The following is a 72089-nucleotide window of genomic DNA, read 5'->3' as shown; positions in this document are numbered from 1 at the left end:
CCCCTACTTGAAAAATGGCCAAGGTGACACTACTGTATGAAGCTCTTGCGAAAGACGATGATTGATAGGGAAAAGGACTAGGACTTGTCGCATTTCTTAGCATATTCTTTGGCTTCGGTCATCATATAAGGCCAAAAATAACCCGCAGTTAATGTAACGCTCTACTACCTTAGAGCCGTTACTAAGTGAGTTTAAAAACGTGCAACCACTCGCTAATCAAGGCTTTTAAAGTAAAAGTGTATTTAAACCATAAACAGAGTAGAAACTTTAGAAATAACTCTATTTCATTGAAAATCATAAAAGTTTAACACTTGGGATCCCAAAATACTGTTTAGAAATATTTACAACATATAAATACAACCAAGTTGGCTAAACGACAAAATCTAGGTTTTAATACAATCATCTCCCAGGCAGGCCAAACATGTACACGCCGCTTCATACCTGCTATACTCATGGTTGGTTGGCTTTCTCCTTGCCCTTACCTGCACCACAGAGCACCCGTGAGCTGAAGCCCAGCAAGAAAACCCACAAACAGATAACATATGCAAAACCAACACATAGCATATAAACAGGCCATCAATAGGCTAAACACATAAGGCCAAGCCATCCCAGGCGCTTTACCAGGCCCTGGGTGTGTGGTCCACACCGTCAGGATATCCCAGGTATCCTTTAGGGTCTCGCCCTGGAAACTCTCACTCCACGTGCTCAACGCTGCTCCCAGCCCCTTGCCGAACTCAGCCTTGCCCTCAACGTGCCCAACGCCGTTCCCGACCCTTTGCCGTTCCCGGCCCCTGTTGACCTCGGTCTGCGCCGTTCCCGGCTCTTGCCAAACATTTACACAATAGCATTCATAGCATAATAAACAAATACTAAACACTAACAAATTCAACCAAAGGGCTACGCCCTGCAATTCAGACATATTGGGCTCAGCCCTGCATACAAGCTCTATGGGAACAAGGGTCTTCTTACCTGCATCCCGAGCTCTCCGAGCACCGATATCCCGAGCACAGTCCTCTAACTTGAGCCTCGCCGAAACCCTAGTCACAACGCATAACAATATTCATCCATCAAGTTCTAACCCATTAAATAACTTTGAACCATAATTATAATCTCCAGGACATTGAATTCCATCAATCCGGGTGCTAAAATCCATCCCGAGCCTTAACCTTTGAGTTCCCAAGCCTAAACACACTTAAAAACACAAATTGGCACTAAGAACCGCGGCCTTACCCATAAGCGTCGTGGCTAGCCTCGAAACAGAGGCTAGCACCTCCCTGAAGCACGCACGGGCCGCAGCGCACTTGGCCAAGCGCCGCGGCGCGTATCAAACACCATGGCCTCCCATGGCCGCATGCGCACACGGGCCGCAGCATGCCCCTCCTAGGGCAGCGACCCTCGCCTCCAAACCCAGAAATCTCCATCCTTTTCCTGCATTTTCTTTAAACCAATTCACCCAAAACTAAACTAGCAGTCCCAGATTATCACCACAATAGTTCTAACACAGTATTAGCTTCAAAACCCAACAGAGTCTAGCACCAAATTCAGCCAAACCATTAAGAAAAACTTTCAAACTTAGCTAACATGCAAACTCAGATATTCAACCTTAAAACCAGCTGATAAATTGATACAATTCATCATATTAGGAACTTACCTTTGCTAGATTATACTTCTGAGCCAATCTTCTAGATTCCAAGCTACAATTCTCCAAATCCCTAGCTTGAAACTCTGAATTCCCTAGCTCTCTTCCTCAAGATTTCCCCCCTTAGTGCAGCTTTGAGAGTAAAGAGAGAGTATGGTAGAGTCTAAGGTCGGTTTCTCCAAGTTTCCCAACAGTTCCCTTATTTTGTTTTATTTAACTTAATCTTTAAGGTTACCTCAAGGCTCGGGGTACCAAAATGTCCCTGAGGGCAAAATGGTAAATTTTCCTCAATATTCCCTCCTAGACATTCTTTCTTCAAATATATCTCCAAATATTTATTTCCATAACCCGATAACCCCATAATACATCTAATACCCAAAGTACCCCTCGACTCGCTCTGAGTCGGATTCTCAACCCCGTTGTGATTTTCTGGCTAACCGTTCCCCAGGACTGTCTCAGATCGTGCTACACAGAAATATATCACATGCATATCATATTTATCACATTTACACCCTCAACGGGCTAAAATCACAAACATACTCCTACTATCCAAACGGGGCTCACATGCACATTTAACTCAACTGAACATGCATCTCTATCACATACTCACATAAATTCACATGTTAACATATTAAATCATTTATTGCCCTCCAGGCATGCTAATCAAGGCCCTAAGCCCTATTAGCAAATTTGGGTTGTTACAGTTAAGGCTTTGTACGCCAAACTGCGTTCGCCTACGTGATTTCCACATACTCCTTCGTGGATTTCCTTTAGCAGTTTTTGGGCTTTGGGTGGTCGCAGGCACTGTACGTATGGGCCATTAAAATATTTTCTATAGAGAACTCCATCTATGATAGAGTATTGGGGAACCTTTAGTCATAGAAGGTGAGCTTCTCTTTTATCTTCGAGTTTTGCTCCTTCATTGAGTAAGCAAACAATCAGATCCATCCAGCAAGGCTGGTTGGGCTCTATGTTGCATATTTGCGAATTATTGTGGGTCGTCGTCATTGTAACTTCAAAATGTCGGGTGTATTGGCCAGAAGAGGTTCGTTTGGCTAAGAGATCTGCTCTTTGTTTGAGCTCTGTGGGAATCTGCATTACTTCAAATGAAGAGAAGTAATTGCGCAGATTGTAAGTCTTTTTTAGAAATTACAATAATTTTTTAGCCTTAGCCTCGTAATTTCCTTGGACATGCTATGTCATTAGCATCAAATTTCAGCGGACCCGAATATGGTTTACACCCAGAATCTTAGCTATCTCCAATCCATATAGGGAATCCTTGTACTTTGCCTCATTGTTGGTGGCCTGATAGTTCCATTTTAAAGCTTCTTCTAGTTTAAAGCCATAAGGTGAATCTAGAACTATCCCTATGCTTGAGCCCTACGCATTAGAAGGTTCATCCATGCTAAAATCCCAGACCCATTCTGATTCTTCAGATCCGAATTCGTAAATGGTCTCTGGCTCAAATGATTGAATTTTAACCAAGAAATCGGCTAAAACATGGAATTTCTTTGCCCTCTTTGGTTGGAACTTGATATCGTAAGCCCTTAACTCGATAGCCCACTTAAACAATCGTCTAGATAAATTAGGTTTACCCAGTACCTATTTCAACAGATAGTCAGTGAAGACTACGATGGGATGCGCTTCAAAGTATTGTTTGAGCTTCTTCTTGGAGGACACCAAGGCTATGACTAGTTTCTCCATCATGTTGTAGACTTTCTTCTGCTTCCCTTCATCTTTTCGGAATAACACAGAGCTTATGACTACAGGAGACACTACTAAGTATAAGAAGAGTTCTTTATTAGGGATAATTGAACTCAGGATTGGAGGATTGCTTAGATACATCTTCAGATGATGTAACACGCGCTTCTATTCATTACCCCAGAGGACATTGAATGATTTTTTGATGGTCTGAAAGATTGGCTAGCATCTGTTAGAAATTTTAGAGATAAAGCGGCTTAACACGCTCTGCTCGTGGTTCTTGTACTTTCGCAAATGAGGCAATTTGAGTAGGCTAGCCTCAATTTTGTTGAGAATTGTGTCCTTAAAGCAATTGGAGTAGACAATGGTTTTAACGAAATAAATAAATGAATTGAAATATTGTATTTATGTAGCTTATGTACTATATTGTTGATAATAATATTAAGTAAATATCAGAAAATTCTCAAGTTCGTCTATGTGGTCTCAATCTCATATTGGTATGAGAGGATCGAGATTGAGATAATGAACTTAAATAGTTCGCAGTAAAAAAAGTTACAAAATCTTTAGATAAATTACTGCTAGTATGATCCACTAGTATTATGAATAAATGTGACCTAGATTTGGGTTATTAGTGTAGTAGAACACTTTAGTGGAGGTATTTGCATGCTGAGAGTATGTAGAACCGAACCAGATGTGATTTATTCTAGAACCGGGTTACTAGTGTAGTAGAACACTTCTCATTTGCTTATCAAAATTGACGTCAAATTCATAATCAAATTATGAATTAACCTTCACTAGTAAAGTAATTAATACATTTGGAATCAAGATACAATTAAAAGGGTAAAATGGTAATTTTATTCCCACTTAATTATGAATCATCAATAGAGGATTATTTTGTATGTAATGATTATATCAATAGACACTTTATGGTTACAATAAAGTACTCAGTAAATATATGTCTTTAATTCTCAAGAGTTCAGTCTCATATTTATAGTGGAATAATCACGAGATTAATAAATATGATTATTAGAGTTTTGGTTAATAATCTTCTATTTATTGGAGCTTGGAATTATTGGTCTGTAGGTCCCCGGGGCAGCTCTATCAACATTAATCAAGGTAAGAGTTGAAAAAAGGTTAAACTGTTAATGGGCTATTTGAGAGAATATTTGTTCTTTGGGATAAATGTGTAATTATGTGATAATTGAAGTTGCACAATTTATTAGTGCATTTGTGCAATTTTCGAAATTGTGTGGAAATAGAATAAATTGATTTTAATAATTTATTTTATTTAAGTGTGAATAAATAAATATGGATAGTCAAAAATTAGTTTTGATTATTATATTTATTTAATTAATAATAAGAGGATAATGGAAATTCAAATTTTTAATTTTGAAATTGAAGTTGTTATCTTTTCCTTAAAAAGATGATACATTATTTGGATATCTAATTATTAATTAATTAAAATAAAAACACATGAAAAAGTCAAAATCCCATTTATCAGGGATAGGCCACACGCATAGGGCTTGGACTGCTCTATGCATGTGGCACTTCTAATGTTATCAGAAGTTGATTTTTTATTTTTATTTTTAATTAATTAACAAAACATTTTAAAAGGGGTTTTAAAATGGAATGTTAGACTTTGTCTTTTATCATTATTATTATTATTAAAGAATAATTGATTTTTTTTTATTATTATTTTATGATAATAATGTCTATATTTTCTATATGATAGAAAATAGAAACAACAACTCATAACAAGTTTTTACATAGAAGAAAAAAAAACTATCATATTTTTTCACAAAGTAAACACATTTTCTCTCTAGTTTATAATCAAAGTCTCTTGAGTTGAGAATACTTTTGATTCACAAAATTGATCCTTGTTCTCTATGTGCCCACTCTCATCTTGAGGTCTAGAGAACGTCTTGGAAGATCTAGGAGTGATTACTCTAGCAAGGATAGGAAGATCGAAACATATACGAAAAGATTCAAGGATTCTTGATAGGCTACAAGAGGTAAATCGTTTCATATTATTCTTCATATACATATTATATATATATTGATTAACATATTGTATATTGAAAGATCATCATATAAAGTTGTTTATATGAAAAATTTTGTTGTATATCAATATCGCATTTTTTGTTGCGCAATAGGAACTGTTCATAGCACTATTCCCGACATATATTTTGGTGACTAAGCGAAAGTGTTATGTGTTGTTTTAGAAAGTTCGTAAGTTGTAATTTCTCTTCAACGGGCAGATGGGCACTTACCATCAATGTTTTATTCTCATCTTTGTCACGAGGTGTATTTATTCAAGTTCATTTACGGCAGTGCAGTTGCGTTTTGATGAGTCTTCAACTTCGACAGTTTGGAGGAATGTTGATAATTTTCCCATTAATTGCTATTGCTCACATTAATTTGCGGTACTAGTTGAGGGCATGTCAACGGTTTGGTTCATGGTGATAAAGCACTTTCTTGCCTGTTTCTGAGAACCTCTAATGTCTATGGTGTAGGTCCCATCAAGGGATTGTCAACACATAACTTGATGGAGGGTAGACATGACACCTTGCATCTGATGAATCTAGCTCTTGCCCATTAAGACCTTGTAAGTGGTTTGCAAATCTATGAATACGAAATGTACTTCCACATGACGTTCCGCAACATGTACCTGGAGTTTTATCGCTCCTTTGGGGTACACTTTGAAACTCTTGAATCCAAGAACTGGAAAAATATTAAGTCAGATCTTGGATTCATCAATTCCCTTCTTCAGAAAGGCTTCCCAGAACAGAATGTCCACGCCGCTTCCACCATCTACCAAAACCAGTCCTAATATGCCTTGATCCACTTGGAGTTTTATTAGGAGTGGATCATCATGCGGAAGGTGTAAACCACCCAAATCAGCCCCTGTTAAGGTGATTGGTGCTATAGGGTAAAAGTGTTATTTTGCAGTGATGAAGTTCACAGTATGCCCCAACGAACTATAGCGTTTAACACGCTCTTCCATACGCGTCTGGCTTTGGACCTTGTGTTCATCGTCGGGAGTTGCCTAAATTATTTCATGTACCATTGGAACTTGTTTGAGCAGCTATTGAGCAGTAGTTGGTGTAGCTTCTACATACGGTGCTACCATGATAGTCGATGCAACTGTCGATGCGGCGGGCAGAAGGGGACTATTAGCAGACCATTTTTTGATATACTCGGTGAGTCGTCCATTGTGCATGAGGGACTGAATTTTTCTGTAAAGACTCTTGCATTCAACGATTGTGTGGCCATGACCTTTATGGAACGTGCAGTATCCACTTTTGCCCCATCGGTCGGCGGGGACTGCATCTTAAATGGGGTATGCCAGATCTGGCGGTCTTTGTTATCTTCATAATTTTTTTCATGTGGGGTATTGAGTTCAAAAGACGAATAACGAGGAGACTCATCATTGGTTTTGGATCTCTTGGGATTCTAGTCAGTTGTTGAGTTGGTTGGCTTTTACTTGTCGGTTCTGATAGGCGGAGGCGGGTTATTGGCTGCTAGAACGAAAATCAAAGCAAGTTTCTTTTCTGCCCATTCTTGTGCTTCCAGAATGCGGAAGACCCCTATTGCTCTGACTTGTATGTCATTGAGGTCAAATGGTGGGGTCATGGTGAGATTCTCATACAAGAGGGTGTCTACTTGTAGCCCTTTTACAAAAAGATTCCCAACAATGACTCTATCAACGTTATGGATTTGGTTAACTAAATCAACGAAACGTTTAAGGTACTCTTTTGGATGTTCGTTCTCACCTTAATCTCTTTGATAGAGGTCTCCCATGGTTTTAGTGTTGGGAATAATGCCCTTAAAGTAATTTTAGTTGACAAATGTTTTAAATGAAATAAATAAATGAATTGATTTATTATATACATATAGATTATGTCTGATATTATGTTGATAATATTAAGTAAATATGAGAAAAGTCCAAAGTTTATCTATGTGGTCTTAATCTCATATTGGTATGAGAGGATCAAGATTAACATAATAAACTTAAAATTGTTCGCTGTAAAATAAAGTTATGGAATCTTTAGATTAATTACTGCTACTACGGTTCGCTAGTATTATGAAGACAAGTGACCTAGATTCGAGTCACTAGTGTAGTAGGACACTTTAGTGAAGGTACTTTATATATAGTGATATATCGGACTGGACCAAATGTGATTTGTTAATACTTGTTTAAACTACGTTTCATAGTATTAATCACACACATCAAACGATGATCATATGCACGATGATCTTAATCTTGAGGTTGCTATGAACTCCTATATATGTCACTAATCCTTTGATTCACGCGTTAAGAGTTATCAGAATGATCAAGCTAAGAACAATTATTTTGGGGACTCAATGATATATATGGTCGGGGACATAGTTTAACAGATATGACATCTATACCTTCTTATAGATTGAATAATGGTTCCCTACTGAGTTGACCTTGGGAACTGAAAAGGTTACGAGCGCTCAAGTCGCATGAAATGATACTCTAGGAACAAGATATAGCTAAAAGGGTAAAACAGTAACTTTATTCCCTTTTAATTATGAACAATTAAGAGAGGATTAACGTTGTATGAAATGATTATATCAATTGATACTTTATTTTTTAATAAAGTACTTAGTAAATATATGTCTATAATTATCAAAAGTTCAATCTCATATTTATAGTGGAGTAATCATGAGATTAATAAATATGATTATTTAATCAAAGAGTTTTGATTAATAATCTAATATTTATTGGAGCTTGATATTATAGGTCCATAGGTCCCCAGGGTGGCTCTATCAACACCATATCAAGGTAAGAGTTGATACAAGGGTAAAATTGTAATTTGGAATTTTGAGAAGAATTTTATTCTTCGGGTGAAGTATACAATTATATGATAATTGAGGTTAAATAATTAATTTAGAATTAATTATTAAATTTTTGAAAAATATTTTTATTAATTTTAATGTATAATTTTTTAAATTCATATATATAAATAAATTAATTAGTTTTTGAAATTAATTATTTTATTTGAATGGGAGAGAATCAAATTGGTAAGCTAAAAATAGTTTTTGATTTATTGAATTTTAAAAGATGATGATAATGATGATCATCAATTTGAATTTTGAATTTTGAATTTAAAATTTAAATTTTGAAATATGGTTGTCATATTTTCCTTAGAAGATAAATACCTTATTTTGTGGAAGATTGATTTTAGTTAATATATAAATAAAAGAAAAGTGCAATATCCCAGAATAGGGAATTAGTAGTTCACGCATGACAAAGTCCATGGGCTGTGCCATGCGTGTGTCAGTGTTGTTTTTATTTTATTTATTTAATTAATTAATAATTTGAAAATAGTTTTCGAATTTGGTAAGTAAGATTTTACCTAAATCAATTCTTATCATCATTGTGAAATTATTATTATATTACTATTATTATTAGAAATAATAAGGTGATAGAATAATCTCAATATATATGATATAAAATAATAAGAAGAAAAAAAAATCAGAGATATACAATAGAATAGTTTTCAGAATTTTTGTTAGACAAAAAGATTATCTTCTTCTTCTTTATTCTAACCATTCTTAGACCATAATCCAAGTTCTCATGTGTTGACAAATACTTGTGATTTCTGAATTACAAACCCATGTTCTCTATGTGCCCATACACATCTTGAGGTGTAGAGAACACTCTGGAAGATCATGGCTTGAGTACTCAAAGCGTTGGTTAAGAAGATCGATATATATACGAAAAGACTGAAGGACATTTGATAGGCATCGAGAGGTAAATAATTATGTTCTTGAATATTTATGTATATGTTTATATGATATATATAGATAATGTCACATGATCAATAATATTGTATGTTAATGTTTCTGTCTGGATGTTTTCTTGATCGTATAAATTGTTTATATGAAGGATGAAAATTTTAATTGTTGTACACAATGGCCCACCATACCTATTCTCTTGCGTACTCTGATTGTTTTTCCAACATTTATGAGCTTCCCTTTTTGCACTTTAGTGCTGCAAGAATTGCTTTTGAAAATCGTTGAAATTGTTGATGGAATAGGGTGATAATTGCCGAAACCATAAAAGTGTTGGCCTAGTGAAAGTAGTAGAGAACACTGTACAATGTATAGCCTTGTTGTCTACTTGAAAGGACATTTTTTGTTGAAGCTAAAAGATGTGATCAAGTAGATCACCTCTGTCATTGAAGGCAGGCAATGTTCGAAGCACAAAGTCCTTCGGCTTGGGTTCATGTGTTATCCATTTGGTGAATGGGGTTTTGTAAGCTCTTCTTATGGTGAGATCCCCAACATCAAGTTGGAAAGTGGACCGCCCCACAGATAATTTCATCAAGAATTCTTTCTTCATCTCTTCTTTCCAGCCCTCCACGAGAGGATTAGTTTGTTGCGCTGGATCCTTCCTTTGATCATGATTCTTGAAACCCTATATGGTCTCATTCCCCTGATGATCGGTTTGCCTGTCTTGATGGTGCACATCATCACGTTCTTGGAGTTGAAATTGAGGAGCTGGTGGGCGAGGAACTTGATCAGCTACAGCATAAACTTCATTCTGGCGAATGGGTGGTGCCCCTGGGTAACCACGTTCTTCGATGGCGGGGCTGTTGGGCAAAGTATTAAGATCAAGATTGTCATCTTCATTCACGATAATCTGGATTGGCGGCGACTTGATTGCTAGCGGGGGAATCTCGCTCTTTAACTCAACATTTTCTTTGCGTAGGTCCACCACTTCTACTTCCAACTTCTCTTGGACTTCCTTCAAATCGTTAATTGCATCTTCAGAGTGTTGTTGTGATGCTTCCATAAGTTTACACATGCAGTCTAATTGTTCGTTGACGTCTAACATATTTTTCAATGCCGTGAAGATGATTTTTGGTGCCATAGTTTTTGATCCCTTTCAAGTTACGCGGTCAGATTGTGTTTCTTAAAATCATCGATGACAGCCTTCCCACAGATAGCGCGAATTGTTGAGGTTGAAACGTGATCTCCTTTCTCCATAACCTCTACTCCCTTCTCTGATTGGAATATTGAATCTACGAAGAAAATAAAGCATTGGGGATTACCTGGAAGAAAAGTCTCCGATGCTTAAGCCAGATAAGTGTTTTCTCCGATGCTTAAGCCAGATAAGTGTTTTCTTCAAGCAGAGTAATGATAGAAAATCATAACCTCTCCCTTGTTATGTCCAGCGTTGGTTTATTTATAGTAATAGAGAGGAGGACTATAAGTAGTAAGGAGGAATTGGATTGGTTGTTGGGTAACCAATTTTCCCACCTTTTGTCCTCTGCTCCCCTTAAGTGATTAAAACGTTAAAGTTTTTAAGTTTTATCCTGCTTCGGCCAAAAGATCTCACCTCTTTTTTTTGCAGAAGCTGCATTACTTTATACTTTCAATTTGCTACATACATTAAACGCACCATATTGGACTATATCTTCAAGGAAATAGTTAATCGGATCGTGCAATGGCTTCAGGCCTGATCTTATATGGTATAATCAGTCTAAAGCCGAATGCACCATTTTTTGAGTTCCAACATATATATATATATATATATATATATATTAATACAGGAATGTATGTCTTAGTGTTTCTGGCCTTTGAAGCTGCTGATCGATTAAGATCAAATAAGTTTATCTTCTTAGTTCTAACGAGTTTTGACATTAGAGTTGGCATTTATTAGAGAAGCTATGGTCAAGATGGTACACTGCTTTATTATAAAACTAGGAAAGCTCTTCGAGCGGCTTAGATTATATTTCTTTTCTAAAAAAGAAAATATATATTTAATATAATATAAAAAAGGAGAAATTTATCAATACAACAAATGTAATGACGATAATTTCAATACACTAAAACATTTAAACAGCCTTACATGATTGCCATTATATTATTAATTAATTTAATCCAAATTATTATTATTTTTATTATATACCTAGTAATTTGTTATTTACATATAATTTGTCTTCTCGTTGTAGAGGATTAAAAGAACGAGCGCTGTTGGAGAATAAAATCATTGCCTAATAATGAAGAGAAACGTAAAAGTGTTTGACACTTTAACTAAAAAAATTATTTTTTGTTTTTAAAAGCTAAAAATTGTTTTTTGAAAACAAATTGAGTTGTTTGACGTTATTTTCATAAAATAATTTTTAAAAATAAAGTTACAAAAAAATAAAAATTTTGAGAACAACAAAAAGTTGTTTTTTGTTGTTCTCAAAATTTTTGTCTATTTTTTTTTCTCATATAATTTATTTATTTATTATTATTTAACATCTTTTATTGTCATATAATTTTATCTGTCATTAGTTTTTCTCTCTTCAGTTTCTCTCACATCACTTTCTCTCTAATCACTTAATATATCTTCATTTTCTCTCTCATCATTTTTTTCTCTCTTGTCATTTCCTCTCTCATTATTTTCTCTCTACTCACTTATTTCTCTTCACTTTCTTTCTCATTTTTTCTTGGATCAATTTCTCTCTTCTCAATTTCTATTTATTCAAATTTTCTCTCATTACTTTCTCACTTCTTATTTTTCATCATTTTTTTTCAAATTATTTTATCTCATTATTTATTACAAACTTTTAAAATATTTTTCTCTTTGTAAATATATTTATTAATATTTTATTTAAGATTTAAAAAAAAATAAAACTAAAAAATCATTTTTAGAAAATATTAACCAAACACCTCTTGTTTTTTGAAAACTACAAAAACAGTTTTCAGTTATCATTTCTAAGAACACAACTTTGAAAACAAAAAACAAAAAATAATACGAAACAGACTGGAAATTCAAGAAATTTTCGTGATTAGCTAAGGTATAAAATTTGTAAAAATCAATGAATTAATCGTTATATAAATTATAAAATGGCTCCCAATTATAAACACATTATAGATCTCTATTAATTATAAACCATTTTAGAATTTTGCTCCAAATTATTATTATCATTAAAAAATCATATTAGATCTCCATTAATAAAAAAGAAAGTAACGTACGTACATTGGAAGAAATAATAATTCTACAAGTAATTGTTTTTTTTTTCTTCATTTTTCCTTAAATGCTAAACATTTTAGATGGAATTTTGTTTTGTATTCTTCTCCTCTTTATAAAATCAAGACATGGTGGAAAAGGTTGACAATTACTCTGGAATAAAAATCAAAAGCATTTGATCTCATGGCACCAATGCTATGATTGCAAGTAGACAATTTCATGGTAATGTTTCACAAAACTCATGTTGCCAAATCTATGATCAATACTAAAGAATTATAAATCAATATCACATATCACAAGACTTCCTATAACATGTGACCCTCTTATATAGTGAAAAGAACCGAGAGTTGAAAAAATAAAAAAAAATAAACCCACAAATAACTACTAAATATATGGAAATGGATGACAAATCTAATAATAAAAAAGTATATAGTTCAACATTATATGGCATTCTCATTGATATCCCTTTCATGCTATTATTATCATTGCATTACTAAAGTTACATACTACTATTTAGAATCAATGTATTTATATATACTAGATACAAGAAAAAAAAATTATTAATTATATTTAATAAATTTATATCATTGTCATGTAAATTTTAAATAAATAAATAGTATTATATATATAAGAATGGCATAAACATATTAAATAAAAAATTAAACCAAAATATTGTTTATGATTTTTTTAAATATATATAATGGGAAATTCTCCTATAAGGCTAATATGATAACTTTTTCATACATAAATGATAATTTTTTTAATAAAAGTTAAGATTATATATTATTTATTATTATAATAATATTTAAATTTATATTAATATAAGTATTAAATATCTATTCTTGTATTGAATATTATTATAATAATAATATTTTAGAATATTTAAATTCATATAAATATAATTAATAAAAAATTAGGATTATATATTATTATCATAATAATATTTTATAACATTTAAATATATATTAATATTAATTTTAAATATCTAGTCTTGTATTATATATTATTATAATAATGGTATTTTATAACATTTGAATTTGAATTTATATTAATATAATTATTATTTACAATATTTGAATTTATATTAATATAATTGATAAATAACTATATTTAAGTTAGTTTTAAAGATATATTTTGTTAAATAATTAGAGTATTCCGTTAAAGTTAATAAAACAAACCGTTAAAATCAAGAATTTTTGTTATCTACACAAGCAACGTGCAATGCACGTTTGTTTAGTTTTATTTATAGAATTTATTAAATTTGAATCATTGTCATATAAATTCTAAATAAATAAATAATATTATATATAAAATAATTACATAAACATATTAAATGAAAAATTAAAACAAAACATTATTTATGATTTTTTTAAATATATATAATATGATCATCTTTTTAATCATAAATGATAATTTTTTTAATAAAAATTAAGATTATGTAATATATATTATTATTATAATGATATTTTTTTTTTGATCAAGAAGAATGAGAACTTCATTAATCAACTGAACAGATACACCCTCCAACTCACCAAAAGCTCCTAAAAAGGGAGCTCCACCAAACAGTACAAACTAATTACATAAGTAATCTCATCAAGTAATTTCTCTCAAGCCTATTCAAGTTTCTATTTTTTACAAAAAGTAATTTGTACTTCACTATATTTTTAACGTCATTCACAATATGAGAGACCGAATTGGAATAGCCTTCAAAAATACACCTATTCCTATTAATCCAGAGATAATAGATGATTGCTGCAAGAATAGCAACATTGATACAGTGCACCATTCCAGCCATTTTCAGGTTCAGCCAACTAGTCCAACTATTGTAATCCTTAGGCCAAGCATTCAAGCCTAACCAATTAAAGATCTGATCAACTACTCTACAAGACAAACTACATCTGAAGAACAGGTGCTCATGAGATTCGTAACTGTCACCACACACAGGGCAGTCCAAGGAGTCCAAGTCAAGATGAAACTTGACCATATTATCTCTGGTTAGGAGCTGGGTATTCACTACTTTCCACAACATAAAACGGTGCTTAGGCAAATTCAAATAATTCCAGACAGCTTTATAATAGTAGCAGATCTGAGTTTGAGTTAACGAACTGTTATAAAGGGCTGAAGACTTGAACTTACCCGAACAACCAGCAGCTTCAATATCTGAACTTGTAAATCGGATTCTCAAATGACAGAGCTTACGCCAGTACTAGCTCATGTTTGTTTTAAGCTCATAAGACCAGAAAGGGGCACCTTTAAGATAAATGGAATTGATCCATTTGACCCAAAGCATGTCACTCTTTCCTGTGATGGCCCAGACAAATTTAGCTAGGATAGCATGGTTCCATTTAATCCCATTCTTGAACCCAAGACCCCCATAAGACTTCGGGAGACACACCTTGTCCCAAGAGGCAACATGAATTTTACTCCTGTTACCATTAACACCCCATAAAAATCCTCTACGTCACTACAACAATATTTAGTATATATTACATTAAAAAATAGCATATATTTAGAAGTGCTATTATTGGTGTGGGATTAAAAACACACGGAAGACATATTTTGGTGCCATATGAATAAAACTCAGGCGCCAAAATGAAATTTTTTTTTAGTCTCATCTGCCAAATTCCCTAAATCTAAGTTACCCGAAAGATTTCTCTCAGCCTCCATCTCTCACTCTTGTCTCGTCTCTCCGCCCTCTCCGCCTCACGAAGTCTCACTCTCGTCTCGTCTCTCCGCCCTCTCCACCTCACGAAGTCTCTCTCTTGTCTCGTCTCTCTGCCTCACAAAGTCTTCTCAACTTATCTCTACCTCACGAAGTCAACTTTACGGCCAGCCATCTGCCTTGGTGGTGCCGAGCGATTCTGACTCTAACGATTCACAGAAAAAGTTGAAAATTGGTGTCGTTTTGTCCGGAGGCCAGGCACCTGGAGGGCACAATGTCATTTATGGAATTTTTGGTGAGAATTTTTTGTTATCATAATTCGTTTTCTTGCAGTTAATAGTGTCCAGTATGGTTGAGTTCATTCATTCTGTGCTTCCTGGTAGATTACTTGCTGGAGCGTGCTAAAGGCAGCGTATTGTACGGTTTCAAGGGAGGTCCAGCTGGAATCATGAGGGGCAAGTATGTGGAACTTACACCAGAATATATTTACCCGTACAGAAACCAGGTGAGAGTTTGGACTATGGTTTGGTTTTGTCATTTATGCGTGGAGGTCCATGATCATGTGTAAAGATAGCTGCTTCTGAGTGTTCTAATTTGCTCAGAAGATATAGCGCATCCATTCTATTCTAGTGATTTATACAAAATTCATACATGCGGTTGCTGGCATTTTAACCAAGATATTGTATTTGATTGGAGAAAATTTTCTTTTATCAGGGTGGTTTTGATATGATATGTAGTGGAAGAGATAAAATTGAAACTCCAGAGCAGGTGACTTTTTTTTTTCTTTCTTCACAGTTTCATGTTAAGTTTTATTGACACATTAAGTTCATAATAAATTGTTTAAATGCATTTTCCTTTTAGTTTCAACAAGCTGCAGATACTGCCGCGAAGCTTGATTTGGATGGACTTCTTGTTATTGGTGGGGATGACTCGAACACAAATGTCTGCCTCCTTGCTGAGAATTTCAGGTATATAACTAATTTTTTTCTTTCTAGAAAAATCTTGCTTGGCAGATGGAACTATTGCCTGTATTTGTCTTCATATGTCATTCATGTAATCCATGGATCCATCTATTTTTTAGGTGCTTGTATCAGTGTATGGGACCCATCCAAATAGAATTTAGGGATTCTTTATCTAACAGTTCGACAGGGTTACAGGAGTCTTGCCTTTAACACTGTTTCGTTGGTTTGTTTAACACAGTTTGGTTTTTTTTCTTTTGTTCAACCAGGGGAAAGAATTTGAAAACTCAGGTGATTGGGTGTCCAAAAACCATTGATGGTGACTTGAAATGCAAAGAAGTCCCAATAAGCTTTGGGTTTGATACTGCTTGCAAGGTGACTGCAACTAAAAGAAATTTTTTATTACTTGAACCCTTAAATTTCTTTGTGGTCCTTTCCATATATCGTGTAGGAAATTTTGGAGCAGCAATCTTTATTTTTTAGCAGATACGAACTTCAACCCCACTAGATTGAAAATTTTATCCATGTACCTGATGATAATTTTATTTGTTGAAGCATTTTTTTTTCACTGCCACTAGGTTATATTTATATTCCGAGAATCATCTTATTTACTTGCTAATTCATTATGGTCATGAACTTATGAATTTACTTTAAGCATCAACCTTTACATGTTAAGAGAAGGAACTTCTCATAGAAAATTGTTTGCAGATCAGTTGGTTAATTGTTGTGTGGGCCATCAACTATAACTAGCAAGAAAGTTTGGTGATGCTGTGTTTGATGAAATAAAGTATATTATTCAATGTACCTTGTCCTGCTTAAGAAACTAATTAGGTGTTAAAGTTATTATTCTAACAGGTTTATTTCCTAAGAAATTAAAAAAAAATACTTCATTGGATCATGTATATAATACTGACTTGATTAGCCTAAGTCTTGTTCTGCCTGATTTTCCTTGGCATGAATAGTGTGACACTTTCTATGATATGCAAGTAACAGATACACTGAAGGAAACTAATAATAATGTGATGCACTTCATTTTATTCAGATATATGCAGAAATGATTGGAAATGTCATGATAGATGCCAGATCAACTGGAAAATATTATCACTGTAAGTATGTTGGTTGAAAGTCATGGAACATGTAGTGATTTAGCTTTTAGATTACATTTTAACCCATATTATCTTTTGATTTGCACTCTACCGTGCTTAATGAAATTTAATTGTCAACTACAGTTGTGCGGCTTATGGGGCGTGCAGCTTCACACATAACACTTGAATGTGCTTTGCAAACTCATCCAAACATTACAATTATTGGAGAAGAGGTACCTTTGAATGACTTGTCTTGCCTTGTATAGCTGCTCGATTAAAATTTATACAAATGCAGTTGCACATAGATGTTCTGGTATGTAGACAAGGTACAGTGTTGTTGCTTATTTTTTAATACACGCAAGTGCACGTATCATACAAGTAGTACTCACACAGGTGAGGTCGAACCCAAGGGAATTGTAGCTAAGTACTAACAAAATTGGATCTATATTTCTATTTGGCAACAATAAAATTTGGTGTTTAAATAAAAATGCAGAAAACTAAACAAGCAAAATCAACAAATAAGAAATTAAGGGTTTAACAATGGATGTGAAGATAGGGATATGATTTCAATTGCTTCGATTACCCAATTGTTAACGCTAGTTGACTATTCTTCTTCTTTCAATGAAATGACAGATTATAAAATTACCTAAACTCTTTTCAGATCATTTAGGTTCTAAATTGCATTGTCAACTATTGCATTTCTGAGATAGCACAACAATCAATTTGCTTTAAGTAATAATTTATAAGTCGCATAAGCTATGCGAATACTTTCGTTTCGCATCAAAACCTATGTTCATTCATTTAGAACATTCCTAATATTCACTTTTCAGATTTCACATTAGGATCATGAATCATGCTCAAGATGATCAATCTCAAACATACATTAAGCACAAAGATGAACAACTTTCATAAACAAGCAATAAGAAATAATCAAATAGCATTAACCATGGGATGATTTCAGTCAATATCCATCAAATCCCTAATAAGAGTTTAGTTCATCATCTCAAAATTCAAATCCATAATCAAACTAAACAATAACATAGGAAAAATCAAAGAAAAAGAGGATGAAACTAGATGGGGAGTTGTCGGAGGTCGCCCACGCTTGTCCCAAAATCCGTCTTCTCTTGTCTTTTCTCCCTTTTTTTGGCTGTTTTCCTGTCAAAAATCGCGATCCCCTTTTCAGAATGAAGACCTCATTCTATATTCTCTCCATAATGACGAAATTCCCCTTAAAAATTCTGAAGTGTACGGACGCCAGCGCCGCGGCGCCAATACCTGCGCCGCGGCCCTACTCGAAAAATGCAAGATCTCGAGTTTCTGGAAAGGGGCTCGCCGCGGCTCTAATATGCAAGAGCGCCGCGGCCCTAATTAACATTTCAGCACAATACACTCCAAATGCTTGATTTCTACACAATTCACTCCAAAAGCCCAAAACATAAGCTGAACCTGAAATCAAGCAAAAACAAGCATAATTCCGCTCCAAAAACACAAGAACCATTAAAAAGACACTGATAAAGACACTTAAAAAGATAGGCTAAAATTAGCCTAACAAGTGTCTTGATATGGAACACAATTTGAAAAGTTAATTTTGTTTAGTCGGTTCTATTTTTAGAATCAGTATCGTTATGTTAAAGGTGTGTCCACATTGGGTTCAAACTATTAGGATTGACAGTATGCATTACTAAGCTACTGTGACCTTAAAATCTATTTTTGCTGATTGGTCAATCTTGTAAAATGTCTCCATTTACTGTGACATGGTGCAAACCTGCTTTGCAGCTACCCGCCATTTGAAAGAAAAATTATGAGACCTTGGTATTTCCTATTCATGGAGATATTTAAGATTTCTGTACCGCATTGAAACTTTTTTTTGTTAAGCAAAAGTCGTTGTTTGTAGATGAACCTGAAGTACTGTAATAGAGCTCTTTAAAAATATAATCTCATCAGGTATTTATCCTGTGCAGGTTGCTGAAAAGAAGTTGACACTGAAAAATGTTACAAATTACATTGTTGATATAATCTCCAAACGTGCCGAACTTAGTTATAACTATGGTGTCATACTTATTCCTGAAGGTCTAATTGATTTCATTCCAGAGGTAAAATTATTGATCATATTGCTTTGTAAATTTATTCTTCATTTTTTGTTTGTATATATTTTGACCCACATTACAGTCAATTGATATGCACTTTTTTTGTAACTTTTTCAATTTGCAGGTGCAACAACTTATCGCCGAACTGAATGAAATTCTGGCCCATGAGGCTGTCGATGAAGATGGGCAATGGAAAAAGAAACTTGATGATCAATCATTACAGCTTTTTGAATTTTTACCTTCAGCAATCCAAGAGCAGTTGATGCTTGAAAGAGATCCTCATGGAAATGTTCAGGTATGTGCTATACATTACATTCAACTATTTCATTTGTACTGTTCTGGATATATTATGCAGTATTGTTCATTTACAGTTATTTTCATTAGGTTGCCAAAATACAGATAGAGAAGATGCTTATTCAAATGGTTGAAACTGAATTGGAGAAAAGGAATCAAGCAGGTGCATACAAAGGTGGATTCCAAGGACAGTCTCACTTTTTCGGGTATTTAATGTCTTTAGCCTAAATTAATTGAGAATGTATATTAGATGTTCTTTTTATAGACTTCAATTTAATGCATGTCCTTTTTTTAAGCTAAAGGGCTTCTGTATATATTAAATATATCCATAAAGATAATTCTATTAGTTATGGATAGATATACTAAGTACTAACTTCAGTTACATACTAAATATATTACTTTTTATAGTGGGTCTGTCTAAATTTACATATTGCTATAAAATTTGAAATTGGGACATGACTTATATGAAACTTAAAATCTGGCCATTTTTCTGAAAGCCCCAAATAGCTATCATTAATTTGAGTCGCAAATTCCAGTTATCAATGTCGCATGGCATTTTAATTTAGCTGATTGAGTTTGAGGATTTGCTTGCGAGATCTTGTTGACAACCTTGACTCATACCAATGGGCACAATTGTCTCGTAGCTTTACCACACATTATTAGAAATATAAATTTGTTAGAAAAGTAATGAAACTTTAAAATTGCTGGAATGTGGACGTTAAAATCACCCTTGCTATCTTTCAATGTGGAGGTATGAAGGAAGATGTGGTCTGCCAACTAATTTTGATTCTACCTATTGTTATGCATTGGGTTATGGTGCAGGAGCTCTCCTTCACAGTGGGAAAACTGGATTGATATCATTGGTTTGTGTCTTATTTTCCCCTATCCCCTTCATTTTTACCCTTTTTCTAATAGTTTCTTTCTAGTATGTTCTTGTTTCCAGTTATTTTATATTTTGTTATCCTGAGAATAAGTTTCTTGTAATTCAATAACTGGACTGTTTTCTCTTTATTGTTTCCTGCCTCATTATACAGGTGGGGAATTCGGCTGCTCCAGTTGAAGAATGGATCGTTAGTGGGACAGCTTTAACTGCACTAATGGACGTGGAGAGAAGACATGGTACTACTGTAACCTTTATTTATGCATTCAGACAGTAATTATCATCCATCAAAGTTCTCTGCCATCTGTAAATAAAAGTTTGCAAGGATAATTTTGGACAAATATTTGAAAATTTCTGCTCACTGCCCTTCTTGATGTTTTGTTTCTTATTTGAAATTTATGGAAATCTCATGTCTTTCAGGAAAGTTTAAGCTTGTGATCAAGAAGGCCATGGTGGAGCTTCAAGGTAATATCTTAGAAGCAGACTATTTACTTTGGTATATGGATTAGGTCATTTGCACAAGTTATGTCAATTACTGCTTCCTTAGTTGCGGTGCGAATGATAGGTCTGTCTATTAGGTTTGCTTAGCTCCTCAAATTTCTCAATAAAAATATTATAATTATACAATATGTATATACCACCATTTATAAACTTAGAAAAACAATATCTAGACTCTACTAGTAAATATTATATCTAGACTTTATCAATATAGCTAATTAACGAGAATAATATTCTAAATACAGTCTCTATCCTAACTCAGTAAAAAGCATGAAATAAGGAGTTCATATAAGTATAACACCAAAGACACCACCTTAAGTGAGTATAAGTATTGAAAACTTTTTTTTGAAATCTAGACACAACTGTTATTAACAGTTGAGAACCATAAGAAACACAATCCCCACAGCAAGGTGTATACATTTGTCTAATGTTGATGTGTTGTCCTCTTGTATTTGTCGGAGTTGATTTTGGCTTAAAGCCATCAATAAAATAGTGTAATATTTATAGTGACTTATTAAGTGAGATTAATTTTAATGAAATTTTGCTAGGAGATAGTTGTATATTTTCCATTTTCACTTTTCTCCTACTCTCTAATTCAACTATCTAATCTTACATTCTATAATGTATTCTAACCTCTCTCACACACTCACACATATATATATATATAATACTTATAAGAGCTTTGCATGCTTGGATATTTATGACATTGCTTAACCTCCAAATGGTATCTGTTAGTACTGATAATCTATAAAATTGTTTACACCACCTATATGTATGTATTCATTGTATATATATATATATTACATATGGGATTCCTGAACCGTGTTGCACCCCCTTCATACGTAATATATGTAAGAAAAACAGTCATCTAGATTGTGAGTACTGCATTTTTAAACCCATTAATTATTGTGAGCAGAACTCCAGAAAATTTTAAAAAAGTACGTCTACTGTAGTGATGATCAGAAGTTTCAGACCACATTGTGAGTACTGCATTTTGTAATTAAAAACCCAAATTTTAGTAAAAATAATTTGATATTGCTGACGACTACATGAAAAAATATTCATATGTATATAATATATATATACATGTAATTGGTCATGGTGACCTCTAACTCAAAAAGTTTCTATCAATATTTAAATAAATGCAACTAACTAGCCAACTAAAAATATAACTACCTGGTTTAGCAGCCTCTGTTTACCTGGTTTGGTGGAACAGAAACCAGTGCTTGTTTAATTTCTTTTCTATTTCTGTTAACAAGGCTGTATCTCAGGTGCAAGAGTGTTTAAAGGCTAGAGTTTCTATTGTGTCTCAAGCTAAGCTGAAGAGTAAAGACTTAGTCTTTCTTAAAAACCTGAATCTCTTGTAATTTTCGGATTGCTGGGCTCTCTTTGAGCTGGTTTTGTAATTGATTTTGTGTGTTAATAATATTCTTTGTTCATAAAAAAAAAAGTTCATTTGTGCTCTCATTCACTGGGGGAAGTTCCCCAAAATGAAAGTACTATAACTCGTTGTTGTGATCAAAATATTATCCATTGGTACTATATTATAGAATATACACACACATATATATATATATGCCTCTCTGTGTATGTATATTCTACTTATCTGCATTGTTTCATAAGGCCATGGCGAAATTAAATTCTCTCTCTTACTGGATCTCTCCCATTCCCAATTCAGAATTCTAGCAGTGACACTAAAACAGAGAATCTAGGGATTGAGAGGATGAAATGAGAGAGAAACAGTCTCGCTCTCACAGTAGCAGCTTTTCGAGTATATTTGTTTGTATAAGTATTGAAAACTTAACCATTAATAAAGAAACTTAAAGCCCAATCGATAGAGAGGACTCCTCAAAATTTATCAAATATTTCATATCTCAACTTAAAAGTCACATGTCTAAGGAAAAGAACTAAGTAAAACAAAGAAAATTGGGTTTCCTGCTTGGGCCACTAAGTTCTCAGATTGGACAGTTAGACTTAGTGCTGGGAAAAATGACAGCTTTAGTTTAACTCTGAATATGATTCATGCTGCAGTGGTTTATAATATTTGGAGGAATAGGAATAGATGCATTTTTGATGGGTTTTCACTGTCAGCTTATTGTATGGCCAAAGAGATTATTACTTTAGTTAAATATAGATTGTATATGGTTCATAGCAGGAAAGATGTCCCTCATCTCAAGCTTTTCTTAAGAAAGCTTCAAATGTATGTAATGTGAGGGTGGGTTCTTGATTGGATTGTATTGGTTCTGTTTGGGCAGTTTGCCTTTGTGTATATGCTTGTTTGTTCAATGAAGTATTATTTCTTCTTGATACAAAATAAAATAAAATAAAAGACTTTGTGGATTCCCTTTGATGACAAAATGCTTGGATGAAGTGGGAATTGAAACTTTGTTGCCTAATACAGTGAAAGACCATAAGAGCATTGATTGGAATCTATTGAGTGTTGAACTTGGATAGAACAGTAATAACTATCAAGAAACTGTATCAACTGTCAAGAAAATATATTAACAACTAAACAGTCTTGTCTTAACTGCTAAAACAGAATAAGAGCTGAACTTTGAGGAAGATAACTGTTGTGAAAGAACTTTCTAAGAGGCTGCAATCAAAGAGACCGAGAATGAAACTTGTCTTGTCACAGCTATTTTCCCAGAACACCACAAATCTTGAAAATATGGCTTTTAAGAAGGCTTTTGTAGAATCTGGTGACCAATCTCATGTTAAGGAACAAATTGGTACCATGACTGAGAAAATTGGCAATTCTGACAAGGTTACATCAAAGGTTTCTGAAGCTTGTAGCAGTAGTAGTACAAAGTCAAAGGTTTCTGAAGCTAGTAATAGTAGTACAAAGTCAAAGGTTTCTATAACCAGTGGTATTAGTACAGAGACAGTGGTTTCTGAGCCCAGCAGAGAGTCAAAGGTTCTAGTACAGGAAATAAAGAAAAAAGATGCTTGTTGCATTCAGTGATAGGTGTTGAGTATATGTGAAATCTGTAACTCTATTGTGTTTACAAATTTCATCTACAGAAACCAAAATATACAAAATAATTATAACATTGAAATCTATAAGATGGTTCAGTTTTAATCAATGATCATTTGAGTATGTAAATAATATCTATGTCTTCGTTCATGTAATTTTTATTTTGATCTTATAAGCATGTTGTTCCTTTAATATGAGATAATTGTGACATGACTTTTTGATTTATTGGGTTCTCTACAACAGTTTCTAAATTTCTTTAACTCTTTCAGAAATTCAGAAAAGAAGACAACCAACTTTAGGGAACTGAGGCATTTATAAAGGGATCTCATATTTTCATCTCAGTTAGGTTTGGTTCATTTGGCTATTTTTTCACTTTCAAGGTATTCATTATGTAATTTTTTTTAATGATGAATCCTAATTAAAGGTCGAATGATGTTGATAGTTTATTAATTGGTATGTAATTTTGCTTTCATTTTAGTGGCTTCAGTGGATTTCAAATTGGAGGGAACTTTATTTGCAGTAGTTTGTAAGAGGTATGTTTTCTTTTATTTTTGTTAAAATACTTTGCAAATGTTAGAGGAGTTTGAATATCTTAGATATTCATCCATAGTGAAGTAGGTTCTGAGATTATTATTATTGTGTGCTGCGGTGATAAGGGAAGGTTGAGAACTTGTGTGTATTAGTGAAGTAGGTTCTGAGAAATTTGTGTGCTGCGGCGAGATAAGGAAGAAAACTTGTGTGTTGATTGAATATTTTGAATTGATAATGATTGATGGTTGGTTAATAAATATGGCTGGAATGTTTTCTGATTTTCTGTTAGTCATTTTATGTATATCTAATAAACTTCAAAAACCATAGAAATTTGAAAGTAGAATCGAAACCCATGTGGGGAAATAAATTAGAATAATTATAGAAATAACTTCTTGCAATTCAAAAACTTGGGTAATAAAATGTAAAACATTTTTTAGTGCAAGGCCAGTACATAAAATTTTTTAGTTTGAATATATACATCAAAAACCAAATACAAAAGAAAGAGTAACATCGCATTAACAAAAGTACTATTTATAAGAAAATTCTCTGGATATTTTCCTGTTTAAAATGTATATATTAAGTGCAAGTCTTGTAGAATACCAAAAAAATTAGTTCTAGCATATGAAAAACAAATGCATACATTGAAAATAAAGAAAATAACTAAAGAAGTTAACATGTTCCTTTTTATTTTTTTTATGGAAAGTAAAGAAAAGAACTAAAGAAATTAACATGTTCCTTTTACTTAATTATTTTAAGTCATAACGGTACTTAATAACGCTATGGTAACTATATATAGTTTTAAAAAACCAATGTAGTCTAGTACAGATAGATTGATAATTCCATAAGAGTGGACCCTATTTGTTTGATAATATGTTTTCAAGTGGTCCAGAAGAACATAAGATAACAGTCTAGCTTCAATCATTTTGGTTGGATCATTTTCCATTTTTGACCCTTTGATTCTTCTTTCTCAATGATTGATGCTATTCATACGTACCTACAAATTATGATTACTACAAAATAAAAAATAAATAAATATACAGCATTTGAACCTTAAAATTTGATTCAAAATATCTAGTGGATCCATCCAAAACAAATGTATATTCACAGTTCATGTCAACACTAACTATATATCTATAACTAACCATCACACAGTTTCAATTTATTGCAATTGTTATGGTTTAATTTTAGTTTTTTTTTTATTTTAAATAATTTAAATTTACTTTTAATTAATTATATTAAGACACATGTATATAATTAGTTAGAGCACAAGTGAGAGAAAGAGACAAGTTAGAGAGAGAATCCGAATAAGTCTGATTATTCTTGAAACAAGTCTTACAATGTTATTGTTAGGTCTTTACACAATCTTAACTCTGAAACTATCCTAATAATACAAAGATAAAACTCTTAATCCTAAAAACATGAAAGATTTAATGTAATATGCTTCATAAGATGTAATGTAATAACCAATATTCACGAGTTCATGAGTAGGTGACAAGCCAAAAACATCAAACAGTGCAAATAAATCTTCTAAATTATGAGGATTTGAAGCTTTATTATCCATAAAACAGTAACTACTAGGTCCAATAGTGTTATGAAATTAAATTTTCTTATTCGTGAGATTCTCTTGGCCCTTGAAATATTTTGGCCCATGTAGAAATTACAAATTAGCTCCCATCAGTCACTCTCGAACAGACAAAGAATTAATCAAATTTCATGTTATTTTATTGCTGAAACTCCTTTCCCACGCAACAATTGACTTTTTTATAAATTTTAAATTGAAAAAGGAAAATGCTACCCAAAAAGAAAACTAAAAAAAAATAAGGAAAGAAAATGGAATAATCAGCTTATTCTTGTGACCTTAAAACTCTTATAATTCTTTTAAAAAAAAATATCATACCTCAAATCTATGATATTGATCAACAGCTGTGTTTGCATTACAAAAGTCTAAAATTCTCCCTGTAATACCATACAAGTAACAAACATCAACCACTATATCTTCATCTAATGCTTAGAAAAGAAATTATGCATTACTTAAAAGTTATCGAACAATTTTTTTGAAGTTCTCACCTGGTTGTTTTGTAAATGTATCCCATATATTAACTCCTTTATTTCCCTCATTAGAAGCTCCCTCAAACTACCATATTGAAATAGATATCAAATTCTTGAACTGACAATACTCTTTATATATATACATATATATATGTATATCTCATACTCCAATTGCAATATGTTTCCTAAATGAAAATACAGAGAAAAAATAACAGAAGTGTACCTGGTAAGCTGAAGAAGCAGTTCCAAAAATGAACCCATCTGGGAAATTAGCTATGCTGAGAGATTTTATACTTCCAAATATAAATATATATTTATATCAAATATATATATAAATATAAATATATATAATATTTCTTTGAGATGAGGATTGGAAATGCCAGAATTATCTCAAGTTTAGCAATAAGACTAAATAAACAGCTTAAATTCATTTCTGAACTCAAAATCAAGTAATTTTAAAAATCAAATCATATAGTATATTTTGGTTGATACAATTTTGTATTTACCATTACATAGACTTATCAAAATTTTTCTTTTTGTTGGTTAGAACAGGACAACTAAGTTGGTGATCATGTTGGATAAAAATTGGCTGCGCTTCAATAGGTAATAAGAATTAGGGATTTAATTAGTGCTAGCTTAGTAAAATTAGTAACTTAATGTATTTGTTACTAATATATTATAAATATGAACTTGTCTTTGAATTGTAGAGCCTCGGATGAGTATGGAGAAATTATTACAGAAGGTTATTTGATCTCAAGTGACCCAAAGGATGAGGTTCACCATGTTCCTCTTGGGCCTAGTGCTATGAAAGTGGGGATAGATCTTGTGAGAAAGAATGATGCATTTCTGTGGAGGCCTTCAACAATTATGTCTACTATAGAAGATGCTGTAGGTAGTATAATTGCATGGCCAGTTGATAAAGTTATAATTAGGTAATTAACTTTTTTTATGTACTCTTTTAGTTTACTATAACTTTAAGTTGAAGCATTACTTATTTAAATTTTGTTGTAGCTAAACAAATGGACTCACAACAAAGACAAGTGCACAAAGGATGATGAATTGAAGGATGGAGCAAGTTTCACGCATGGTTTACTTTTGTGTATCTTGTAATGTTTCTATTTTTCATTTTTGAAGTCAAAATTGTTCAAGATTATAAAATTTTATTATGTTATGCTTTCAAACTTAAGTTAGAACTAAGATCTCATGAAGTAGACACATTCATGGTTTGAATTAGTTATTGTTTAATGTAATACTTATGGTTTATCAATCTATTGAGAATTACATTTTATGATTAATTTTGATTTTTTTTTATCAAAATACAATAATGAAAATCTTTTAATTAAAAAAAAAACCATATAAGTATACTTATCAAAATAAAATTTAAAATTTTATTACTATATGTTATGATTCAAAAACATATTATAAGCGTAAAAAATCGTTATGGTTTATATAATATAACAAACTAAAAATGTTATAAAAATAATCAAATGTAACAGTTGAAAAGTGTTATGAAAAAAGTACAAGATTAAACTTCAAATTTATAACCAAAAACTCTATCTAAATGTTATTATTTGAATATTATAGCACCTAAAAATGTGTTATTGAATAGTTTAAGATAACACCGAACATAACATTCAAAAACTGTTATAGAAAAGACTGGACTTTTAATAACAGGGGCTATGTTAGCATTTTCAGAAGTGCTATCAATAGTCCCGGTTAGCGGTTTTTAAGTGTTATGAATACTGTTTTTTCTTGTAGTGATACAAATTTTCTCAACCTCCTTAGTCACACTGTGAGGCAGCACAAAGATGCTCATCCAGTAGTTGCGAAGACCAAACAACACAGAGTGAATCAACTTGATTCTTCCAGCAAATGATAAATGCCTACTCGCCCAAGAATGCAGCCTCTGATTTATTTTCTTGATAATAATGCCACAGTCTTCAGCTTTCCATTTGGTAGGCCTAAGTGGCACCCCCAAATACTTGAAGGGGAACACTCCTTCTGTGAGATGAAGATCATTGAGGATAGCACTCTTCTCATTAGACTTAACACCACCAAAAAAGACTTGCGATTTGTCCTCACTGATATGTAACCCTGTCATTTTACTGAACTCAGTCAGAACCTCTTTAATTACTAACACTGACTGCCTTGAACCTTTGCTGAACTGGATTAAATCATCTGCAAAGCAGAGGTTAATGAGATTTAAACCCTTACACAAAGGATGATACCTGAATAAGGAGTGGGAAGCAGCTAGCTGAAGCCTTCTAGTTAGATATTCCATGATTAGGATAAAGAGCAAAGGTGATAACGGGTCACCTTGTCTCAACCCTTTCTCACCTTTGAAGCTGCCTTGCACCCTCCCATTCATAGTAATAGAATAGGTTGTTGACCAAAGACATATCATCACCCTTTGAACAAATTTTTCAGGCAAGTTGAAGGCATTGAGCAAAGCCTAAAGAAAGTCCCAGTTAACAGTATCATAGGCCTTGCTTATATCTATTTTGATGGTGCATCTAGGAGAAACTGTCTTTCTCTTATAATTCTTCAAAAGATCTTGCAATATCATCACATTGTGAGCTATGAATCTGCCCTTAATGAAAGCTCCTTGGTTTTGGTTGACCAAGGAAGGAAGCACTCCCGCAAGCCTCAAACACATCAATTTAGAAATGCATTTGTAAATTGTAGAACAGCACGCAATAGGACGGTAATCAACATCTCTCGAGGGGTTATCCTTCTTAGGAATTAAAGATATCATTGTAGCATGAAACTCAGAAGGCATACTCCCTGTATTGAAGAAATCCATAATTGCTTTGCAAAATTCAGCTCCTAAAACAGGCCACATTGTTTTGAAAAAACCCGAACCATACCCATCAGGCCCTGGAGATTTCTCATCTGGAATACTGATTAGAACTTTCTTTATTTCCTTATTCGAGAAAGGTTTGAGTAAAGCAAGCTGCTGCTCCAGGCTAAGCCTAGCACCCTTTTCCAAACACTCAACATTCAGCCTCATAGTGGTTGTGTTTTTGCTCCCCATATAACCATGAAAGTGGTTTAAGAAATGATCAACAACTTCAGAAAAATTATCATTAACAGCACCTTGGTCAGTAACAAAAGATGCTATCCTGTTCTCCACCTTCCTTTTCTTCAAAAAAGAGTGAAAATAAGAAGTATTCTCATCCCCTTGTTGGAGCCACTTAACCTTACTTCGTTGTCTCAGAAAACTGAAGTACATCTTCTCTTTACTGCTTAAAGTCTCAGCAGCAGTCTTTTCCATTTCCTGGTAAACTATATCTCCCGGGTGAGCTTGAGCTTGCTGTCTAGCATCAATAAAATTGGCTTTAGCTTCAAAGTAGGCTATCCCCACATCTCCAATAGTAGCCTTATTAAACTTCTTAAGGCTATGTTTTAACCTCATGAGTTTATAGTAGATACCTTTCAAACCCCTAACAGCCAAAGGCTTCTCCCAACTAGCAGTAACTAACTCCTTGAACTTTGGGTGTTCAGCCCAAAAATTATAATAGCGAAAAGGCTTAAGCCCAATCTTCTCTGAGACAGTAGCAGCAACCACACAGGAGAAATGGTCAGAAATAGATTCCCAAGCAAAATGGGCTGTAGTGTTAGGAAAAATATCATGCCATTCCTCATTGGCAAACGCATGATCTATTATAGAATAGATTCTACTAGTGCCATCTTGGTTGTTAGACCAAGTAAAATTCGAGCCTGATCTTTTAAGTGCTTCCACATGAACTTGAGCTTGCCATAAAGTAGCATCAGTCAAGTCATTTATAGATATAGGATTCCCACCAGATCTGTCTTCACAATTGAACATTGCATTGAAATCTCCAAGCAACAGCCAAGGCTTCACAGGAAACCTAAGACTCAATAGATCAACCCATAAACTTTTCCTCTCATCATTGGTGTTTAAACCTTGAACAAACGTAATACAAAAAGCTTCTTCCTCACCAGACATTTTCACATAGCAATGAACAAACTGAGAAGATTCAGCAATGACTATCACTCCAACAAAGCTTTTCCTCCAAATAATAAGCAAACGACCTTCAATGGTTGGGCTATTATAGTAATCCCAACTACTGAATTTATTCATCATCATCTCTTTAATCTTGTTATCCTTCAACTTGGTTTCAAGCAAGGCTCCAACTCCAATTTTATTCAGACTACAAAACTCTAAAGCAGAATTTTGTTTATTCTTGTTATTTACACCCCGAACATTCCAACTAGCAACATTGCAATTATCCATCATCAAGTGATAGCAATACCTGATCCCTTTGCCTCAATTGGCACTAGCACCTTCTCCAAACTAGTCCATGACTCCTGCAAAACACTGAAAGCATTCCCAGTTGGCCTCCCTGCCTTTCGACTGTATTGTTCTTTTCGAAATAAGCCATTCTTTATCTTGAGTCGGATGATCATTATCTTTGTTATTCGGAGTCAAATCTTGACTAACCTTTTCCACTTCAACCAATGGCTTTGGCTCCTGTTCTTTAGGAACTACAACAGGCTTTACATTATTAATCTTCTTCCCTTTTTTCTCAGTTTCCCACTTACGACAATCAGCCATAATGTGCCCATACCCTAAGCAGTTCTTACACTTCACAAGAAGCCATTCGTAATCTATACCCTGCTCCACAAGTTGCCCATGTTCATTTAGAAATTGAATAATGTGAGGAGGTGAGTCCGTAATGTCCATCTCAACCAAGACTCTAGCGAATTGGACTCTAGTGCAATCTCTAGTATGTTGATCCACCATGATTGGTTTCCCAACAGTACTAACTAAGGCACTTAAGCTCTTGCTCCCCCAGTATTGAAGACCAAGGTCATGTAAATGGATCCATAATGGCACAGATTGAACAAGTTTAAGCGTGTTCAGATCTGTAGACCAAGGCCTAATGATAACTGGCTTTCGATCAAATTGAAGCACCCCTGACTCCAGGACCTGATCTCTAGTAGCATCATCATTAAATTTTACCATAATCAAACCCATAGTAATTCTAACCACTTGAGCAATCCCTAGGTGTCCCCAAATCCGCTTGATGAAACCCTCAAATACAACCATAGGAGGATTCGCTCCCAGAACCATGCATATAACAGCCGAACTCCAGTTAGCAGCTTGCATCACAACCTCCTCTGGATCCACTTGAGCTATCTTCATCCCATCCTTTATCAGAGGTTTAGAATATGATAGCATTGAATCACGCGCAAACATATTCTCCTTAGAAAAGGATTTTCAGTGAGTCTTTGCTGATTCTTGGTAATGACCCTGGCCTATCTCAGATTCAAGCTTCGACTCCACCTCCTTAGCCCAGCTCGAGCTGTGCTGAAGATTCGTATCCAACTTCAAACCAGATAGAAGCTCACGACTGCTATTAATCTGATTGACTTCCCCTGAATTCACCACTTCTGCAATTAGATCCAATCTAGCTGAAGAACCAGCATCATCTGCTACATCTTTTCCTTCATGAAAATCAACAGTCGAACCTCGATCGGACATTTGAAAAACTGGCTTTCGAACCACTCTCTTCTTCTTCGCCATGGAAGAGAGAAAACAGGGAAACGCGCACCTTTTCAAATATGTAAATATCTAGTCTTGTATTAAATATTATTATAGTAATAATATTTTATAATATTTGAATAGTAAAAAATTAGGATTATATATTATTATCATAATAATATTTTATAACATTTAAATTTATATTAATATAATTATGAAATATGTAGTCTTGTATTTGTTGACCTATGAAATTGGCTAACGGTCGTATGTACAATATACGACACATTTTGAATTGAATCACTCGATAGATAATTACACAGATGAAAAGAAGTATTCACTCGTTACTAATTTGCCCAGAGTTTCTCCTTAAAATATTCATCACATCCCCTACAATGAAGCCCTGGATCCTTTATTTATAATACCCAGGGGCTGTTACATGATCAGTATTACTGGGATCGTGGTTCGGTACACGATTATTGGGTAGTGGAGATACATGTTCACCTCCCCGTGATTATGAGATCATGGGCCTCCTCGTTGTTTTTGTAGATCGTGGTAGACGATGCACAATTGAAACCTCTTGGAAAAGGCTAAGTCTAGGTTGGTCTATGAGACTTAGGTGCTAGGTCTAACCACCCTTTAGAGCTTGGGTGCTAGGCCTAATGACCCTCTTGGTGCTAAGCCTGCTAATCTTCTAGGTGCTAGTCCTGATGACCTTCTTGGTGCTAGGCTTGATGACCTTCTGGGTGCTAGGCTTGATGAGTTTAGCTTGAACGAGCGTGAATTTCATTGAGCAAAGTGTAGTTGGGAGTTTAGGCCGACCATCCTATGAAGAATAGGGTGGGCAGACTACCCCTAGGGGTTGGGGTCAGGCCGACCACCCCATGGGGGTTTAGGCCTGGTCGACTTCCCTATAGGTCCTAGACCTATCTTTTTTGCTCAACAGTCTTTTTTCAATACTTTGTTGCTTTTCCCTGACTTGTGATGCCGCGTGTTGCTTTCTCATTCGCCACGTCATCTCTTGATTTTTGAGGGATAACATTTGCCCCCCCAAGTTTATCGAAATGTGTTCAACATTACAGTAAACTGGATCTGGCCCGAGAAACATATCCTAGCAGTACTCTAAAAGAAAAGTCCCTCGGGACATTACGTAGTACTTTTATCAACTATCGATAATTTGCTCGGCACATATTTTTAAAGGATAATTGTAATTCCTAAAAGTAATTATATTTTTTAAGGAAAATTAATTTCTTAAGAATCTAGTATATTTTTCAAGGAATTTTGAAGTCCTAAAAAGATAATATATTTTTCATGGAGTTTTGAAGTCCTAAAAATATAATATATTTTTCAAGGATATTAATTCCTAAAAATACAAAATATTTTTCAAGGAATTTGATTTCCTAAAAATATAAGATATTTTTCAAGGAATTTGAATTTTTAAATACCAGATATTTTTCAAGGATTTTGAATTCCTAAAAATATGGTTAGCCTGAGAGGCTATAAGTAGAGACTCACTCATCACATTCTCAGATCCATGTGCCTATACTATATGGTATTTTGAGCGTGATTATCCAATTCTTCATCAACTCTGTATATCTTCACTTGGGTAAGTATTTTTTCCTCATCTCCACATCATTTAATTTAAATGCGCTTAGATTTGGTAGAAATACTTTGAATCTTTTATAATTTTGTCTGAATCTCTTGCTTTTCTCTGCTTTGATCACAACAACTTACTTGTCTAAACCAAAACCTTGTTTTTATCAAAAAATTTCTTGATCCTTGTCTCTTTCTGCATGAAGCTTTAAGGTTTATATGTCAGTAGGCCGACCACCTTCAGATTCATTAGCCTGGCCAATTTTTTTCAGGTTTGTCAAACCCTAACCTAGGCCGACAACTCTTGAGATTCACTAGCTTGGGCGATTTTTCAAGTTTATAAAACCCTAGGTCGACCACCCTTAAGTTTCCTTAGACTAGGCAATTTCCAGGCTTATAAAAATTAGGGTTGGGTGATTTTCAGGGCTTCACTTTTAGGCATAGGAGACTTCCAGGGTTTCAGATCCAAGCATAGGCGATATCCAAGTTTGTAAATTCCATCATGGGCTGACCACCCCTAGGGTTTCCCTTGACTTGTGCGATTTCCAGGTCAACATATCCCAGCATGGGCTGACCACCCCTAGGGTTTCCCTTGCCTTGTGTGATTTCCAAGCCTACATATCCCATCATGGGCCGAGCAGCCCTAGGGCTCCCTTAGCCTAGGAAATTTCCAGGCTTGTGAAGTTCATCATGGGCCGACCACCCCTAGGGCTTCCTTAGCTTGGGCGATTTCCAGGGTTACAAAATCCAACTCTAGACTGCATTCCCCATGTCCTGGGTGATTTCCAGGGTTCCTAGACCTAGGTGGTTGGCTCAAACCATAGCATAGGCCAACCACCATATTCCCTAGGCAATTTCCAGGGATCCAATATCTAGGGTGGTCGGCCCAACCATAGGCCGACCACCTGGGACCCTAAATTTTTCTTTTCTTTGGTTTCTTCAGTTTTGCTCCTTCGTAATGGATACGCCCCCCCAGCTATTGGCTTCATTTATGTTGATGTACTAACTTTTCATTTTTCCTTTGTTGTAGATGTCCAATTCCTCTTCGTCAAATAAGTCTGTAAGTGAGCGTACTCCACAAGAGTTATTGGATATGGTGAAAAGGATTCTTCCTCGCTCCACTTTATATGTATTCAGTGAGGAAGATTTCTTGAAAAGGTATAGCCCAATGGCGAGAGTAAAATAGACAACTCGGCAACCCTTTGAAGATAATCCTCATATTGTCAGGCACATCACTCAAGGCTCTTCGTCTAGCTCTTCTCAGATCTCTTCTCAGCATAGTACTCCTCGTGGATATCAAGGCACATCTCAGGAAAGTCATTCTTCTCAGCGGAGTTTTTCTGCTCAACGAGACTCCTTGCAACGCCCTTTGCATCGGGATACCTGTTGGGTTCCCCACCACTCTTCTTCTAAGCCAGAACATACCGAGGACTCTCATTTCCAGGCTACTCATCCTCAGGAGCGTTCTATTCACAGGTTCTGGCCTAAGGTGGTTCGCCCTTCTCCCAAGTGGAAGATAGTCTCGCTAGCTGCGAAGCAGAAGAAGAGACGACAAAAAGAATTCAACTCATCAGATTCCAGGACCACCTTTGCCAGTGAGATTATATGGAAATCTGTTGGGAAGCCTCGCCCTAATGATTACAAGGTGGTTTGGTTCAAAGGGGTTTCCTCTGACATGAATGAAGAGAAGGTAAAGAACTTAAGGAAGACCTTTGACCTCTCTGGCGTTTCTATTACTATCCCTGGTCCAGATGACAGAGCTGAGGACTCCCTATTGGGTGTGTGCGCTTGGACACGTTCTGCCATCAAGTCTGGCGCCCTATTTCCTCTTCATCCATATTTCTAGAGCATGGCAGATTATTTTGGTATTAGTCCCTCTCAGCTGGCTTCGAACGCGATCTTGGTTTTATCTGTGTTGTACATTATCTATCATCGTAGAAAATGGGCTGCTCCAGTACCTCATGAGATCCATTGCTTATTTGATTTGAAGACAAACCCTTCTAAGTGCAACTTAGAGTACTTCCACTTCCACCATTATACGAGCAAGGGTACCGACACTTTCTTGGAAGAGACCTCTGGAAATAGCAAGGCATTTAGATATGCCGAAAACTATTTCTTCACTAAAGATGCAGAGGCCAATTACTCCAAGTTTAAACACGTCGGGCCTTTTTATAGACCGCTCCCAACCTAAGCTATGACTGTTAGGGCTAAGGCGTTGATTTCCCTGACCCCTAAGGAGAAGAATGTCAAGACCCTCATTACTTCAGAGAAACTTAGGAAGGTTGGGTTGTTTCCTTCTACTATCGCCGATGTTTAGGATGAAGATGTTCCTAATCTCGTGAACGCCATAGACTCCTCGGGATCTATTCATATCGAGGAGGTACCCTCTTCACCCGTGCTAGCTAGACAGGAGGGTGATGAGGTGGGTGCATTCGTGCACTCACTGCTCGCTTCAGATGATTTTGTTGGGGACACATTTGAACTCAAATCTCATTAAGAAGGTTTGACACTTTTATCATCTTTACTTTATGTTTCGTCTGTATTTGATATCCCACTTATATTTGATCTTCTTTTGCAGGTCAGATATGTTCGACTTTGTTCACACCCAACAAAGGTCATCTCCAACCGAGACTAGCCCTTCCGTCCTAGCGGCCAAGAGGGCCAGGGTTGAGGCTGAGTCGATAATAGAGGCTCCTTTCGAGGTGCTTTCTCCAACTCCTTTGGCGTCTAGTCTTGTCGCAGAGGTAGAGCCATCCTTGCCTACGCCGGTTCCTCCCAGTATTATTGATGCAGGTGCCTACTCTTCTGCGCCTGCTCCCTTATTTGAGCAACACTAGTCTGCCATACTGAATTTAGGTGCCACCATGGACCAAGCATCCCATTTGGAGCAGATGACAATGACTTTTAATGCAATTAAGAATGAGGACTTGAGCACCATCCTCACGAAATCACTCCATGACATTTAGAGTGTAAGTCCTCTACAATTTTCTTTTTGTCCAGTTAGTTTGTGTGCCGGCGTTATCTAACACTTGTATGATTTTTTCAAGCGCTGATGTTGGTCTCCTATGTCCATGATAGGTCTATTGAGTATACCTCAATGCTTTCCGACCTTCATTATGAGCTTGAAGCTTTCCACCATGAGGTGCTAGACCTTAGGTGCGTTCTTGGCTCTAGGGATGCGAACATTACTTTGAAAGATGAAAAGATCAGCACTCTTCGTAGTACCGTGGAGCTTAAACAGTAGGAAGTGACTGAGCTGACTCTCAGGGTAACCCAGATGGAGGGGAAACTTGTCGATCAGCTGAAACAGTCTGAAGCTAAGAAGGAGAAGCTAATTCTCGACATGGATCAATTGCAGAAGGTTGCTCTTATCGAGAAGGAGCAAGAAGTCAAGGCTGCCAAGGACAAGGCTCCAGAGGAGTATTTAGAGACAGCTTTCTCTGGCTTCTACTTGACCTGGAAGTCCAACAAAGATCTGAACTTGGATTTCCTTCCCGAGAAGATACGAGCGAAAGAGCTTAGGAAGTTCCTGGCTCGTGAGATTGCCGAGGCTCGAGGTTGTTTTTCAGATGATACTCCTCACCCTAGTTAGTCTTCTTTTGGTCTCTTACTCTGTGTAACGTCCTGGGTAACCAAGACACTTACACTAAGTATTTTAAAATAGTGCAAGACTCGTTAATCGAGTCATTTGAACAATAATGTGTTTCTAAAGTCAACTATGAGGTTGGGCTTAAAAGATTTGATCATAAATAGTTAATTTCCATTAAAATAGATGTTTGGTACATGGGATCCCAAAAGCCACTCTAATGGAAAAATACAAATTTTAAGGCTCTGTCCCTGCGCTTTCTCTCAATTGAGGCGGATGAGCCGCTGACAATGTACACCTTGCCCCCAGAGCTCTCCAACTCATGGTTGGTCAAGCTTTTCTTTACCTTTACCTAAACCATGTAGCACCTGTGATCCAAGGCCCAGCATGAAAACCAAAGAAGACAGCAGATACATGTAGCAATAATGGTATTCGATCAAGCATAACTCATTCAATTTAATCATAAAATAGAGTACAAATATTGAACTAATCAATGATAAACACATAATCTCAAGTTCACAACTATTCAGGGTTAGCACACTTAAGCTGAGCCCCTTGTTGATTTTGTTGACACCGGTTTGCTTAAGGCAAGTTGCGTTCAGTAAGCTGACTCAAGCTCCCAGGTCACTTCCTCGACCTTGCTATTCCTCCATAATACTTTGACTAGAGGAATCATCTTGTTCCGTAGAACCTTGTCTTTCCGAACTAGGACCTGAACCGGTCGCTCCTCACATGACAAATTTGTCTGTAACTCCAAATCCTCATATCTCAACACATGAGTCGTATTCGAGACGTAATTCTGAAGCATAGAAATGTGGAATACATCGTGAAACCCTAATAATGGTGGTGGTAGTGCCAACCTGTAGGCCACTAGCCCGATCCTCTTCAGGATCTCTAAAGGTCCTATGAATCTAGGGATCAGCTCGCCCTTTTTCCCAAACCTCTTCACCCCTCGAAGTGGTGACACTCACAGAAACACGTGGTCCCCTACCTTGAACTCCATGTCCCTACGCTTAGGATCAACATAGCTTTTATGTCTGTTCTGTGAAGCGAGCATTCGAGCTCGGATCTTCTCATTAGCTTCATTAGTCTTCTGAACCAACTCTGGTCCCAAATACTTCCTCTCACCCATCTCATCCCAATGAATGGGTGATCTACACCTTCTTCCATATAGCATCTCATATGGAGCCACACCAAACGTTGATTGATAACTAATAGTAAATGAAAACTCAATCAACGAGAGATACTTACTCCAAGACCCCTCAAAGTCAAACACACATGCCCTAAGCATGTCTTCCAATACCTGAATGGTTCTCTTAGACTGTCCATCTGTCTGAGGATGAAAGGTTGTACTGAACTTCAACTGAGTCACCATAGACTTCTGCAAACCACCCCGAAACTTGGAGGTAAATATGGGATCCTGATTTGATACAATAAACTTGGGATCCCCATGGAGACGTACAATCTCTCTCATGTACAGGTCCATATACTGATCCACAGTATAGGTCATCTTCACTGGTAGAAAGTGAGCTGACTTAGTGTATCTGTCTACTATCACCCACACTGAGTCATGTAACCCCACTGTCTTGGGTAAACCTCCTACAAAATCCATAGTAATGTCCTCCCACTTCCACTCGAGAATACCCAAAGGCTGTAGCAACCCCGCTGGTCGGTGATGCTCAACCTTAACCAGCTAACAGGTCAAACACTTGGCCACGTACTCCACTACATCATTCTTCATCACAGGCCACCAATATAACGTCCATAGATCCTGATACATCTTTGTGGTGCCTGGCTAGAGTGAGTACGGTGTAGTATGGGATACATCAAGTATCTCTCGCCTAATAACCATATTCATCAGAACACAGATCCAATTCTTATATCATAGTAACCCAGTCTCTGAAATGACATAGTCTTTAGCTACTCTGGCTAGGACATTCTCTATAACCTCCTGCCACTGTGTATCATCCATCTGACCCTCTCTTATCCTCTCTAGGTGGGTTGAATGTAAGGTGATGTTGGCCAATCGACCCACAACCAACTCTATCCTTGCTTTAGTCATCTCCTCTGCTAACTCCTTTGGTATCTTTGTAGAACTAAATAACTATCTCGAGCCCCTCCGGCTCAATGCATCTGCCACCACATTGGCTTTCCCTGGGTGGCACAGGATATCACAATCATAGTCCTTCACCAACTCTAGCCAATGCCTTAGCCTCATATTCAAGTCTTTATGGGTGAAGAAATACTTCAAGCTCTTATGATTGGTGTATACTTCACACGTTTCTCCTTACAAATAATGTCACCGAATTTTCAATGCGAACTCCGCTACTGCAAACTCCAGATCATGGGTAGGGTACCGCTGCTGTAACACCGTGGATAACCAAGAACGTTACATTGTGTGTTTTAAAATAGTACAAGACTTGCTAATCAAGTTGTTTAAACAGTATTGTGATCCTAAGTTCAATTACCAGGTTAGGTTTAAAAGATTTTGGACATAAACAGTTAATTTTCATTAAAATAGACGTTTGGTACATGGGATCCAAAAAGCAGAGTTTAAGAGACAAATTTACAATTCTCAAAAGTTATATACAACTAGTAGCCACTTTGATGGGAAAATACAAATTTTAGGCTCCGTCCCTGTACTTTCCTTCATCCGTGGCAGACGAGCAGCTGACGATATACACCTCGCCCTAGAGCTCTCCAACTCATGGTTGGTCCAGCTTTCCCTTGCCTTTACCTACACCATGTAGCACCTGTGACCCAAGGCCCAGCAAGAAAACCATAAGAGCAAATACATAATCAGTAATAGCATCCAATCAATCGTAAGACAATCATTCGAAAGCTCAACAAATCATAAGCATCAAACTGACAATAGTAAACATGTACATTCATAAATATATCTCAATCGATATAAAAGTGCTTAGGGTCGGCGCCCTTAGGCCGAGCCCTCTATTTACTCAACTGACTCCAGCTTGCTTAGGCCAAGTCCCTTGTTTATCTAGCTGACCCCGGCTCACAATGGTCGAGTCGCGTCCTGTGCGCAAACCATCAGCCTCGACTCTCTTAGGCCGTTCATTTCATGTTTCGCATAACAGTATCACAATTACACAACACATATACTTAGACAAAGGGAATCTCAGTCCCAACACAGCCACTTAAGGGTGCGGTTTTCTTTCCTTGAATTCCTAAGCAGTGGATTAAGAATGGCCCTAAGCACAATCCTTAGTCCTGAGGCTTAGCAATAAACCTAGTCACAAAATCAATGGGTGATCATCAATTTCTAATAAAAAAAAATACTTAGTTAAGATTAGCTAGCCTCTGGGACCTCAATTTCTACTAAACTGGATAGTAGAAATAGACCCGAACACTTAGGTTCGAACCCTCAAGACTTACCAATCCTAGAAACCCATCAAAGGAAAAAATCTCCTAGGCGGGCCGTGACCTGGTCCTAATGGTCGCGACACGCCCCTAAGTTAAAGACTAAATCCCCAAGCCTCAGGGGAGGCGGCCCACGACGTGCCTTCAAGACAGAGAGCCACCCAGGGCCATTTGGGCATACAAGCTGTGGTGCCCCTGAGCTGGGTTGCAGTGCGCCCCCACATACCCAGAATTTCTAGGTTTCTTCGACACTCTTCCCAGCCAAAATCGTCAAAATTTCAATCAAAATTTCAGCCAAACTTAGAACCATACCCAGAACTCTTATTCCCAAAACTTAATCAACATACCTGATCCTATAAGAAATTCACACTCTTATAAAACACTCAAATTCAATCCAAATCCAGCTAACAAAACCAGACCTCATGCAAACTTAATCCTTAACATGATTTCAGCATAATTTACCTCAAGTGGCAAACCAAATTCAATCTAAATCCAGCTAACCCCGTCAAGTCCAATTAATTACCAAATACTTATTAAATATCTAATAAATCCCAAAATATTCTCCAAATTTCCCAAAAATACCCCTAGGCTCCCTCGAGTCGGGTATTAAACCTCACTGTGACTATTTTGCTAATACCCTCACTAGGACTGTCTCGAGCCATATACTGCAAATATATCCACATAATAATGTGGTTTCAATCATTTATCACATTTAATCACATTTAGGCCGTCAACGGGCCAAAATTACAAATATGCCCTTATAAGCTATCAAGGGCCAGCATGCATATACAATACTCGTAAACATGCATATCACATATTCATGTAATCATACCAATCAAGCATGCCATGTAATCATGCATTTAACTAATTAAACATACATATACCAATTATGCCCTCCTGGCACGCTAATCAAGGCCCTAAGCACTATTAGAAATTTTGGGTCATTACAACTGCTCAAACTCCTTCAGTTGTCGTGACGCATAAGCAATAACCTTCTCATTCTGCATCAACACGCATCCTGATCCCAATCTCGATCCGTCACAATATACCACAAACTTCCCTCCCTCCGAACGAAGACTCAACACAGGAGCAGTAATCAGCCATTGCTTCAGTTCCTGGAAGCTATTCTCACACTTGTCGGACCAAGTAAATTTTAGATTCTTTCGTGTCAATTCTATCATTGGTGTAGCAATCTTCGAGAACCCTTCCATGAACCATCTGTAATATCCCGCTAATCGAAGGAAGCTCCTAACCTCTGAGGAGCTCCTTGGCCTCGACCAATCTCTCACTACCTTTACCTTAGCTGGATCCACCTTAATCCCATCTTCACCAACAATGTGTCCACGGAATGTCAGTTCTGGTAACCAGAACTCTCACTTCTTAAACTTAGCATACAACCGGTGCTCTCTCAATCTCTACAATACCTATCAAAGATGCTGCTCATGTTCCACCTCTGAACTGGAGCAAATCAAGATATCATCGATGAAGACAATCACAAATTGATCCAAGAAATCCTTGAACACCCTGTTCATCAGGTCCATGAATGCTGTTAGGGCATTGGTCAGACCAAAAGACATGACCAGAAACTCATAATGCCCATACCTCGTTCGAAAGGCCATCTTCAGAATATCGTCATCCTTGATCCTCAGCTGGTGATAACCAAAATGAAGATCAATCTTCAAGAATACCATCTTTCCCTGCAATTGATCGAACAGGTCATCGATCCTTGGTAAGGGGTACTTATTCTTGATGGTCAACTTGTTCAACTCCCGGTAGTATATACACATTCTCAGAGTCCCATCCTTCTTCTTCACAAAAAAAAAATGGAGCACCCCATGGCACGAAGCTACATCTGATAAACCCCAAATCAAGAAGTTCTTGCAACTGTATCTTCAATTCTTTTAGTTCCGCTAGAGCCATCCTATAAGGTGCCCTCGACACTAGCTCTGTAGTCGGTGCTACCTCGATGACAAACTGAATCTCTCTATGCGATAGAAATCCTGGTAAATCTTCAGGGAACACATCCAAGAACTCCCGTACCAATCTGGTCTCTCCCGTCCCTATTGGCATAACTCTGGTGGTATACACCACCCTAGCTAGAAAACCTATACAACCTTCCTATAATAGGTCTCTAGCTCTCAATGCTGATATCATGGGTATGCAGGGTCCACGCATAGCGCCCACGAAAACAAAAGGATCCTCACCTTTAGGCTCAAAGGCATCCTCTCTAAGAATATAGGTGGCACATGCCACCCTATCATTACCTTCCACCCTCATGAAATCTAGGATGGAAGTGATCATACTCATCCAGTGTTCAACCTTCAGTGGATCTGGTCCCCCCTCAAGCTTAGAGAATGTTGTCTCCTGAACCGCTTATCAAGTGTCTCCCACCTATTCCCAACTCAGGAGGTTGTACAACTAGTGCCACAATAGATGGCATAATAAGGGTAGCACTCCCTGAAGGAGCCTGCTGTCTCAGAAGGCAAATATGCTCTTCTTGACTCTGTAATCATGCTTGCATATCAAGAAGTATCTGTTGCCAATTCTCAGGGACTGGCGGAGGGTTTTTGCTCTTATCATCATCTCTAGCCTCAGACCCTATGTCGGCTAGTCGTATTGATCTCCTTGGATGCATAGCTACCCATGTTTATCTACAACCAACAACTCGGCGGTTAGGCAATGCTGACAGGTTAACGGTCTTTCCATATTCCACCATTGAAACTCAACCACCCATATGCAATTAGGATGTAATCAAGCATTTAAACATTCATTCACATTCAGCAACAATGATAATAAGCATGCCTCATTATGATCACACAGCAGTCAAGGGCCATGCCTTATCAGTATCTCATGCTCCCTATTAATTATACAATAAAGCATTTATATCTCACTTAAACATTTAAGCATGTAATCACATTTATACAGTTACCCAACCCTGAGTCAAGCTTGTCTTTAGCGGCAAGTGTACATGCCCAACCAGTCTTCAAGAACCCTTAAACCTAGACGGCTCTAATACCAAGTTGTAACGCTCTGGGTAACCAAGACCGTTACACTGTGTAATTTAAAATAGTGCAAGACTCGCTAATCGATTTTTTTGAACAATAATGTATTTCTAAAGTCAACTATGAGGTTAGGTTAAAAGATTTTGATCATAAACGGTTAATTTCCATTAAAATAGATGTTTGGTACATGGGATCCAAAAAATAGGGTTTAAGAGACAATTTACAACTCTCAAAAGTTTTATACTACCAAGAGCCACTCTAATGGAAAAATATAAATTTTAAGGCTCTATCCTTGCACTTTCTCTCGACCATGGTGGACGAGCAACTGACAATGTACACCTTGCCCCTAGAGCTCTCAAACTCATGGTTGGTCTAGCTTTCCTTTACCTTTACCTGCACCATGTAGCACCCGCGAGCCAAGGTCCATTAAGAAAACCAAAGAAAACAGCAGATACATGTAGCAATAATGGTATTCGATCAAGCTTAACTCATTCAATGACGTGGCATCAGAAGTGACAGGTGGCAGTGCATAATCGTCAAAATTTCAGCTCGATGACATGGCAATCAGAAGTGACAGGTGGTAGTGCATGATTGTCAAGCAGATCATCAAGCGACACATTAATGGTAAATAAATGCATTGACCAAGGGAAGTGCAAAGGTTAGAAAATGACCTACAGAGTTGTGATATCACTGGTCGGAAGATGGTTTTACATGGTCAGAAAATAGTTTATCCGACCAGATAAGAATTTTGTCTGGTTAGGAGGGAGTCTTACTCGACCAAACACATCAGAAGGGAAATTTATTCGACCAGGTAAGGATTGAACTTGTAAAGGGGTTTCACCCGACCTATTACCTCAGAAAGGGGTTTCACCGACCAGTTACTTCAGAAAGGGGTTTCACCGGACCAGTTACATTAGAAAGGGGTTTCATCCGACTAGTTACATCAGAAAGGGGTTTTACCCGACCAGTTACATCAGAAAGGGGTTTCACGTGACCAGATATGTCACATTGAGGGGTGTAGCCGACCGGATGTGTCGAAATCTCAAGAGTTAACTGCCCAGTGACTTCTTTACAGAATCTCAGTAACAACTTCAACCCGAATCGCTTGTAACTACCTTGGAAATCTGTCATATATCCCGAAGTATTAGCTATATTGGTGTAATTTGAATTTGTTTATTACTTTATTAATTAAAGTTGGGTGAAACAACCAAGGACCCCATCAAAATGAGATATTTTTCTTGTACGATCCATGAGCCTATAAATAAAGGGCTCACGACATCATTTTAGGGGATTGGATCTTTTGGAGACTTTGAGAATCTCTAATTTTGAGAGTTTGGGACTATGACTTGGGGTATTCTTTGGGCATTTTCTGAGAGAGCTTAGAGAGAGAAACCTTGTATTCTCTAGAGAGAGAAACTTTGTATTTGTCTAGTTACACTTAAGAAACTCAGTTTGCTCAGGTTCATCTGATCTTAAGTGTAGGGTACATATATCACAACTCCAAGTGGATTAGGCTATTACCAAAAAATTTTGGGGCTCAATGTAACATCCTCCTAATGCAGGATCATTACACTGTGTATTTAAAATTGTGTCAGACCTGCTAATCAGGTCATTTGGCTTAAATCGTTAAACTAAGGTTAGTGACAAGGATTACGGTTGAAATTTTGGGTCAAAGAACAGTTGACTTTTATTCCAAAAGTATTATAAAGACATGGGATCCCAAAATATTACAACTCAACTGTTAAAAAGGGTAAATACATATCAAAAGTTACATCAGCCGGTCTAAGCGGCAATATGGCTATAACCCTAGTTCCTCTGAGAGAACCTCGGCTGTGATGGTCGAGCAGCCGCATATGTACATGTTGCCACCGAAGCTCTGCAACTCATGGCTGCTCAAGTTTTCCCTTTCCCTTACCTACACCACAAAGCACCCATGAGCCAAGGCTCAGCAAGAAAACAGAACATGCAACAATCAAGAATATAACTTAAAATAACCATTCAACAAAAACAACGACATCAATTCATAACCAATATTATGTAAGTTCAAACGAGCGATCATTGGATCAACATGGGGTCATCACCCTATTCAGTTGGCTTTTAAGACAACTCTCGGACCTATGCTCTAGCTATGTGACCATAAAGTCACCTGGGACCTCGCCCTTAGCTCTGTCTCACTAGCCATAGAGCTAGCCCAACCCCCGTGGTTAACCTTCGACCTAAGAGTCGATCAACGTAATAATACGTTGCTAGTTTAGGCCAATGCCTTTCGACCTGCGTACAACGCGCTATTGCAGTCCTTGACTCATAAGTCAAGCCCTGATCCAGATTTCATACCTTACTTATAATGAACAGATGTGGATAGACACATCCTTACAATTACGCACATACTCACGCTAATCATATAATCTCATTAGATAACCATTTTCAAAATACCAAGCATATTAATATAACGGGGCCACATGCCTTACTCATAGAATTCATACAATGAATATAAGCACTTACGCATTCATCAGCAAGCATTTAAAACAATAGCCTAACATAATCAATCTAGGGGCCCAAGCCCTAACCATATTCAAATACAATAGATGGGCCGAGCCCTTATCATAATAATACATAATGAATGGGCCAAGCCCTAATCACATACAACATGTTTTGGGTGCAATTTTCTGACCTTAAGTCCAAGTACGCATAAACGAGAACGACCCTCGAGCACGATCCTAGTGCCCAGCCCTTAGTGATACCCTAAGCCATAACCATAAAATAGGATTCTATTAAGATTGAGTGATCAAAGGCTTACATACCAAGTCCTAGCCTCTGGGGCTTCGGGTTCCACCAAACTGGGCAATGGAAACAATCCTGTGCCCTAAGGAAAAAGTTCCATTCTAAATCAAACTCCCCATGGAAAAACTGCCCAGGCGGGCCGCGACTTGCCCCCCTGTTGGTCGCGACGCGCCCCCTGTCCAAAGGCACGGGCCGCGACTTGGCCAAACAAGTTGCGACGCGTCCTACGATCGCCTCGTGCTGAAAAGTTCAAATAAACCCACATAATAATGTTGTCTCTCACATATATCACATATATGCACATAAATACACATTTATGCTCACAATGGGCCAAATTAACAATTCGCCCTTCTAATAAGAAGCAGACCCACATGCATATTTAATATCCCTAGATATGCGCATTTAATCATATTATCACATAATTCAAATATATTAACAATTAATATAGTAATTAAACACATAATTTAATATATTGCCATCCCGGCCCCCTAATCAAGGCCCTAAGCCTTTTTAGGTAATTTTGGGAGGTTACAACTATCCCTTCCTTACAGAAATTTCGTCCTCGAAATTTTAACTGAACAACCCGGGAAACTAAGCTCGCATATCTGCCTACGGATCCCAGGTCGCTTCCTCGACCCTCATGTTCCTCCATAATACCTTAACCAAAGGTATAGTCTTGTTCCTCAGGACCTTGTCCTTCCTGTCAAGAATCTGAACTGGTTGTTCTTCATAAGACAAGTCTACCTCCAATTCCAAATCTTCATAACTCAGTACACGAGTTCCATCTGACACATACTTCCTCAACATGGAAATATGAAATACATTATGCACACTAGACAGTGCAGGGGTAAAGGCCAAACTTTTAGGCCACCTGCCCGATCCTTTCCAGGATCTCAAACAGTCCCATAAACCTAGGGCTTAGCTTGCCTTTCTTCCCGAACCTCTTGACCCCTCTCAAAGGTGAAACCCTATGGAAAACATAGTTACCCACCTGGAACTCTACGTTTCTCCCCCTCAGGTCAAAATAGTTCTTCTTCCTACTCTGAGAATCGAGCATCCAAGCTCTAATCTTCTCGAAAGCCTCAGTGGTTCTCTAGACTGCATCCGGACCTAGATATTTCCTCTCACCAATGTCATCCCAATGAATGGGTGACCTGCACTTCCTACCATACAACATCTCATAAGGTGCCACTCTGATGGTAGACTGATAACTATTGTTATAATAAAATTCTATCAGAGGCAGATATTTAGTTCAGGACCCTTCAAAGTCCAACACACATGCTCTTTGCATGTCCTCCAATATCTGGATAGTCCTCTCAGACTGACCATCGATTTGAGGATGATAAGTTGTGCTAAACTTTAGTTGTGTACCCATCGCCCTTTGCAAACTCCCCCAAAACCTCGAAGTAAACATAGGGTCCCTATCAGACACGATAGACCTCAGCGTCCCATGAAGGAAAACTATCTCTCTCACATAGAGATCTACATACTAGTCATCTGTGTAATTTGTCCTCACTGGTAGAAAATGAGCTGACTTCGTGTATCGATCCACAATGACCCAAATAGAATCGTGCTGGCCCACTGTCATGGGAAAGCCTACAATGAAATCTGTAACGCCCTGGTTACCCCAGAACAGTTATGGTGAACGGTGAACCAGAAATTTGACTCGCTACCCGAGTCCTTCGGTTAAAAACGTGCTTCTAAGTGTTATTAACAGGCTAAGGTGGAAAACCAATAAAAAGGAAATGATATATTTTATTAAGTACATAAAACTATTCATGGGCCCATCAAAAACATTTACAAGTTATTTACAACTCAAAATGGTCATTACTATTTCAAATTTACAAACCCGCCGACCTAAGCGACAAAAATAGGGTAAACCCCCTAGTTCCTCTGAGAACTCCTTGGCCGTGGTGGTCAAGCGGCCGCATATGCACACATCACCACCTAAGCTCTCCACTCAAGGCTGGGTGAGATTTTCTTTCCCATTACCTACACCACATAGCACCCATGAGCCAAGGCCCAGCAAGAAAACACAATATAGCATGATATAATATCAACAATGATCATAATAATCATTCAGGACTATCAGTCCAAAACAGGTAAGTGACAGTCGCAAAAGTCACTAAGTTGGGTATAGCTCCCCTTTAGCCTTGTGACGATAGGGTCACCGGGGCTTAATAGATAAGTGAACCTTTCACTAGCTTAAACAGGATAGGCGCATGATGACTAGTCACCAACATAACCTTCCTCATGACCCTAGAGTCATAACTGTGGAACACTGTTCCCTAGCCATGTGACAAGCAGTCACCTAGGTCTTAGGCCTTGGCTCTGAGTAACTAGCTTAGACTAGCCAAGCGCTTATAAGATTCATCGACCTTAGGGTCGGTCCAGCATTAATGCATGAGAGTCATTCAATGCTGATATCGATTAGATCTAATCTTCATTCGGCCCTGCGTTCAAGACGCTTATGCCGTTTCTGACTCTTAGGTCCGTGTCCCTGACTAGTCAGTGCCATATACAATTAACAATATTCGCTAGCATTTAATATGCAATCTATGTCCACATTTATCAACCAACATGCCTCAACAACAATCATGCATGCCACATTCACATGGTGCAGTTTTCTTACCTCCGATTCGAGCGAGAATGAATAAAAGAACGATCCTTGAGAACGATCTGACTTTTAGTCCTTTAGCGGTCACCTAGTCATAACCAAATATGGGACACCATCAATAAAATGATAAACAAAGGTTCCCAAACCAAGATCTAGACTCCGGGACATCAATTCCCACTAATCCAGGTAGTAGGAACAATCCCTCGGCCTAAAACCAATTTCTCGAGGCCAAAACACTCAAACGGGCTCAAACCTGTCCAAGGGCTGCGACCCTAACACCTTGGGCTGCAGCCCCCAGCCACTCCAAGGGCAAGGGCCATGGCGCCCTACACCTAGGGCCGTGGTGCCCAGCAAGGCCAAACTTGCTCCACTTGCTTCTTCGAGCTAGGGTCGCGGCGCCCAAGAACAAGGCCGCGGCCCCCAACCCAGAGCCATCCCCAAACTCATTTTCCTTCATCCCAAACCTCCCAAAAACATGCCTGAACACTTCCAAATCAACAAATAAAAGTTCCCAAGCTTCCCAATGATCCAAAACCATCAAATCCCAAGGCTCAAACGAACCAAAAACTCAACGATTCACAAAAACAAATTCTAAGCTTAGAAACTGTAAAAACTCAAAACTTAGAACTTAGATTACCTTTGATTGGGTTGTTTCTCATCAAATCCTTGGTCAAGAAGCTTATAATCTTTCCTAGTATCGCTATGTCTCGATCTTCGCTTGATTCCAACTCATAGAACTCGAGATATCTTCAAAAATGCTTCAAACTGCAAAATGAACTAACGGGAAGAAAACGAGAGGTTTTCTAACGTATGTTCTATCTGACAAGCTACTTCAAGCTTAAGTAACCTCAAATAAAACCTAGTGCTTGGGGTCCCGAAAACACCCCCGGGGACATTATAGTCAAAACTTCCAGAATTTCCTTCTGATCTCAATAACTCCCAATTTATCATCAAATAAAATTCTCAATAAAAGACCCCCGTTATGACAAAACCGCTAATTTGAAATATAAGACCATCTCATGCCAAACAGCTCGAATATATCTCCATAGGATCTCATTCACAAATCACAATATGCACCCAAATACAAAAATATGCCCTTAACATGCCAAATTACCAAAATGTCATAATTATCAAATGTGGAACCACATGCATGCATATAACATCATATTATAATATAATTCACATAAACAGGCATATAATCATTTAATGGCATAATTAAACAATTATGGCCCTCCCGGCCTACTAATCCAGCCATTAAACCGCATTAGGGATTTTGGGGCATTACAAAATCCATTGTGATATCTTCCCATTTCCACTCTGGGATATCTAGAGGCTGTAACAGTCCTGCCAGCCTCAGATGCTCAGCCTTGACCTGCTGATAGGACAGGCACCTCGCTACATACTTTGTCACGTCCTTCTTCATCCTAGGCCACCAATATAATACTCTCAGGTGCTGGTATGTCTTCGTGGTGCCTGGATGAAGAGAATACGTGGTGGTGTGATACTCATCCAGAATCTCGCAGAACACAAATTCGACCCTTATACCTTAGTAAACCCATACTCGACACCGAATAGTCCTTAGCTACTCCAGCTAGGACATCTTATCTAACCCACCCCAACTATGGATCATTAAACTTACTCTACTTGATTCTTTCCAAGAGAGTAGACTGTAAAGTTATATTGGCCAGCCGACCCACCACTAACTCTATCCCCACTCGAGTCATCTCATCAGCCATCTTCCTCGATATCTATCTGGCACTATATAATTGCCTCTGCCCCTTCCAGCTCAAGGCATCTACTACCACATTGGCCTTCCCAGCGTGATAGAGGATCTCACAATCATAATCCTTTACCAATTCCTTTCAAAAGTTAAGGGAAAAGGAGTATGCCCCGTGGAGGTTCTGTGAGAAGTTAGGTAGGCCCGCAATACTTGCGAGAGCTGTTCGGGCCATAGTCCTTTGGCTTCATCTAATCTCTTCTTCAAGCTTGCCTTTAAGATTTTGTTCACAGCCTCGGCCTACCTGTTGGCCTACGAATATGCTACTGAGGAGAAACTCTTCATAATGCCCTATTTTTCACAGAAATCAGTAAAGAGATTGCTGTCGAATTGTGTCCCATTTTCTGACACGATCTTTTTAGGAAGCTCGAATCAAAATATAATAATCTTCACCACAAAGTCTAGGACTCTTTTTGAAGTGATGGTTGCCAGAGGTTCGACTTCTACCCACTTCGTGAAATAGTCGATCGCCACCACCGTGTAACGAACTCCTCCCTTTCCAATAGGTAGGGACCCTATTAGTTCAATTTCCCATAACGCAAATGTCCATGGGGATGAGATCATCAATAGCTTAACTGGAGCAGCTCGAGAAACTATGGCAAAAAGTTGGCATTTGTCGCACTTCTGAACATACGAGATCGAGTCTTTTATTAAAGTGGGCCAAAAATATCCCTGCCTCAGTATTTTCAGTGCTAGGTTTGGTCCCCAGCATGATCTCCACAAAATCCTTCATGCACTTCTTGCAAAATGGTTTTAGTTTCCTCGGGCAGAACACATCGTAGGAGAGGCAATAAATGACCACGTCGGTACGAGGTCCCATACACTATCACATATGGCGGAGGTTGATAAAGTATTTTTCTTGCATCCTTTCTGTCGTCAGGTAGCCTTCCTATTGTGAGGTATTCCATTATGGGAGTCATCCAGTTCGATCTTGTGTCGATCATTTCGACTTCTATCATTTCTGTTACACTGGGATTCTCCAAGAACTTAACTGGCACTACATTCAATGTCTTAGCTTCTTTTGTGGTGGAAAGTTGTGCCAAGGCGTCAGCATCTGAATTTTTCTCACGAGGTATCTATTCAACAGAACTGTACTAAAATTCAAACAGTTCTCCCTTCACCTTAGCTAGGTAGGCCGCCATCTTGGTACCTCGAGCTTGATATTCTCCGAATACCTGATTGATCATGAGCCGAGAATCACTATAGCATTGGACAACATTTTCCTTGAGCTCCCTTGCCATTCTCAGCCTAGCTAGTAAAGCCTCATATTCGGCTTCGTTTTTGGATGCCTCAAATCTGAATCTCCCGTTCTCGTTTGATGATCCATCCAGGAATATTTTCCATAACTTCTGCACCGGCTCCTTCGAGAGCTCCTCTTGAAATCTGGTGCATTTAGCCATAAAATCAGCAAGGACCTGACTTTTGATTGAGGTCCATGGTACGTACAATATCTCAAACTAGCTAAGTTTGATAACCCATTTTAACAGACGTTCTGATGTTTAAGGTTTTTGCAAAACCTGCCTTAAAGGTTGGTCGGTCATGACATTGATTGAATGGGACTGGAAATATGGTCGGAGCTTCCTGGAAGCCAATATCAGACAGAATGCCAGTTTCTCTATCAATGTATATCGTGATTCAACTTCGAGAAGTCTCTTGCTTATATAATATATTGGTTTTTGAGAACGATTTTCTTCTCGAATTATTACGGAACTGACTGCATTTTCTGTCACGGCCCAATAAAGGAATAGAGGTTCTCCAAATATAGGCTTAGATAACACTGGGGCTTGGCCAGGTGCATTTTTAGGTCAAGTAATGCCTGTTCACACTCCTCAGTCCACTCAAATTTTTTGTTTCCCCTGAGCAAGTTGTAGAATGGTAGGCACTTGTCAGTCGATTTTGAAATAAAACGATTCAAAGCTGCCACCTTTCCAGTTAGGCTTTAAACTAATTTACGCGACCTGGGCGAGGGCATTTCTAACAACGATATGATTTTCTCGAGATTTGCCTCTATTCCCCTCGTGTTGACTATGAAACCCAGAAATTTTCCAAATACCACTCCGAACATGCACTTTTGAGGATTCAGCTTCATGTCATACCTCCTTAAGATTCCAAAACATTCTTCTAGATCGGATACATGATTATCGAAAGTCTTTGATTTGACAGGCATATCATCGACATATACTTCAATACTTCTCCCGATCTGATTAGTAAACATTTTGTTGACGAAGCGTTGATATGTAGCTCTGGCATTCTTCAGCCCAAAGGGCATGACTTTGTAATAATATACTTTATTTGGGGTCATGAAGCTAGTATGTTTACCGCAGGATTCATCGCGATTTGGTTATATCTAGAATACGGATCCATGAAGGACATGAGCTCGTGACCTGCTGTGGCATATACCAACTGATCGATCATTGGTAGTGGAAGGAAATCCTTGGGATAAGCTTTGTTCAGGTCGGAGAAGTCGTTGCAGGTCCTCCATTTCCCATTTGGCTTTAGGACTAGCATGGGATTGGCGACCCAAATCGGGTATTTTGCTTCACGGATAAACCCGCACTTTAGTAGTCGAGCTACTTCATCCTCAAGAGCCTCAGCTCTGACTGTTCCCAAGCATCTCCATTTTTGGGATTTTGCAGGCATGTTCCTGTCCAAATTTAAAGTGAGCATGATTACACTCGAGCTTATTCCCACCATATCTTCATGTGACCAGGAAAACACATCAAGATTCTCTTATAAGAAATTGACCAGCTCCTTCTTCCTTTTATCATTAAGATTTTTCCCAATCTTTATGACTCTTGAAGCTTCGTTGCAGTCAAAATTGACCTCCTTAAGCTCCTCTATAGCTTGGAGTTTTGACCTGTCTTCGCCTATCTGTGGGTCAATTTTATCGCATTGGGCATCGTTATTGTCCTATTTTTGCTGAGGTTCTTCCATCTCGCAAGTAATTTCTACTTCCCGGGACTCTTCACCTCCGTCATTTATGACCATAGCTTGCTGCCCGGGTTGTGATTTTTCCTTCATAGAAATGTTATAGCATTCTCTAGCAGCGAGCTGATTACCTCTAACGGTGCATATTCCCACAGCTGAGGGGAATTTTATTGCTAGGTTGCGGATAGAGGTTATGGCTTCAAATGCCATCAGCGCAGGTCGGCCCAAAATCTCATTGTATGTAGCTGGGCATTCGATTACCATGAACTCAAGTAACTTGGAAACAGTTCGTGAGCCTTCTCCCAATGTTACCACTAATTCGATCGTCCGGATGGCTGCTAACCCTTCACTAGAAAACTTGTACAGAGTCATTGAGGTTTCCTTCATGTCTGTTATAGACAACCCCATATTTTCCAAGGTGGACCTAAAAAGTAGATTCACAGAACTCTCGTTATCTACTAGTGTCCTCCGCACCCTTCGGTTGGTGAGCTAAACGGTTATGACCAAGGGATCGTTATGTGGGAATTGGACATGGCTAGCATCCTCTTCTGTAAAAATGATTGGTTGGTTTTTCAATCGTTGTTGTTTTGATAATCGCACTTCTGGGACGAACTCCACTCCATTATGCGATTTCAGTTCGTTAATGTACCTCTTCTGGGCCCCGCTGCTTGTGCCTGGCAGATGAGGTCCTCCCAAAATGGTGGCTATATCTCCCCCTACTATCGGAGGAGGGTCGTCCTGATTCGCTTGAGTTCCGGTTTGACTTACTAGAGCTTCTGGAACTGATGGAGGGTTTTGTCCATCGGGCTAATTAGGGACCACCCGATTTCGGGCGTACTGGGCCAAAGGTCCTGCTCTAATGAAAGTTTCGATATCATCCTTCAGCTATTGATAGTTATCAGTGTTATGACCAATATCATTAAGGAATTGGCATAACTTTGAAGAATCTCTCTTCGCCCTCAGGTTCTTCAACGGTTCTGGATTTTTCCACGGATGGCGAGCAGAATTTGTAAGGAAGATGTGCTCCCTAGTGTCTATTAGGTCGGTATAAGTAGCGTAAATGGGTTTGAATTTCTCCACAGATTTATTTTTCTTCATCCCGCTTTGGTCACCCTCGCCATTTCCCTTCCTTTTGTTATTCCCCCTTGGTTATTTTGGGTAACGGCTGATTCCTGCGACAGAAGCTCGTGCCTCTTCTAGATTAATCCACTATTGAGCTCGGGCAAAGAATTCGTCAACACTCTTAACTCCTTTCCTTTGGAGTGTTTTCCACACAAGGATTCCTGTCCTCAGTGCCATGTGCTTGGAGCTGTCATCAGCATCCCTAGTTCATGCAGCAACATTGGCAGACCGACTTAGATATGCCTTCAATGTCTCACAAGGTTTCTATTTTACATTGGCCAATGAATTAGTATCAACCCGAGCTGCCTATGAAGCTCGAAATGCTTTTTTGAACTCGGAGGAAAAACTCTTCCACGTGCTTATGGAATGTTTCTTGTATTGCTTAAACCACTTCCTGGCTGGCCTGACCATAGTTGTAGGGAATAAAATACAGCTTAGATCGAGTTCGACATTGTGGGCCATCATCATGGTGTTAAACATTCTGAGGTGGTCTAACGGATTTCCATCTCCATTAAAATTTGATAAGTGTGGCATTCGAAAGCCTACCGGATATGTGGCTGCCACAATATTTGGAGAGAAAGGCTCGAGCTCATCCTCTGAGCCGCAATCGTATTTGTCTTTTCCAGATAAAAGCCTCTTCATTTGTTCTTCCATTAGAGCTAGCCTCTCGAGGGTTTTGTCTCTGGTCCTTTGGTTATCTCGGGGCTGTTCAACAGCTCCCATCCTATCGTATGCGTTTGATGGGTTATTGTTCCAAGCTCGAGCTTGGTTTGGTGGGGCATTCCCATTATCATGTACTATGGACAAACCTCTCTCTTGTCGATTATAACTAACATCTTCATTCCGAGCTAGATTCCTTCTCTGCGAATTCAAGCGATCACGCAAATCAGGTTGTGACTCATACCGAGGGCTTTGTGCTGAACTAAATTGATTTCTTAGGTCGCCCTCGGACCTACCACAATGATGACTTTCGGTCTAGTAACTCCCATTTGCAAGGCTTACAGCTCGCGGTTGGGGCCGAGGATCTGGATTTTCAACACGTGTCTGTGGGATGTAAGTATTGGCAGATAGGGGAGGATTTCTCCTACTATCTCCATAAGTTGGAATGTCCTGTGTAGGACGAGGTGGCGTCGGATGTCTTACAGGTGATGGGGGATGCCTTATTGGTGAGGCAATCCTTGTTCCATCAGGGCAGACTAAATTAGCCCGCTTATGTTCTACTCCATTGTCTCTAGTTCTCTGCGCCTGATGGTTCGATTGTGACGTAGGAGGGTTTGTTGGAATATTTTGTCTTTGTAAGCCTATCCCAGTCCCTTCTCGTGGATTGCAAGGGGCATTTCTAGGGACATGTGAAGGAGGTAGTGAACTTGAGGTTTTTGTTCTAACCAACCGACTAACATGCTGATAACCCCTATGAGGGCCACTGGGTTGAGTATTCTGGCGATCACGCTGTGTAGGTACATAACTTGGGGTGGCAGTCCTGACTGATCGACTTGGTTTGTGTCGATTATTCCTGTGGGACTTGTGAGACCTACTTTGCCTCTTTCAGACATTAACGTCGGTTGCAAGAGGAGGTAACCGAGCCAAAACTTCCTCAATCTGCCTGTTTGCCTTAGCAAGATGGCTTCTCAATTGCATGTTTTCCAATTCGATGGCAGTTAGGTAGTCTGGATTTGGATTCGGTGGCAATGACGTCGAACTCCCAGTGTCACCATGACCCGCCGGTTGTTTTCCAGGACGCTGCTTGATCTCAGAGCCCTATTCGTTCGAAACAGCGGTATGATGGGCCTCCTGCCCACCAGGCTGTTCTATATCATTATCGTGCATTGAGCGAGTGAGCAGCATGATGAGAATCGACTGGGATCTTGATGAAGCACTAATTTCCCTCTCAATGAAAGCACCAAACTGTTGACGCGATTTTTCGCCAACAGTGCTTAATAAACCGTAATAAAATAAATAAACAAATTCAGTCAAGAACACAAAATTTTTACGTGGTTCAATTGTTAAAATACATCTCTTCCATGAGTCTATATTATTGCAGTTTTTCTCTCTCTATTTTGGAAAAGTTTCGGTATTACAGGATAATGGTCCCCATTCCTGTCCAATATTCCCAGTATTTATAAGGGGATTTCATGGACAGGTTTGGGTAACCACGGGGGTCAGTCATGCATTTATATAATTATTACATATAATAAAAATAATAATCATTTATAATAGGATATGATTTGATCACAAGAAGAATGTATTCCTAATATCTGTGATATAAATATAACAGTCTGGTCATAAATATACGTATAAAGAGATCCCGAGTCTCTAGGGATCCATGGGTATGCAATACACTAGAACTACCACGAGCTCAATATCTCCTCCAATGTAACACCCTGGATAACCAAGGCCATTACACAGTGTGATTATAAATGTGCAAGACTTACTAATCAAGTCATATAGTTGAAAACGTTATTCTAAAGTCATAATCAGGTTATGGTTAAAAGATTTTGGTCATAAACGGGAAATTTCTAATTTAAATAAACACTTCGTACATGGGATCCCAAAAACAGGTTTTAAAGGACAGTTTACAAAAAAATTCAAAGTTATATACAACGACAAGCCGCTCTAATGGAAAAATACGGATTTCAGGTTTTCCTGTTCCTACACTATCCCTTGGCCGTGGCGTACGAGCAGCTGACTATGTACATTATGCCCCAGAGTTCTCCAACTCAAGATTGGTCCACCTTGCTCTTGCCTTTACTTACACCACGTAGCAACCATGATCCAAGGCCCGACAAGAAAACCATAATTCAGAGCATAAACAATACAAACAATCGAATCACCCATAAAGTTGTTAAACAGGTATTCAGCATGCCATAACAGTCATCTAATCAGAGAGGTCAATCAATTCTTCATAAGCCATTCATCTCAGTATTAAACAAGCTATAAACAACAGACAACAATGATAACATGTCAATATTCATCATACAATACTCAGGGAAGAAGCCCTTAGGTTGCACCCTCTATTTAACCCACTGTCTCCAGCTCACTTAGGTCGAGCCCACTGTTTAACCCAATGACTCCGACCCGCTTTAGCCGTTCTCAGTGATTATTTAACTATCCTCAGGTACCAATGGCCAAGCCGCGTCCTGTGCGAAAATATCAGTGCTGACACTCTTAGGCCATTTATTTCATGCTCACATGGCATATCACAATCACACAACATATGCATTCAAATACAGGGAATCTCAGTCCCACACAGTCACATAAGGGTGCAGTTTTCTTACCTTTAATTATGAGTTCTTTAGTTATTACGAACGACTCTTGAGCATGATCTTGTTCTGAGCCCTAGCATACACCTAGTCAATATCCATAAATGGTACTTCGATGAGTTTAAGTTCCAAAGGACAATCTCGAGACCAAACTCACGCTCTCCGGACCTCTAATTCCACAAAACAAAGTGGTGAAACCATCCCCTGAGCCCCTAAGCAAAAACCCTAAAAAGTACCCAAAAACCAAGTTCTGAAAGCTGAGTAGCACTATAGCGCTACCTGATGGGCGCTACAACGCTAGATTCCGAGACTCCAACACCCCAAGAACACAGCCTAGTGTTGTACCACTCCCAACCTAACGCTACAATGCTGCAACCAGAACATGCAAATATTCTGGGTTTCTCCCTTCGCATCTCCCAAGCCAAATCTCCAAAAATCCTCCCCAAACCTTAGCCAAAATAAAAATTGAACCCATAACTCACTATAGTCCACCCAAAACACCCAAATAACACCAAAACTTGGCTAACAACCTCATCAAGCACATAAATCAAAATTGACCTTTGAAGCTCAAGACCACTAACTAAAACCATAAAACCCAAGACAATTAAGGCTAAAACTTGTTACCTCAGTTGGATGAATCCGTCCTAGGTTTCTTTCAGTGCCCTTCCAAGCTTTAATTCCTCCAATTCCGAACCTTAAGTCCTTAAACTTCCATCCAAAATCCAAACTCATAAATCAACCTCAACAAAAACTCAACAAACTAAAAACCTTAAACCTTACCTCAACTTGGGAGCTAAATTTCAAGCTGAACTCCTTCAATTATTCCAAAGATCACAGCCCCAAAGCCTAGCCTATGCTCCTCTTGAATTCTTAGCTTCAACGTCCACTAGGGAGAGGGAGAGGGAAAACCGTGAGAGAGAGAGAGATGGGTGAGCTGAGTGTTTTCTGTTTCTTTCTTTTCCTTCACTACTTTTACCACTTTCTCCTATAATCTAAAGAAAACAGAGTATATCAAGTATATCTTCTAATAACCAAAAGACCCTTTTGCCCTCCCAATTAAAACTAAGCCTTTTAATCAATCATCAGTTTATTAGTCATTTGCTCCCAATTCTCGCTAATTCCTCGAGTATTCCTAATATTTACTTCTTAAATCATGTCATCCAATTAATCACTAATTATTTATCCATTGTTTATTAATCCATGATATATTTTTTTTCTAAATTCCCTAAAATACCCCAGGCTCCCACCGAGCCGAGTATAAGTCCCCACCGTGACTATTTCGCTAATGCACTCACTAGGATCGCCTCGTGCCGAATAATCCAAATACATCCGCATAATAATGTCGTCTCCCACTAATATCACATATAAACACATTTTTGCCCTCAATAGGCCCAAATTACAAATATGCCATTATAAGCTAAACAGGGCCCACATGCGTATTAATACTCATAAACATGCATTTCACATATCCTTGTAATCATATAATCATACATATCACATAATAATGCATTTAATCATTTAAATCACACATAAACTAATTGTTAGGAAAATATAAATTTGCCTAAATGGAAATAGTAACAAATTACAACTCTATGCAATATATTACAAATAATAATGATTGATTAAAAGGAGTTACAACTCTATAACTGAAAATTACAAATAAACAAAGGAAATGAAGAAGATGATGAAGAAGAAGAGAATAGTAAAATACAACTCTAAGCAAAAGGTTACAAATAAATTAAAGTGTTTGAAACAAAAGAAAATAAAAGATTACAACTCTTGAACAAGAAATACAAGTAAAAAGAAAAAGAGAATAAGAAGAAAACAATACAATAGAATGGAGAACAAAAAAACAAGAAAACTATCACTTACACAACCTAAGTGAAGAGGGTTGGGGATCACCAACTTGAACAAGGTTTAAAAACTTTGTCCAAAAGCTTATTTCCCCCTAACTCAAGCACTGAGGGATCTCTCTCAGATATTGGAAAATCTTTCTGGAATTATCAAGCCTCAAGGTGTTTCTAGCCAAGTGCTCTAATGGATAGAAATGTTGTGTCTTACAAGTGAGCTATAGGCTCCTATTTATAGAGTTTAGAGACACCCTTTGAATTTCAAATTCCACCAACCCCCATGGTTGTTACCAATGTTTATTTGGATTAATATGGAATTAAAAATGAGATTTGGGAGTTATTTGGGTTTTTTGAGCCGTTCAACAAAGATCGAAAAAACTGAAAAAATGGTCAGTTTTTGGCCTGTGGCAGCGGCTAGAGACATTAGTGGCTGTGGCCACTAGCCTCTGTCCCACAGGCCGCAGCCACCAACATTCAGTGGTTGCGGCCACCGACCATTTTCAGCACTAAAAAATGTGATGTTTTTCCAAACGGTTCCAAACCCTCCCAAATGATTTTGTAACTCCCAAAACACATTATTGGGATTAAAATCATATCTCTAACAACCATATCACATATGACTTTATGAAATTCATCTCAATATTGTGTAACAACAATTTTACACAATAAAAGGTAATATTTGGAAGTTACAAATTTGTAACACCAAAATGTTACATTATTTGGATATATCTCATATATCTAAATATTGTAACTCTCTATTATATGTTACAATATGTGACACACTTTGTCACATTTATTTAATCTAAAACATTATATTATAATATAATATAATGTTACATTATATTATAAAATAATATAACATTCCCCCACTAGATTAAATGGTTATCTATTGTAACACTTATTTAATCAATCATTATATTTTGAAATATAACATATCCCTCACTTGATTAAATAAGAACTCTCTCTTATAGGAGTCATTGCATTAGTGCATAAAGCAAAGTGTTTTTGAACTTGAAGTTTACTATAGTGTAATTATCACAAAATTTGTCGAAAATTAGGTTGCACTAGGCATTGAACCATCTTTTCATGATAACAAATCGGTGATAACACACACACCTTTGCGATGTTCACTTGAGACCTCTATGTCTCGCTTTGCACCGTTAATGGCCATGTGCACTTTCCATTCATGGACGTTCTTGAGAATACTCCCAATTCTCATGAGAGGCGGCACCACCCCTAGGTCCTTATAGGTAGAATTCTTACAATATTTCGTTACCAAAAATACTTGTCTTTACAAGACTGAATTCTATTAAAAAACCTTTTGGTTTTAATCCTCCACTTGGTAACACACAAGTATTCAATATCTCATATGGGACTTGTTTTGAGTACAACTAATATTCACTTGATTTACTTGTTGTTACCTATTGAACCTAACACTAGTTGAATAACTAGTGTTAAGATAGGTTACCATCAATCGTGAATCTCTTTAGGGAGTTTAAGTCCCATCCCTCGAGATGATGCAGCCACTAAATCCCTCGTTAGTGGCTTAGTGAAAGGATCGGCCAGATTTTCACTTGTTCTCACATAGGATATTGAGATGACTCCTCTTTGAATCAATTCTCTTACATATCCATGTCTTAGACTAATGTGTCTAGACTTCCCATTATACACTCCGTTGTATGCTCTAGCCAATGTCTCTTGGCTATCATAATGTATTGATATAGTAGATACATTCTCTTTTATTAGGGGAATCTCTATCAACAGATCCCTTAACCATTCCGCCTCTTTGCTGGTAGCAGCTAGAGCTATGAACTTTGCTTCCATAGTGGAATGAGATATACAAGTTTGTTTCTTGGAACCCCAAGAAATTGCACCTCCACCAAGTGTAAATACCCAACCAGTTGTGGACAAGTTGTCCCCAAGATTGGATATCAAACTTGCATCTGTATATCCTTCTAATATCGAAGGAAATTTGGAGTAGTGAAGGCTTAGTCCTTTGGTTTTCTTGAGAATACCTAGGACTCTTCCAATTGCCTTCCAGTGAACCACACTTGGATTACTTGTAAACCTACTAAGTTTACTTACCGCAAATGCTATATCAGGTCTAGTACACTGGGCCGCGTACATTAGACTCCCTGTAGCACTAGCGTACTCCAATTGAGCCACCGTTCTTCCTTCATTCTTCTCTAGTTTTACACTATGATTGAATGGAGTATTGGCATCTTTAACCTTGAGATGGTTAAATTTGTTCAATACTTTCTCAACATAGTAGGCTTGCCCTAACGCAAAACCCCCACTATGTTTCTTTACTTTGATACCGAGTATGGTATCAACTTCTCCAAGATCTTTCATCTTGAATGTTGATGATAGAAACCTCTTCGTTTCTTCTATCCCTTTCATGCTATTACTTAGAATAAGCATGTCATCCACGTATAAGCAAACAATGATCACATATCCCTTACAAGTATTGGAATACAAACACTTGTCTCCATTGTTATGTCTAAACCCATTAGACATGATGGCTTGATCAAATTTCTCATGCCATTGCTTAGGAGCTTGTTGCAATCCATATAAGGATTTTACAAGTCTACAAACTTTATGTTCATATTTTGGTAGGACAAACCCTTCGGGTTATTCCATATAGACCTCCTCATTGAGGTCACCATTAAGGAATATCGTTTTGACATCCATTTGATGAACATACAAGTTGTGTATAGAAGCTGAAGCGAACAATATTCTTATAGAAGTTGTTCTTGCAGTAGGCGCATAAGTATCGAAATAATCGATACCCTCTTTTTGCCTAAACCCTTTTGCTACTAATCTAGCTTTAAAGGTTTGGATAGTGCCATCAGTGTGGTATTTTCTCCTAAATACCCACTTACACCCAATTGGCTTATAACCCGGTGGGAGGTCTACCAATTCCCAAGTGTTATTGGAAAGAATGGAATCCATCTCATCATTGATGGCTTCTTTCCAAAATGCACTATCTCTCGATTGCATATCTTCTCTATAAGTCTTAGGATCATTTTCAACGAGAAGTACAATAGGAATTTTCGTAATGACTTCCTCTCTATTTCCTTCTACCATGTAGAATGAAATTCGTTGGGAATCTATCTCATCCACTACTGGACTTTTATGATTTTTAAGCCTTTGACTTCTTCTAGGTTCAAAGGGTTGCTTTACATCCTTTTGAGGATTCTCCTCTTGAGAATCAACTTTGGATGTAGAAGCTTGAGAATTGTTCTCATATAGCAAATTCTCCTTTAGAGATGTTGAAGCTTGGAAATTGTTGTCACATAACATATTCTCAAAAAATTCAACTTCTCTAGATTCAATCATAATATTAGACTCCAAGTCTAATAGTCTATAAGCTTTACTATTGTTGGCATAACCAACAAAAGCACACTTTATGGCTCTTGAACCTAACTTTGTTCTATTAGGTTCATTTTTCTTGCAATATGCAAGACACCCCCATACTTTGAAGTACCCTATGTTGGGTTTTCTTCCTTTCCATAACTCATATGGAAATATCTCATTTTTCTTCATCGGTATTCGATTAAGAATGTGACAAGCGGTTAAAAGCGCTTCACCCCATAAGTTGAAGTTCAACTTAGAAAACATCAACATAGAATTTATCATCTCTAGATAAGTCCTATTTTTCCTTTCGGCAACACCATTGTGTTGTGGTGTATAAGGTGCAATGCACTCATGAATTATACCATTTTCTTCACAAAATGTATTGAATTCATTAGAGAAGTACTCTCCTCCTCTATCACTTCTTAGCACCTTAATCTTTTTATTTAGTTGATCTTCAACTTCTAATTTATACAATTTAAAAGCATCAAAAGTTTCATCTTTATGCTTTAAAATAAACACATAGGTATATCTACTAAAATCATCTATAAAAGTAAGAAAATACTTTTTACCACCTCTAGTTAAAACACCATTTAATTCACAAAGATCACTATGGATTAAATCTAGTAAATTAGATGATCTTTCTACACTAGGAAATGGTTTCTTAATCATTTTTGCCTTAACACATGTTTCACATTTACCATAGTTTTTAATATTGCATGCAATCATACCACATTTTACTACTCTTTTCATGGTTGAAAAACCTATATGCGATAGTCTAAGATGCCACAAAAATAATGAATCACACTCAACAATATAGGCGGAATTATCATTTTTATTGATAACATTGAAAGTTATATCATTGGTGCACAATTTAACCATTCCCTCACAAGAGTACCCTTTTCCCAAGAATACATTTGATTTGGTAAGTATAAGTTTACCAGACTCAAAAACGGCTTTATTGCCGGGCATGCCAAGCAAATCACCACTTACCAAGTTTCTACTCATTTCGGGAACATAAAGTACATTCACTAATGTAACTTTCTTGCCGGAGGTGAAGTAGACTTCAATAGTACCTTTGCCAAGTACCTTGGATTTACCCTAATTGCACATTTGTATCTCATGGTTGCCCTTTGACTCTTAAAAGGTCTTGAACAATGATTTTTCATAGGTGACATGGACGGTGGCACATGTATCATACCACCACCCTTTCACCCTGCCTTGGACCGCATTCACCTCACTAAGGGTAGCAACTATGTTTTCCTCTTGAGTTGCGTTCACCTTAGGTCCTTGTTGGTATTTTCTATGCCTACACTCTCTAGCATAGTGACCCTTTTTGGCACACACAAAGCAAGGACCTTTCTCGCCCTAAAACTTATTTGGGTTGGTTTTTGGACCCAAAGGTTTCTCATTACCCTTTTTCCCTTTGTTTTTGGGATGTTTTGGTTGTGACACCACATTTGCTTTGGAAGTCTCTCCATCAGACCCCTCCACAAGTTTATCTCTACATATCGATTCCTCTTTGATTCGAATATTCTTTTGGATCTCCTCCAAAGAATAATCCTCATTTTTATGAAGGATTCTTTTTCTATAGCTCTTGCAAGTTGGTGGTAATTTAGCCACTATAGCACCAACTTGAAAGACCTCGGGAAGTTCAATCTTTAACACTTTCAATTTATTAACAATAATTGGCAATTCATGAATTTGAGGAAGAATAGGTTTATCACCAAAAAATTTGAAATCGAAGTATTGAGATATCAGAAAATTTTTGGTACCTTCCTCTTCTGCCTGAAACTTTTTCTCAAGTGCATCCCATATCTCCTTGGCCAATTTGGTCTCGGTGTAGAGGTCATAGAGCCTATCGGATAGGGCGTTGAGGATATGACCCCTACAAAGGAGATTGTCCTCCTCTCTCTTCCTTCCTTTCTCCACCTCCTCGGGAGTGTCTTTGTCGGATGGCTCAGCTAGAGGTGCCAAGGATGTCTCAAGGATGTAGGCCATTTTGAGAGTGGTTAAAAGAAACCTCACCTTGTCTTGCCACCTAGTAAAATTGGATCCATCAAACCTATCCAACCTCACTAGGTCTTGGTTCATAATTTTGATGGTCTCCCCTTCCATTGAAACAAAAAGGGATAAGCTTTTGAATGGTAGGAAAATATAAATTTGCCTCAATGGAAATAGTAAGAAATTACAACTCTATGCAATATATTACAAATAATAATGATTGATTAAAAGGAGTTACAACTCTATAACTGAAAATTACAAATAAACAAAGGAAATGAAGAAGATGATGAAGAAGAAGAGAATAGTAAAATACAACTCTAAGCAAAAGGTTACAAATAAAGTAAAGTGTTTGAAACAAAAGAAAATAAAAGATTACAAGTCTTGAACAAGAAATACAAGTAAAAAGAAAAAGAGAATAAGAAGAAAACAATACAATAGAATGGAGAACAGAAAAACAAGAAAACTATCACTTACACAACCTAAGTGAAGAGGGTTGGGAATCACCAACTTGAACAAGGTTTAAAACCTTTGTCCAAAATCTTATTTCCCCCTAACTAAAGTACTGAGGGATCTCTCTCAGATATTGGAAAAGCTTTCTGGAATTATCATGCCTCAAGGTGTTTCTAGCCAAGTGCTTTAATGGATAGAAATGTTGTGTCTTACAAGTGAGCTATAGGCTCATATTTATAGAGTTTAGAGACACCTTTTGAATTTCAAATTCCACCAACCCCCATGGCTGTTACCAATGTTTATTTGGATTAATATGGAATTAAAAATGAGATTTGGGAGTTATTTTGGTTTATTGAGCCGTTCAACAAAGATCGAAAAAACTGAAAAAATTGTCAGTTTTTGGCCTGTGGCCACGGCCAGAGACATTAGTGGCCGCGGCCACCAACATTCAGTGGCCGTGGCCACCAACCATTTTCAGCACTAAAAAATGTGCTGTTTTTCCAAACGGTTCCAAACCCTCCCAAATGATTTTGTAACTCCGAAAACACATTATTGGGGTTAAAATCATATCTCTAACAGCCATATCGCATATGGCTTTATGAAATTTATCTCAATATTGTGTAACAAAAATTTTACACAATAAAGGGTAATATTTGGAAGTTACAAATTTGTAACACCAAATATGTTATATTATTTGGATATATCTCATATATCTAAATATTGTAACTCTCTATTATATGTTACAATATGTGACACACTTTGTCACATTTATTTAATCTAAAACATTATATTATAATATAATATAACACCAATTATGCCCTCCTGGCACACTAATCAAGGCCTTTAAGCCTTATTAGTGATTTTGGGTCGTTACAACTATCCCCTCCTACTGAGAATTTCGTCCTCAAAATTTACTTAAATAACTCGGGATACTGATCCCGCATTGCTGACTCAAAATTTACCTGAATAACTCGAAATTTACCTGAATAACTAGAGGAATCATCTTGTTCCATAAAACCATATCTTTCTTGTCTAAGACCTGGACCGGTCGCTCCTCATAAGACACATCTCTCTGCAATTCCAAGTCTTCATACTTCAACACATGTGTTGTATCTGAGATGTACTTCTGAAGCATAGAAACATGGAATACGTCATGAACTCCTGATAACGACGGTGGCAAGGCTAACCTGTAAGCCACCTGTACGATCTTTTCCAGCATCTCAAAAGGTCCAATAAATCTAGGGCTCAGCTTGCCCTTCTTCCCAAACCTTCTCACCCCTCGCAGTGGTGAAACTCACAGAAACACGTAGTCCCTAACCTGAAATTCCACCTCGCTACGCTTAGGATCAGCGTAGGTTTTCTGTCTACTCTGTGAAGCAAGCATTCGAGCTCGAATCTTCTCGATAACCTCATTAGTCTTTTGAACCATGTCTGGTCCCAAATACTTCCTCTAACCCATCTCATCCTAATGAATGGGCGATCTACATCTCCTCCTATATAACATCTCATATGGAGTTACTCCAATCGTTGATTGATAACTGTTGTTGTATGAAAACTCAATCAACGGGAGATACGTCAAGATCCCTCAAAGTCGATCACACATGCCCTAAGCATATCCTCCAACACCTGAATCATCCTCTCTGATTGTCCATCAATCTGAGGATGAAAGACCCTGCTGAACTTCAACTGAGTCCCCACAGCCTTCTGCAAACTACCCTAAAACTTGGAGGTAAAGATAGGATCCCAGTCTGACATTATAGACTTAGGAACCCCGTCGAGGCGTACAACCTCCCTCACATACAACTCTGCGTACTAGTCCACAATATAAGTCATCCTCATTGGTAGAAAGTGAGCTGACTTGGTGTTTCTATCTACTATCACCCACACCGAGTTATGAAGCCCCACTGTCCTGGGTAAACCTCCCACAAAGTCCATCGTAATATCCTCCCATTTCCACTCGGGAATACCCATAGATTGAAGCAACCCCGCTGGTCGCTGATGCTCAGCTTTCACCTATTGCAAGTCAAACACCTGGCCACGTACTCCACCACATCCTTCTTCATCCTGGGCCACCAATACAACGTCCGTAGATCCTGATACATCTTCGTGGTGCCTGGATGAAGTGAGTACGACGTAGTATGGGATTCATCTAGTATCTCGCGTCTAATCCCCACATCAGTTGGAACAAAGATCTGACCCTGATACCGTAGCAAACCAACCTCAGAAATGGAGTAGTCCTTAGCCGCTCCCGCTAAGACATTCCCTTTAACTTCCTGTAATTGTGCATCCACCAATTGACCCTCCTTAATCCGCTATAGTAGGGTGGACTGCAAGTTAATATTGGCCAACCAACCAACTACCAACTCTATCCTCGCTCTAGACATCTCTTCTGCCAATTCTCTCGATATTTGAGTAGAACTAAACAACTATCTCGGGCCTCTTTAGCTCAATGCATCCGCCACTACATTGGCTTTCCCCAGGTGGTAAACAATATCACAGTCCTTTACCAACTCCAGCCAACACCTTTGCATCCTTTTGGGTGAAGAAGTACTTCAAACACTTGTGATCGATGTATTCTTGTACTTCTCTCCATACAGATAATGTCGCCACACCTTCAATGAAAATACCACCGCGGCCAACTCTAAATCATGGGTAGGGTACCGCTGCTCATACTCCTTCAGCTGTCGTGATGCATAAGTGATAACCTTCTTGTTCTGCATCAACACACAGACAAAACCCAACCTCAATGCATCACAATATACCACAAACTTTCCTTCCTCTGAAGGAAGACCCAACACAGGTGCTGTAATAAGTCGTCGCTTCAAATCTTGAAAACTTTTCTGACACTTGTTTGACCATAGGAACTTCAAATTCTTTCGTGTCAATTCTGTTATCGGTGCAGCAATCTTCAAGAACTCTTCCATGAATTGTTTATAGTAGCCCGCTAATCTGAGGAAACTACTAACTTCTAAAGCGTTCTTTGGCCTCGGCCAGTCTCTCACTACCTCCACCTTAGATGGATCTACTTTAATCCCATCCTCACCAACAATATGTTAAGGGAATGTCACTTCTGGTAGCCAAAACACACACTTCTTAAATTTGGCGTACAGCTGATGCTCTCTTAATCTCTGCAAGCCCTGTCAAAGATGTTGCTCATGTTCTGCTTCTGAAGTGGAGTACACTAAGATGTCATCGATGAAGACAATCACAAACTGATCCAAGAAGTCCTTGAACACCCTGTTCATTAAGTCCAAAAAGGTTGTTAGGGCATTGGTCAAACCAAATGACATGACCAGAAACTCATAGTGCCCATACCTCGTACGGAAGGCCATCTTCCGTATATCCTCATCGTTAATCCTCTGCTGGTGATAACTAGATCGAAGATCAATCTTCGAGAATATCGTATTTTCCTACGGCTAATCAAACAAGTTTTCAATCCTTGGTAGAGGGTACTTATTCTTGATGGTCAACTTGTTCAATTCTTTGTAGTCTATACACATCCTCAAAGTCCCATCCTTCTTCTTCACAAACAAAATTGGAGCACCCCATGGCGAGTAGCTAGGCCTGATAAACCCTAAATCCAGAAGTTCCTGTTGCTGTATCTTCAATTCTTTCAGTTCTGCTAGTGCCATTCTATATGGTGCCCTCGACACTGGCTCTGTCCCCGATGCCAACTCAATGACGAACTAAATCTCCCAGTGCGGCGGCAACCTTGGTAGATTCTCAGGAAATACATCCAAGAATTCACGAACCAATCTAGTCTCTCCCGGTCCTGTTGGCAACACTCTGGTAATGTCCACAATACTAGCCAGGAAACCTATACATCCCCTGTAATAGGTCCCTGGCTCTCATTGCTGATATCATGGGTATGCAGGGTCCACATACCGCACCCACAAAGAAGAAGGGATCATCTCCCTCAGGCTCAAAGGTCACCATCTTCCTCCTGCAATCGATGGTAGCCCCATATCTAACTAGCCAGTCCATCCCTAAAATCATGTCAAAGTCCTCCATACCTAACTCAATCAAGTCTACTGATAACTCTCTACCATCCACTATCACTGGTAGTGTTCTAATCCATTTCCCTCGTAGGCAATATAGTCCCGAACCCTGCAGTACAGTACTCACTAGGTCTACATACCCTATCAATCACATTACTAGAAACAAATGAATGCGTAGCACCAGATTCAATCAATACAGTAAAAGGAGAGCCAACGCTAGAAAGCTGACCTGTTACCACCAAGGGACTAGCCTCGGCCTCTGTCTGCATCAAGGTGAACACTCGAGCTGGAGTCAAGCTGTCCACATTCCCTACTTCCCCTTTCTTTACTGTTGGGCAGTCCTTCTTAAGGTGTCCCACCACCCCACACACATAACAGGCCTTAGCCCGACACTCGTCCGGATGGCGTCTTCTGCACCTCGTGCACTCTGGGTAGCTTCTCAATGTATCACTGCCTCCCTGGCAGCCACCCTGAGCACCTCGACCCCTCCTATCAGGACCAGCAGCGGTCGCAGGGTCAGGAGTCTTTCTCTTCAGATCACTAAGGGCTCTGCCCCTACCAGAACCTGAATATGGAGGCACCGTCCTGCGAACCTCCCGTCTTGCAGCATTCTCCCTCCAAATCTTGTTTTCTGCCTCCTCAGCGGTAAGAGCCTTCCTAACAGCCTAGGCATAAGTCGTCGCCCCAGGTACTGTTGTAATTCTTACATCTCGGGCTATCATATCATTAAGCCCTCTAATGAATATGTTCTGCCTAGCTTCATCAGTACGCACAATGTCTAGTGTGAACTTCGCAAATCTATCAAACTTCAGGGCATACTCTGTAACTGTCATGTTGCCCTGTATCAATCCCACAATTCATTCACCTTTGCTGCCCTGACGACAACATTGCAATACTTCTAACTAAACAAGTACTTGAATCCATCCCAACCCAGAGTAGTAACATCTTTAGTCTGTGATGCCACTTCCCCCCAAATGCAGACATCCTCTCTCAGCATATATGTGGCACAAGCCACCCAGTCACTACCTTCTACCCTCATGAAATATAGGATAGAGGTAATCGTACTCATCCACTGTTTGACCTTCAGTGGATCGGGTCCTCCCTCGAAGGTTGGAGGGTGATGTCTCCTGAACCGCTCATACAGCGGCTCCCATTTGTTTCCAACTTCCAGTCTTTGCAAAATTGGTGCCATAACAGGTGACACAATAGGTGCAACATTCTCTGACGGATCCTGCTGTCTCAGTAGACAGAACTGCTCTTCCTGGCTCTGAAGCCGGGCTTGCATGTATGCCATAATCTGTTTCCAATTCTCAGGGACTGGCAAAGGGTTCTGGCCCTGGTCATCATCTCTAGCCTCAGACCCAGTGCTGGCTAGTCGTATAGATCTCCTTGGACGCATAACTATCCAAGTTAATATGCAATCAATGACTCGATGGTCATACTATGATGACAAGGTAACAATATTTCCATGATACACAATTAAAACACAACCAATCACAAGCAATCTAAATATAACATTATCCAAATATTCATCTACATGCAACAGTAATGCTAATAAGCATGCCTCAATATCATCACACAATAGTCAAGGGCCAGGCCCTATCCATATCTCATGCTTCTTATTAATCAAACAGTTTAAATCATTCATATTCCATTCAAACACGAATATACAATTACCATACTCTGAGTCGAGCATAGTCTTTAGCGACGAATGTACATGTCCAGCCAGTCTTCAGGAACCCTTAAACCTAGGACGCTCTGATACCAACTTCTAATACACAGGATAACCAATGTCGTTACACAGTGTGATTATAAATGTGCAAGACTTGCTAATCAAGTCATATAGTTGAAAAAGTGATTCTAAAGTCATAATCAGGCTATGGTTAAAAGATTTTGGTCATAAATGGGAAATTTCTAATTTAAATAAACATTTGGTACATGGGATCCCAAAAGCAGGTTTTAAAGGATAGTTTACAAAAAATTTAAAAGTTATATACAACCACAAGCCACTCTAATGGAAAAATATGGATATCAGGTTTTCCTGTCCCTGCACTATTTCTCGCCCGTGGCGGACGAGCAACTGACTATGTACATTCTGCCCCAGAGTTCTCCAACTCAAGATTGGTCCACCTTGCCTTTGCCTTTACTTGCACCACGTAGCACCCAAGAGCCAAGGCCCGACAAAAAAACCATAATGCAGAGCATAAACAATACAGACAATCAAATCATCCATAAAGAAGTTAACCAGGTACTCAGTGTGCCAAAACAGTCATCTAATCAGAGAGGTAAATCAATTATTCATAAGCCATTCATCTCAGAATTAAACAAGCTATAAATAACAGACAACAATAATAACATGTCAATATTCATCATACAATACTCAGGGTCCATGCCCTTAGGCCGCACCCTTTATTTAACCCACTGTCTCCAGCTTACTCAGGCCGAGCCCAGTGTTTAACCCACTGACTCTGGCCCGCTTAAGCCGAGCTCGGTGATTATTTAGCTGTCCTTAGCTACCAATTGTCGAGT

General features: G+C 37.9%; 1 protein-coding gene across 1 annotated transcript; it reads left to right on the top strand.

Annotated features, from left to right (window-relative positions):
• Window positions 1-14016: 14016 nt before the first annotated feature.
• On the top strand, window positions 14017-23762 carry LOC133779441 (pyrophosphate--fructose 6-phosphate 1-phosphotransferase subunit beta-like). Its single transcript, XM_062219402.1, has 14 exons — window positions 14017-14136; window positions 15338-15502; window positions 15712-15765; window positions 15859-15965; window positions 16226-16331; window positions 16999-17062; window positions 17186-17274; window positions 19003-19134; window positions 19253-19423; window positions 19513-19628; window positions 20174-20285; window positions 20457-20541; window positions 20723-20798; window positions 23360-23762. The coding sequence occupies exons 1-14, from the start codon at window positions 14017-14019 to the stop codon at window positions 23760-23762; spliced, it is 1800 nt and encodes a 599-aa protein (XP_062075386.1).
• Window positions 23763-72089: the final 48327 nt, after the last annotated feature.

The sequence above is a fragment of the Humulus lupulus genome, chromosome 5 (assembly GCF_963169125.1).
Source record: "Humulus lupulus chromosome 5, drHumLupu1.1, whole genome shotgun sequence".
Lineage (NCBI taxonomy): Eukaryota > Viridiplantae > Streptophyta > Magnoliopsida > Rosales > Cannabaceae > Humulus > Humulus lupulus.
This window is presented reverse-complemented; position numbering and strand designations above follow the sequence as displayed.

What these genes read in the sequence shown, in the direction of transcription:
- LOC133779441 (XM_062219402.1), top strand. Translation starts at nt 14,017, where the DNA reads ATGAGAGACCGAATTGGAATAGCCTTCAAAAATACACCTATTCCTATT. An exon ending in TAATTGATTTCATTCCAGAG is followed by an intron (nt 19,135 to 19,252) that starts GTAAAATTATTG and finishes TTCAATTTGCAG; the next exon opens with GTGCAACAACTTATCGCCGA. An exon ending in ATCCTCATGGAAATGTTCAG is followed by an intron (nt 19,424 to 19,512) that starts GTATGTGCTATA and finishes TATTTTCATTAG; the next exon opens with GTTGCCAAAATACAGATAGA.